General features: G+C 33.7%; 5 protein-coding genes across 15 annotated transcripts; 3 read left to right on the top strand and 2 right to left on the bottom strand.

Moving 5' to 3' along the window:
- The first annotated feature begins 6,912 nt into the window (after positions 1 to 6,912).
- LOC120249882 (zinc finger BED domain-containing protein DAYSLEEPER-like) lies at positions 6,913 to 10,722 on the top strand. 7 transcript variants are annotated; one of them, XR_005532905.1, is made up of 6 exons: positions 6,913 to 7,117; positions 7,901 to 8,659; positions 8,983 to 10,026; positions 10,108 to 10,178; positions 10,264 to 10,348; positions 10,470 to 10,722. XR_005532905.1 is itself a non-coding variant. In XM_039258575.1 (4 exons), the coding sequence occupies exons 2-4, from the start codon at positions 8,367 to 8,369 to the stop codon at positions 10,518 to 10,520; spliced, it is 429 nt and encodes a 142-aa protein (XP_039114509.1). In that variant the 5' UTR covers positions 6,913 to 7,117; positions 7,901 to 8,366; the 3' UTR covers positions 10,521 to 10,722. The 7 variants fall into 7 exon arrangements, 1 of the variants encoding a protein (XP_039114509.1); XR_005532904.1 differs by having other exon boundaries at positions 8,983 to 10,178; XR_005532901.1 differs by having other exon boundaries at positions 10,108 to 10,348.
- Positions 10,723 to 30,603: 19,881 nt separating this feature from the next.
- LOC120249667 (protein CHROMATIN REMODELING 19) lies at positions 30,604 to 38,559 on the top strand. Its single transcript, XM_039258256.1, has 12 exons — positions 30,604 to 31,240; positions 31,319 to 31,436; positions 32,534 to 32,574; positions 32,661 to 32,911; positions 32,985 to 33,165; positions 34,686 to 34,871; positions 34,983 to 35,156; positions 35,232 to 35,390; positions 36,844 to 36,921; positions 37,041 to 37,177; positions 37,261 to 37,479; positions 37,804 to 38,559. The coding sequence occupies exons 1-12, from the start codon at positions 30,758 to 30,760 to the stop codon at positions 37,964 to 37,966; spliced, it is 2,190 nt and encodes a 729-aa protein (XP_039114190.1). The 5' UTR covers positions 30,604 to 30,757; the 3' UTR covers positions 37,967 to 38,559.
- Positions 38,560 to 42,937: 4,378 nt separating this feature from the next.
- LOC120249697 (protein indeterminate-domain 5, chloroplastic-like) lies at positions 42,938 to 46,884 on the bottom strand. Of its 3 annotated transcripts, none has more exons than XM_039258295.1 (4): positions 46,631 to 46,884; positions 45,858 to 46,163; positions 45,136 to 45,532; positions 42,938 to 44,397 (listed from the first exon to the last, which is right to left on the bottom strand). In XM_039258295.1, exons 2-4 carry the CDS (start codon positions 46,087 to 46,089, stop codon positions 43,263 to 43,265), a joined length of 1,764 nt encoding a protein of 587 aa, XP_039114229.1. In that variant the 5' UTR covers positions 46,090 to 46,163; positions 46,631 to 46,884; the 3' UTR covers positions 42,938 to 43,262. The 3 variants fall into 3 exon arrangements, with proteins under 3 accessions (XP_039114229.1, XP_039114228.1, XP_039114230.1); XM_039258294.1 differs by having other exon boundaries at positions 46,602 to 46,884; XM_039258296.1 differs by lacking the exon at positions 46,631 to 46,884 and having other exon boundaries at positions 45,854 to 46,030.
- Positions 46,885 to 52,870: 5,986 nt separating this feature from the next.
- LOC120250495 (pentatricopeptide repeat-containing protein At3g16610) lies at positions 52,871 to 55,714 on the top strand. Of its 2 annotated transcripts, XM_039259317.1 has the most exons (2): positions 53,141 to 53,278; positions 53,377 to 55,714. In XM_039259317.1, exons 1-2 carry the CDS (start codon positions 53,257 to 53,259, stop codon positions 55,239 to 55,241), a joined length of 1,887 nt encoding a protein of 628 aa, XP_039115251.1. In that variant the 5' UTR covers positions 53,141 to 53,256; the 3' UTR covers positions 55,242 to 55,714. The 2 variants fall into 2 exon arrangements, with proteins under 2 accessions (XP_039115250.1, XP_039115251.1); XM_039259316.1 differs by having other exon boundaries at positions 52,871 to 55,714.
- Positions 55,715 to 55,830: 116 nt separating this feature from the next.
- LOC120250494 (protein argonaute 1B-like) lies at positions 55,831 to 68,781 on the bottom strand. 2 transcript variants are annotated; one of them, XM_039259314.1, is made up of 23 exons: positions 68,642 to 68,781; positions 64,473 to 65,257; positions 64,145 to 64,356; positions 63,901 to 64,050; positions 63,635 to 63,768; positions 62,678 to 62,787; positions 62,098 to 62,204; positions 61,834 to 61,972; positions 61,571 to 61,687; positions 60,602 to 60,709; positions 60,138 to 60,209; positions 58,620 to 58,742; positions 58,350 to 58,515; positions 57,747 to 57,868; positions 57,522 to 57,659; positions 57,306 to 57,448; positions 57,154 to 57,216; positions 57,022 to 57,085; positions 56,798 to 56,933; positions 56,628 to 56,701; positions 56,437 to 56,531; positions 56,299 to 56,330; positions 55,831 to 56,197 (listed from the first exon to the last, which is right to left on the bottom strand). In XM_039259314.1, the coding sequence occupies exons 1-23, from the start codon at positions 68,676 to 68,678 to the stop codon at positions 55,992 to 55,994; spliced, it is 3,333 nt and encodes a 1,110-aa protein (XP_039115248.1). In that variant the 5' UTR covers positions 68,679 to 68,781; the 3' UTR covers positions 55,831 to 55,991. The 2 variants fall into 2 exon arrangements, with proteins under 2 accessions (XP_039115248.1, XP_039115249.1); XM_039259315.1 differs by lacking the exon at positions 68,642 to 68,781 and adding an exon at positions 66,904 to 67,045.
- Positions 68,782 to 72,089: the final 3,308 nt, after the last annotated feature.

Here is a 72,089-nt window from a genome sequence, read left to right on the forward strand (position 1 = left end):
CTAGTGCTACTACTCATGGGTTGCCACTGTTTCTAAAAAAAAGAAATATATTATATCTAAATAACAATTAAAAGAAATGAGATACTTGAGCTTACAATTTAATAGCGCCTTAAACAAAAAAAACTAACCAAATCCACTCTAAGACGATGTTAATTTCAACGGATTGGTGTTTATTTCAAAGGATTTTATTTTATTTTATTTTTACAGTAATTCCAAATCCAGCTAAAGGTAAAGATATAGGATATGATCTTAATTCCCTTATATGACCAGCACCATACGAGTTTGAGTGTTGAGAATACGATGAGAGGTGGTGAATTTGTTAGTTTTTAATATTTAAATCCTTTTCTGCATAATTATTTAAATTTTTATAGAAAAATTTAATTTTATATATAAATGAATCTTTTAATTTTTTTATATCAATTATTTTTTCCTCTTAATTTTGAAATTAATTATGAAATATTACAAATAACAAATTTCACATTTTAGATAATTTTAAAAATTTAGTTCAAAACCACATCATTATAAATAACTTTTCAAATATTTTTTGTTTACATCCTAATTATGGTCCTATTCTATGTAAAAATATATATATATATAATTTTAAAATTGTTCTTAAAAAAAGTGATTATATAATCTATACATATATTTAAAAAGTAGATGTATAATCTGGCTTGAGAGCATTTCAAGGAATAATTATGATTTTTTTTAAAATATTATTCCACTTAACTTAAATATTTGTTTGAATTAATTATGAAATTAGTAATATAAAAGTTTGATTGATGTCATTAATTTTGCATTAAATACTTCATAAAATCTTTTAAAACCAATTATAGTGATTGAAAAATATTTATTTTGAGATAAATATATGCCTATAGGCTATAGGGAGTTATCAAATCATAATTTTTTTTGGGTCGATTTGCAGTCATAATTGAAACCCAACATTTATCTTGGATTATATCTAAGTAAATTATCTATACATATATTTAAAGTAGATGTATAATCTGGCTTGAGAGCGTTTCAAGAAATAATTATTATTTTTTAAAATATTATTGCACTTAACTTGAATATTTTTTTTGAATTAATTATGAAATTAGTAATATAAAAGTTTAATTGCTTTCATTAATTTTGCATTAAATACTCCATAAGACCTTTCAAAACCAATTATAGTGATTGAAAAATATTTGTTTTGTGATAAATGTATACCTATAGGGAGTTATCAAATTATAATTTTTTTTAGTCATTTTGCAAGTCATAATTGAAACCTGCCATTTATCTTGGATTATATCTAAGTAAATTAGAAAAAATAAAAGATATCAAAATATAGAATATAATTAAATGATGAAAGATATTGAAACTCCAGAAACTAGATGTATTTCTAAAATATGATCATTGATTTAATTTTTTTAATGAGCTATAGAAGAGGTTGTGATATCTTTTATTGTGTAATTAAATTTTTTCACCTTTTCAATTCTATTCTATTTTTTATTTTTATTTTTTGAATACTTCTTCTGCTGAGTATTATTTCATTTGCATTTGCTTTATTTATTCTCTTAAGAACTCTCTGCATGATTTTATAATTTTATTAATTAAACTATTTTATTTTAAATTATGTCTATATGTAATATTGCCTTACAACCATCAAAATCCTAAAGAAAAAAGAAAAAAAAAAAAAACCAAAGTGAAGCAAGGGAATTTGCCTAGTTACTCATAATAAGTATGTCATAAAATGACATGATATTCATTTATGAATAACTATAAGTCTATAACTATATAAATAACTAGGCAAATTCCCTGGCTCCACTTTGGTAATTCTTTTTTAACAATTTTGATGGTTACAAGGCGATATTGTATATAGGCATAATTTGAAAATAAAAATAAAGTATTTTAATGAATTATACCATCAAATTATGTATTACAAATGAAACAATACCATGCAAGAGAACCATTCAAAAAAGCAACCCAAAATAAAAAAGAATAGAAATGAAATGGTGAAAAAAAATTAATTACACAATAATATATATTACATTCTCTTCTACAACTCATTAAAAAAAATAAAATAAAATCAATGATCATATTTTAGAAATACATTCAGTTTCTGAAATTTTAATATCTTTCATCTTTAATTTTCTATATTTTGATATCTTCACTTTCTTTTAATTTACTTATATATAAACTGTTAGAGGCTCATGTATATTGGGCTCATCTTAGGTTTTCAAAACATTCCTATATAGTTTAGTACCACATTGCCTATTTACAAGAACTTCATCCATTTTATATATACCACTATTCATTAGCCTTCACCTTTGGTTTCGTGGTTATGCTCTCTCACGCGCAGGTGCAGGGGGGGTGCAAATCTCAGGCTTGGATTCGGAATTTGGCCTGAAAAATTTTGAACTCATGTGAGGTAACGATGAAGTCATAGTTGTTGTTGTCTCTCAAGCACTTATGGTGTCGGATACAAAAGAGTGAATCGTAGATTCTGGACCCACAAGGCATATTTCTGCATATAGGAATGCTTTCCAATCTTACATTCCTTTACCCAAAGGTGAAGAACAAGTGAATATGGGAGATTCATCTCCTTCTCCGGTTCTGGAAAAGGAAAGGTACTTCTAAAACTTATGTCAGGAAAAACTTTAATTCTGAATGATGTGTTGCATGCCCCTGATCTCCGTGTTAATCTAGTATCTGTCTCACTACATGGAAAGGCTGAGATAAAAGTCGCCTTTGAGTCAGATAAACTAGTAATGTCTAAAAAAGAAATTTTTATCTGAAAGGGGTATTGTAGCCAAGGTTTATTTATTCTGAATGTACTCAATGTTAATAATGGAAATAAATCATCCTCTTCTGCTTACATAGTGAATTCAATTGATTTATGGCATGCTAGATTGGGACATGTGAATTTTTCATATATTAAGAAAATGAAAGAACTAGGTTTAATTCATAACATGACAGATTCTAATAAAATTGATAAATGTGAAATTTGTGTGGAATCTAAATCAACCAAAAAAAGTTGCAAGTCAATTGAAAGATAATTTGAATTGTTAGGTCTAATTCATTTTGATCTAAGTGATTTAAAACATTCTATGACTAGAGAAGGTAAGAAATATTATATTACTTTTGTTGATTTCTCTAGATATACTGTCTTATATTTGCTTAGATCAAAAGATGAAGCATGTGAAATGTTCATAAAGTATAAAACTGAAGTTGAGAATCAACTAAATAAGAAAATCAAAAGGCTTAAATCAAATAAAGGTGGAGAATATGAAGATAACACTTTAAAAACCTTTTGTGAAAACCATGGTATAATACATGAGACAACTCCTCCATATTCACCCGCTTCTAATGGAATAGCTGAAAAGGAAAAATAGAACTCTTAAGGATATGATGAATACCATGTTAATTAGTTCAGGTGCTCCTAATAATTTATGGGGAGAAGCTATTTTATCAACTTGTCATATTCAAAATAGAACTACTTTTAAAAAAACTGGTAAAACTCCTTTTGAATTATGGAAAGGGTATGTACTTAATTTAAAATATCTTAAAGTTTGGGGTTGTTTAGCAAAAGTATTATTACCTGATTCTAAAAAGAGGAAAATTGGTCCCAAAACTTTTAATTGTATGTTAATTGGATATGCTTTGAATAGTGCTGCATATAGATTCATGGTTGTTAAGAGTGACATTATGGAACCTAATACTATTGTGGAGTCTAAAAATGCAGATTTTTTCGAACATATTTTTCCTTTGAAATCATGTGTTGGTAACATTGCATATTCACTTTATATTACTCCTAATATTGATTATGCGAATATTGATGTTTCTGAATTTGAATTAAGAATGAGTAAAAGGACTAGAAAAGAAAATAGTTTTGGAAATGACTTTATTACCTTTCCTGTGGAGGATGATCCTCAATCTTATTCTCAAGCTATCACCTCCCTTGATGCTGTGTTTTGGAAGGAAGCTATTAATAGTGAATTAGATTCAATTTCATCTAATCATACTTGGGAATTAGTAGATCTAATGCCTGGTTCTAAAACTATAAGTTGCAAATGGATTTTTAAGAAAAAGCTTAAACCAGATGGGTCTAATGATAAATATAAAGCTAGATTAGTAGCTAAAGGATATTCTCAAAAGAAAGAAATTGACTACTTTGATACTTATGCTCTTGTTACTAGAATTTCTTCTATTCAAATTTTAATTGCATTAGCTGCTATTAACAATTTAATTATTCATCAAATGGATGTTAAGACAGCTTTTTAAAATAAAGATCTCGAAGAAGAAATATATATGGATCAACCCGAAGGGTATGTGATTCCTAGCAACAAGCATAAGGTATGTAAACTTATGAAATCTTTATATGGGCTCAAACAAGCACCAAAACAATGGCATGAAAAATTTAATCATGTTTTAGTTTCTAATGGTTACCTTATAAATGAATCTGATTAATGTATCTACAACAAATTTTCTAATAATGTGGGTGTTATAATTTGTTTATATGTAGATGACATACTTATATTTGGTACTTCTTTAGAAATAGTAGTTGAGACAAAAAAAATTCTTTCATCTAAATTTGATATGAAGGACATGGGTGAAGCACATTTTATTCTTGGAATTAAAATTTCTAAATCAAATGAAAGAATAATGCTTTCACAAGAAAATTATGTGGAAAAAGTACTAAAAAATTCAATCAATTTAATTGCAAATCTCAGCCCCATATGATAATGCTTTTCATTTAAGAAAGAATAAATGGGTTAGTGTTTCTCAAAATGAATATGCACAAGTAATTGGTAGTTTAATGTATTTGATAAACTGTACTTGTCCTGACATTGATTATGCAGTTTGCATATTAAACATATATACACGTAGTCCAAATAAGGATCATTGGATTGCCTTGATCAAGATATTAAAATATTTTAAAGGAACTATTAATTTTGGACTAAAGTATTCTAGTTTTCCTGCAGTACTTGAAGAGTATAATGATGCTAACTGGATTTCAGATTGAGATGAAACAAAGTCAACAAGTGGATTCATTTTCACTTTAGGAGGGGCTGTAATGTCTTGGAAGCCTTCAAAACAAACTTTCACAGCAAAATCAACAATGGAGTTCGAATTTGTTGCACTTGAGAAAACAGGCGCTGAAGCAGAATGGATTAGGAACTTTCTCGCCGATGTTTCTCTTTGGAAGAAACTAGCCCCTTCGATTTCAATTCATTGTGATAGCATGGCTGTTATATACAAAGGCAAGAATAAAGCATATAATGGCAAGAGTAGGCATATACGTCTAAGACATAATATTGTGAGGCAATTGCTTGAAGATGGACTGATATCACTAAACTTTGTAAGATCAGAGATAAATTTAGTTGATCCTCTAACTAAAGAACTAAGTAAAAAATTAGTGCGTGAGACATCGAGGGGAATGGGATTGTTGCCTATAACAAAATTCAACAATGATGGTAACCCAACCTATGTAATTGGTGAACCCAAGAAATAGGCTCATATGAGTAAAAACAAGTGATTGGTTGATTGCAATGTATACAAGATGAATTTGATTTTTAATGAATTCCATAGTTCAATTTTGAATGGTGTTTATAATTGCAATTTTACACCTAATGGATTCACCTATATAAGTGTGAAAGTGGAGCCGCTTTCTATGAAAAACTCAGGCAAACTTTTCTAAAGCACTTATGAATTCCAGGCATTTGGCACATGGCCGAGAGGTGCCAACCTGATTAGAGTTACTCAAATTTCAAAAAGATAATGTGATTTATGAGACGATTGATTTACAAAATATTCCTATATAGTTTAGTACCACATTGCCTATTTACAAGAACTTCACCCACTCTATATATACCACTATTTGTTTGCCTTCACCTCTGGTTTCGTGGTTATGCTCTCTCACGAGTAGGCACAGGGGGGTACAAATCTTAGGCTTGGATTCGGAATTTGGCTTGAAAAATTCTGAACTCATGTGGGCGCATTATGCAGACACGAATGCACCGATTTTCTTGGTACATCGCGCCATTTGCATGAACCAGAGAAGTCGACTGTTGTATCCTGGGAGAACATCTCCAACGGAATTGTTGTTCCTGTTGCACTGGAAAAAAGAAGGTGAAATTGTTCTTCTGCACGCCTCAGTCTTCATAATTCAACAATTTCTCAACATAAACCAAGGCAAATATCCGTTTTCAATTATAACTTGCAAATTGGCTAAAAAAAAGTCATGATTAAATAACTCCATGTAAGCATATATTTCCACAAACAAATATTTTTCAATCACTATAACTTAATTTGAAAGGTTTAATTGGATATTTAATGTGAAATTAATGAATGCAATTAATTTTTTTTATTGTTAATGCCATAATTAATGTAAACAAATATTGTAGTGCAATAATATTTTAAAAAAATTATAATTATTCTTTGAAATATTATAAAGACAGATTATATATCAACTTTAAATATATGTATAGATTTTTTTTTTGTCATTAAACAATATTGATAGTTATATAATGTTTTATAACTATATAAATATGTTTTTGTCATTAAACAATATTCATAGTATAAGGAGAGAGAGAGAGAGAGAGAGAGAGAGAGAGAGAGAGAATGAGTTAGGGCTGGTAGCGGGGCGGGGAATCCCCGATCCCCGCGAGGACCTGACCCGACGGGGACGGGGATTCCCTGGTTCATTCACCCCGTGGGGGCTGGGACGGGGCCAACCCATCCCTGTTTGTTAAACGAGGTGGGGGCGGGGATTCCTATTCCCGCCCCGCGGGGATCCCCGTCCCCAGTTTAAAAATAATATATATAAATTTTTAATTTAAATTATTTATGGTTTTGCCATTTTTTAAATATTTAATATAACATTATTATCTTAAATATTATTATATTAACTAACATGACATTAGATTCATTGAGAAACCCCAATTTCAGAATCCAAACCTAGGTCATGCGACTCACCATGCCATCTGCTATCCATCATCATCAGGAAGCCCGAAGCCGCCGAAGTTCCGAACAGCCCAAACGGCCGAACCGAATCTCGTATCACAATCCACAAAACCCTTGGCCGAACCGAATCCCGCCGCAACGCCTACTTCCTGCGCCCAACTCACCTAGGTCCAACAAGGTTCTCATCTTTCCTTGTTTTTTTCCCTTGATCTGAAAGTTGATTTTGCCTGGTTAATAAATGTGGTGATGTTAATTGTTAGTGTATTTATAAATATGTTTGGGATCTTTTATGTGACTTTTGATTTTGGTTGAACTTGAACCATTGGATTTGGATTTTTGAGTAGTTAATCATCCCCTACTGAAAAAGCATGGCTGAAAATTTTTATTTTTATTTTTATAATCAATTTCAAGAGAAAGACAGGAGGAGCAAAAAAAATTATATACACGTATATATGAGTTGATAGATATGTCTTCAATTCTTAGATCATACTATTATTTCTCTTTCAAATGGTTGTTCAGGTTTTTTGCCCCCTCTTTACAATTCTTAATTTTAGTTTTACTAAATGATTTTTTTTTTTTTTTTGAAAAAGTACTGAGTGATTCTTTAGGCTTTTTTTCATTAAGATCTTATTAGTAAAATTAAAAATATGCATTTTCTTGTTAGTTAGAGAGCTAAATATACAAATTGTTATTTTTTTTTTCTATATTCAAGAGATAGAATTATGCTATAATTTATATATGTGGTTTATAAAAAAAGATAGAATTATTAGAATATGGTTATGTATGCCATGTTTTATTGGACTCATTTACATTGTCTCTTCTTAAAAGAATATAAATCAATCAAAGAACATGCTTGATGTATTTTTTCTACCTCTACATGCTTCATTCTCTTGATGTTTTTGCTTGTTAAATCATCCTACCTTTAATTATTTTTCTCCTCTAAAATAATTTTTATTTTTAGGTGAATAAATAACATTATCATGGACGAGGCCAGTTATAATCCACCCCAAAATGTTTCACCCGTTCAAAGTTGCGGCCATTCTATAGCACAAATGAATAGTGAATAATATAGAGCATGCCTTGAATCAACAACACCAAATACTTCAAATCAAACAATTTTTACAAATGACAATCAAGAAGTGAACTTGGGCATTAAGCGAAAATTGACTTCGGCGGTATGGAACCATTTTAAGAAAGAAAAAATAGATGATAAATGGAAGGCAATATGTAATTATTGTCAAAAGAAGCTTGGAGGAGAATCAAAGAATGGGACTAAACATTTACATGGTCATTTTGCATCATGTCCATTAAGGAAGACAAGAGATATTAAGCAAAGTAATTTAAAAGGTAAGATAAATAATGAAGGAAAGGTTTCACTTGGCACATTTTCTTTTGATAAAGAGGTTGCAAGAAAAGAGTTAGCTTCCATGATTGTTTTACATGAGTATCCATTAACAATGGTTGAGCATCTTGGGTTTCGAAAGTTTGTTGGAGTTATCCAACCATTATTTAAAAATATTTCTAGGGGAACATTGAAAAAGGATATTCTCAAAATATATGAGCATGAAAGGGCAAAGACAATGAAATTGTTTGAAGAAAATACTAATAGATTTGCAATCACAACTGATATGTGGACATCAAGCAATCAAAAGAAAGGTTTTATGGCTATTATGGCACATTATATTGATGCATCATGGAGTTTGCAAGGTCGAATTATCAGGTATTATTTTTTTATTTTTTTAATTTCATATTTATTTGGTGTTTTATGTAAATACTTTTAATATCATTTCATATTTTATGTGATTAGGTTCATTTATATTCCATGTTCATATACTGCTGATGTGCTTTGTGATGCGCTAATTAACTGTTTGATGGATTGGAATATTGATCAAAATTTGTCTACATTGACTTTAGATAACTGTTCTACTAATGACTCACTAGTGAATTTGCTTTTGAACAAGTTATATTCTAATACTCTTTGGATGGATGGGACATTTTTGCATATGCGATGTTGTGACCATATTTTGAACTTAATTGTTAAAGATGGCTTGGAGGTTATTTTTGAAGCTATTGAAAAAGTTCGTGAAAGTGTTGCTTTTTGGAGTGCAACACCTAAAAGGAATGAGAAGTTTGAAGAAACAGCTCGCCAGTTGAAAGTTTCTTGCACTAAAAAATTGATTTTAGATTACAAGACAAGATGGAATTCTACATACTTCATGCTTAATGTTGCTATTTGTTACAAGGATGTTTTTAAACGCTTGAAGCAAAGGGAGCCTTTTTACAAATATGTCCCATTGGATGAAGAGTGGGAAATGGCTCAAGAAATTTGTGGCAAACTAAAAATGTTTCATGCTATCACAGAGGTATTTTCTAGAACTAAGTACCCTATTGCTAATATTTATTTTTCCAAGATTTGTGATATTAAATTAGCATTGAAACAGTGGATTAATTGTGGCCGACCTCATATTCAAGCTATGGAATAAAAACTGATGGAAAAATTTGATAAATATTGGACTCAAATGCATGGTATTATGAGTGTAGCAACTATTTTGGATCCTCGGTATAAGATGAAGCTATTGGAATATTATTGCCCTCTTATTTATGGTGATGAAGTGGCAAAGATGGAAATTGATAGAATTCAAAAGATTTGTTATCATTTAATTTCTGAATATTCAGCAAAGTTCAACATCGGTGGATATGGTGGTTGTTCAAAGTCATCAAAAGATTATCCTACCCAATCATCATTAAGTGAAGAGTCAAAATCAATGAGTAATTTTGACTTATTTGTTGCTTCTATTGAGACTGAAAAGGAGACTGTCAGTACAGAATTTGATCATCATTTGGAAGAGCGTTTGATACCAGGAAAAGGTGATTTTGATACTTTAAGTTGGTGGAGAACGGTACTTAATTATCCTACACTGTAATTGATTGCTAGAGATATTTTGGCAATTCTTGTGTCTACCGTGGCTTCAGAGTCGGCTTTCAGTACAAGTGGGTGAGTTGTGAGTCCACACCATAGTAGCCTTCATCCTGACATACTTGAAGCATTAATGTGTACACAAAATTGGTTATGGACTCAAATGAAAGGTAAGTAAAGATGGGTGAAATATATAACTATTACATATTTTAATGAATAGTTTGATCTAATAAATGTTTATAATTTTTAAGATTCTAATTCAACAACCGCTCATTCTACATGTTACACAATTAGTGATGATATGGATGTGGTGGATGAAGAGGTAAGGTATTAAATATTCAATGCTTAAACGTTATATACATTGTTATATTAATAGAATTTATTTTTTTGCTTGATTTATATTTTAGGTTGATGTTCATCATAAGGATGGAACCGCAATTAATTTATGAGTTGATAAGTGTGGAGTTGGATTTTGTGTTTAACAAATTAATGGTAAGTTGATTATGATTTTACTAGAAGACTATATCATGTTTTTCAAATTTGATTTAATTTATTATGTGATATCCTCATATCCTTGTTATTTTTCTAATTTGATTGAATTTGTTGTGTGTAGGTTTTAGATTGTGTCAACGGACTTGATTGGCTTTTTTATGTGACTGCATAAAAGAAGCTCTACGGACTACGTCTATGTGCCATGAAATCCTAAGACAAGGAGGCTTTATAGTTTATATTCTACATTTTGAGTATCGGACTTGTATTAGATTCTAGTATTGTAATTGTATGAATTCTAAATTCCATGTTTTGCTTGATAAACATTTGGAGTGTTTTGTTTTTGTAACTTTTTATATGTTGGTTTGTTGAGCTTTATTTTGAATGATTTTTATGGTTTTCATGTGTGTTAGTGTGTATTAGTATTAAAATTTTCTAAAACAATCAAAACTTATAGGTATATAGGGATCCCTATGGGGATCCCCGCGGGGACGGGGAAAGGGAATCCTCGCCCCGACTCTCATGGGGACGGGGAGACCCCTCCCCGCCCCCGCCCCACCCCGTTACCGGCCCTAGAGTGAGTGATTAAGTGAGAGATGTTTTCATCTAAATAGTATTAACGCGCTCATGAATAGTTATATAGTAGAAAATGGTATGTATAGTACTTTGATTTGAACTGTCAAATCTTGATCGCAATAGTAAGTCTATCAATTTGAATCGTCCAACTTGATTTATACTAGCACCCTCAAGAATTAATCTAACCAACATAAGACTCTCAAACCCTATTATAAAGATGGGATGATCATCCAACTCGATTCTATTAGGACCCTCCATAATTCTTAATGCCAACCCATTACTCTGCATAGTACTTTGATTTGAACTGTCAATAGTGATTGTAACAGTAAGTCAATCAAATCGGGTATGTCTCTCTTATCTCCTTTCTCTCTCTTACTTTTGTTAATCTGCGGAAGTTCTATAAACATCTGTAGTTGATGTAAAATCTATATATATATATATAGAACGTCGCAGTTGACGTAAAGTCTATATATATACACATTTATATAATCTAAATATTAGATGCATAAAGTAAATTTTACCCAACAAAACACAATCATATATTGAATTAATTAAATATATAAATAGTTTTTCATTTTATTATTAAAAGAACCTAATGGTCACACAAGGTGGATGGGTAACCTTAACCTAGGTGTCCATATCCTTTAAATACATCAAACCAAATGCATGTTTTCCAAAACCACATTTATAAATCCCTTTAGTCAGACATAAAATTTTATAATTCAATATTCTAGATACATTCAACCAAATACTAAATTTGACTTTTTTACTAGTTTAAATAAAAAAATTTATTTATAGATATATTGTAATTAAAAACCCACTTAATTATCATCCACATCTAACCAAACATTATCTAAATTGATGCAGAAGATTGTGTATAAACACTTAAGCCACTCATTTCATTCAACTCTAAGTATAATGGCCAAATTCAAATCCCCATGCCGAGTCATTATATATATATATATATATAGTTGGAGTTTTTATTACATATAAATTTAACTTTTATGGGGTTATTATTAATTATTATTTGCATTTATGAAAACATATACCATTTTTGCATATTGAATTATAGCCTCTATTCATAAATTAATATTTATTATGATTATTATTGTTGTTGTTGTTACTAAGTTCTGCATATTGCATCTCAATCGATTTAACATATTTGGGTTTATTTAAGTATGGATTAGGTGGCAATTGTCAGGGTAAACCCATCTATTTCTGCAAGCCCATAATGGAAGGCCTCACATAACATGCATATGGCTATATATTTGACTAGGTCTCCTCTCCAAGTACATTTAATAAATAAAACTTAGGGGGCGTTTGGCACCTGGATTCATGCCTTGGGAGTGGGAATGGGATGCATCCATGAGGTTTAAACCCTTGTTTGGCAACCAGGAAAGGAGTGAGTAAAGGGTTAGCATGGTAATGGGAAGGCTGCATGTGGGGTGTTGTTAATCCTGTCAAATTTGGGGGGAGTTGGACTCCTGAGTCATGTAATGACTATTTTGCCCTTGCTTTTGAAAAATTTTCCACCTTTTCTTTCCTCTTTTCCAGTTGAGATACATACTCTCGTTGAGATCTACTTCCTTCCCGTTCAGATCCATCCCTCTTCTCTGTGCTTTAGAACCATCGCCGACGCCAATGTTGACGCTGACGCCGACGCCGACTTCACCTCGTCCTTCTCCTCTCCCTTCCTCTCTGGACGCCGATCTAGTTGAGATTTAAATACCAAGTTTTTTTTCAACTTCTCTTGATAAAGTTCTTTATCTTCTGGAAGCTCCTCTTTCACTGCTTTCTTGATAAGTATCATATCACTTGGCCATGATCATACAAACATATCTAGATGAAAATCAAAAATTTATCTTCAAACATATCACCTATCAAAATATAGATCATATGTTTATCCTTTGCTCTTTGATTGATCAAAAAAATTTATCACCAGGTTATCTTCAAACATAAAAATTTATCTTCAAACATATCACTTGGCAAAATCAAAAGTTTATCTTCAAACATAAAAATTTATCTTCAAAAAAAAAAATTATTGACCAAAAAAAAATCAAGAATTTGAGAAAGAATTACATGAGTAAAAATTTGTGACGAATGAACAATTGAAGCAATAAATATCTTACCCTCCATATCCTTAATTATACTGTAGATAAATAATTAATTTAAAATTAATTTATCCCAAATTTTCCCCATCTATTTTTGTATAGGAATGATATATATACATATCATAGTCTTTATATGAGTTTTTTTAAGGCTTGACGGTGATGAGGTTTTTTTTTAAATTAGGGTAGTTTTTATGGCTTAGTGGATATTACATGTCCAAACACTTGAAATTATCAAATGTCTTGTATTTAGTAATTATAATTACAAAAAGTAAAGATGAAACGAATGCTTATATACCCTATGTAAAATAAGTAATTACTAACATTTTAAAATAAACACATATTATGTATATATATAATATTGTTAGGTGTATCCTCTACAATTATTTATTTGTTTATATAATCAATAATTAAAAAAATCAATTTAAAAATAAAATTAAAAAAAACAATTTGATTTGGCTAATGACATATATACAATTTGATTTGGCTAATGACATATATACATATCATAGTTGAACTCATAGTTTAATCATTCTTACGAAACGTATCTTGTTTCATTTGTAAATTTTAGATATGGCTAATGAAAACGTGGAAGATGTTCATGTGGAGCAATTGCTTCACATGATGTATGCATGCATTTTTTTCGTTGTGAACATCATCGTAACCATTTGTGCAATAAGTGAGGAAAATGATCAAGACAATGTCATCCATTATGAGATTGAGTCAACAAGTAGTAGGCGTCATAGACAACTTGAGTATATGTTTCATGTAGTTTATGAGAGAGATGTCAAGTGTATCAATAAACTACGGATGGATCGTCTTTGTTTTCATAAATTATGTCAATTATTGACCACTACCGGTGGGCTTCACGGCATGAGAAATGTCATGGTCGATGAAATGATCTCAATGTTCTTAAACATTGTGGCACACCACATAAAAAATAGAATAATTAAGTTTGACTTTGTCAGATCAGCTGAGACCGTTAGCCGACATTTTTATGCCGTCCTAAAGGAAATTATCCTATGCCACGGTGTACTATTGAAGAAATCCGAACCTATTCTCGAGAATTCAAATGATCATAGATGGAAAATGTTTAAGGTAATTTCATACAATAATTGTTTATAGTTGTTGGAAAAATATGGTAGATGCCTTGTTAATAATAAGATGTTTACTTCAATGTAGAATTGTCTTGGAGCATTAGATGGAACTCATATTCATGTGAATGTGTCAAAAGTTGATCACCCAAGATATAGAACAAGAAAAGCAGAAATAACTACTAATGTGCTCGGTGTTTGCTCGCAAGACATGCAATTTATATACGTATTGTCTGGATAGGAAGGTTCAGCACATGATGGTCGAGTTCTAAGAGATGCTATTACAAAGCCCAATGGGTTAAAAGTTCAAAATGGTAACTAGAACATGTTCTTAATTTTATTAGTAATGATATTAGCTAACAACAAACATGTCTTTGCCTATTAGGGTGCTATTACTTGGTTGATTCTGGATATGCAAATTCACCAAGATTTCTTGCACCTTTTCGTGGTCAACGTTATCACTTAAGTTCATGGGCAAATGGCCGACAACCAGTTACGGCGCAAGAATTCTTTAACATGAAACATGTTGCTGCTAGAAATGTGATTGAAAGGACATTTGACCATTTAAAAATTTGTTGAAAAATTTTATCGAGTCCAAGTTTTTACAATATAGTTTCTCAAAGGCGTATTATTAACGCATGTTGTCTTCTACATAACTTTATTCGAAAAGAAATGACAGTGGACCCTGCAGAGGATGAAGTTAATTCTGATATGATGGAGGACAACATTGAAGATGACACCGATATCATTACAGCCATTGATCCAACAGATGATGGACCCAATTTAGGCTAGACATGGCTACAAAAATGTTTAACACTTGGCGTTCAAATTAATTACAAAATTTTTATGTATTGTTATTTTTGATGAACAGTTTTTCCGTATTATTATTACATGACATGAAATGATTTCATCTATGAAATATTATTTTGTTTAATATGGAATGAACATGGAATGGTATTATGTACAAATATGGAATGAATAATTATTCTTTTGTATTACAACAAAGATGTTTTATACGTGGAATGGTTTGAATATGTTGACATGTGTGTCATATTGTATTCTTTATTCTAGGATGGATCAAGAATCACAACAAAGGGGTAGGGGTATAAACAAACACTACTGGACTACACAAAAGACAAGGATTATACAATTGTTTTTTATATTGGTAAAATAAATAAGTTATTATATTGTTAATATTAATAAATCATGTTAATTATTTATTATTTATTATTTAATATGTCAAAAATATGCTTTGCCAATGGATTTTACAATTGTTTTTTTATATTGGTAAATAATATTAAAATTATATGGTTATACGTTATATTAATTAGTTTTAATATTTCATTTTAATTAATTAAAATAAATAAGTAAATATATTGCAAATACTTAATAATAATAATAAATAATGTTACTTATTTATTATTTAATATATCAAAATTTTCTTAAGTTATATTAATTCGATAGAATATTTAATAACAACAAATTAAAATAAATAATTAATTATATTATAAATATTTAATAATCATTTTAACTATTAACTATTAAATGTAAACTATTGTTTTTTAAAATATCATCCTATTTATATGAAAGGGCATATATGTCATTTTCTTATATTTCTCTCTCTTACTTTTCTCATTCATAACTCCCACTCCTTCCAACCAAACACTTTCATCATTATCCCCATATTCTCATTCCTATTCCTCCCTTCTTCTCATTCCCCCTTACCATCCCTATTCCGCAATCCAAACGACCCTTTAACACTAATAAGATTTCACTATGGTTCACGGAATGTGAATAGAATGGGAATGGAAAAGAGAATGGTAATGAGACTGTAGGAATAGGAATAAGAATGAAAACTATATTTGGTTGGAATGAAAAAAGTAAGAGGGGGATATGACAAAATTACTTTTACACCCTTGATACACATAAATCCGATTACATGTAATTAATGATAAATAAATTTTTTATTAAAAAAATATTTTGAATATTATTATTAAAATAATTATTATTATTAAATATTCACATTAATATCTCATTTTAATTAATTATTAGTTTTATGGTAAAAAAATGTTATTTTAGTTTTATCATTATAATTATGTATAATTATTTTTTATTTTAATTATTATTTATTTTAGTTATTATTTATTTAATTATTTAATTTTATAAATTTTATTTAATAAAATATTTAAAGGGGCAAAAGTGTTATTTCAAAGGTTAATACTATTCATTCCTCCTAATTTTTGGCGGAATAAATATGCTTGTACAGTGCCATTATTCATTCTTTACACACTCCATTACCATTCTAACTGTTGTGTATCCAAACATAGGTATAAACTACTGTTGATAATGATTCTCATTTTAATAGTAGTTATTACCTTCATTATTTAAGGGAGGCAATTAACTTTTCTTTGCATATTCACAAACTGAGATTTAGGTTTCCGATGAAAAAATGTGCAAATCAAAGTAATATGATGAGTGTATGATTACACAACATTTAATATCATTTTGTACACTCATTAGGTATGTATTAGAGTAACACTATAGAATTTGATGTTAAACATGTTATATTTTGCATTCTCAGGCTTTGGACAGTGCTTAATGACAAGAGAAAGCCAAAAGAAGAATTCTAGAGCCAAATAGATGAAGATGGAGCTTTCTTGGCATCATTCATGAAGAACAGGCTAAGACAAACTCACTTACGGTCACCTTACAGCCTTGCTTACGGTTGTAAGTCTCTTCGAGAGAACCTTGCAAGCATACTTATGCCCTTAAGGAGGATCATAAAGACAAACCAGAAGACCTTACGGGCATGACTTACACCCTTAAGTCAGACCTTAAAGAATGTCTAGAGAGGTTTATAAGCACAACATACATCAGTAAGGGTAGTCGCTAGGACAATCCATAGGGGCTTATGGTCTAGCACTTATGATCGTAAGCTGGACATAACACAAGACAGAAGACCTTACATACAGGACTTATACCTGTAAGTGATCCCACAAGGCTTGCTATTCATCATCCCCAATTCCTTGTGGCCGTGTTCTTACCCCCGTAAGCAACCAGTAAGTGGCTAGATATAAATATTTCTGAAGAGGATTGTTAGGGTAACTTTTGGTTCTATTCGAAGGCGAGGTTTAGGGGAAAGAAAGGGCATGGATATCCACAACTTTGGAGTAGACCTGTTAAAACGGGCTGGCAGGGTGGGCCGGCCCGCGGGCTACCAAAACCCGCCATTTGGCGGGACGAAGCTGGCTGGCCCGACATTTGGTGAGTTGGCAAAATGCCAACCCGACCCAACCCACCTTGGGTTGGCGGGTTGAGCGGGCCGACCCACTAAAAATATAAAACATTTAAAATTTATATATTTTATATATTGATTTTTTTTTTTTAAGAAACCAAACCTAAAGATATTTATTAAAGCACAAAACATAATACAAAGATATATTTCAAAAAATATTTTACATATGAGGTTATAATAAATCACACAACTAAAATAATAAAACAAGTAAATAACAACATATCCAACCAAGTTAACCAATTAACCTAACATTCAAAAGTTCCCACATGAATTGAACAACTATAGATAAGAGAAATATCAATACCATGATATTACATAAATCACCTAAAACATTTATCCTCATTTAATCTTTTTTTTAAAATAAAATTAGTAAATTAAAGGGGCGGGCTAGCCCAGCCCACCCCGCCCATAACCCTAACCCAAACGGGTTGACCCGTTTTGGCCCACTTCCAAACGGGCCTACAAAAGGCCAACCCAACCAGCCAATTTTTGTTGGCGGGCAGGCCAGCCCGACGGGTTAGGCCCGTTTTGACAGCTCTACTTTGGAGGCAAATTAAGAGAGAGAATCAGCCCACCTATCTTGGAGAAGGAGGATTGTAGCCGTCAAGATCAGCTTGGTGATGTTTGTGGAAATGCTTGGCCATTCTTTGGCAATCATCTCTCAGCACAATTGAAAATGGGGTTTTCATGTCTTCTTTGATTCTCATTATATCTTATTGTTTGGATGCTTGCTCTCTATTAATAGAGAGCTAATTTTGTAGATGTTCAGGCATAATTGAACTTTAGGATTTTATTCTATTTTGACGTTGGTTGTGGATCTTGTTGCTTTAATTGTTTTTTAATTGAAATCCATATTATGTGAATCTAATTACGTGTTTTGTATGGCTTGATTTCTAATAAGGCGAAAGCCCTAGTTCTCATGTATGATGTGTTTTGTGACTATTCGAAATACCCACCTAGCATAGACATGCCACAATTGGAGGGGATTATGAGTAAGCCTAGCAATTGGGTACTTTGGAGCCAAGAGTTCTCCTCCCTCAATCCTCCCGAGCAATTTAACAAGTTATTTACATGCCTTTTGCAATCGTAGGGAATAGATTTTAGGAGAAATCTCATTTCTATTCTGTATAAGATTAGGTATAATCTCTTCGAAAGAAGTCCTATCTATTTCAAAAATTCTTGTTAGTTCAAATTGAGATTTTATAGAGTGCAATGTGATTGTGGTGTGTCTGTATCAGCATTGTACTAAATCAATTTCTAATCACCCTTGCAAATAGGGTTTAGAATATATTAGGATTTCTCTTATTTCAAATAGGATTGTATTCTTTTACAACTTATTTTTTCTGAACTTAACAAACCCTAGAGAGATACTATGCTTGGGCATCCCATTGTCCCCTTGTTTCTCGACCAATTTTTATATTCATATTCTTATTTTATGTTCTCTTGTTTCTTAGTCTACTCACACACAACACAACCATTCTTTAGACTAGTGTTTGGGATCAGGACTAGCGCTAGTACTCTCATTCTTTCCTGTGGATCGATACCCCTCTTTTGAGCACTTTACTACACGATCGGTACATACACTTGCGTCCCTATCATAATAGCACAATTATACACACTATGTAACCTTTATATATATCTTTGTGTACTGAGTTATCTCATGGAGATCTTTGAATTTTATGCATAATCACAAATTGTGATTTAGAGTTTTGATTAAAAAAAATGTGCAAGTCATAGTCATGACACAATTTACACACTATCTAACCTTTATATTTTTGTGTACTAAATTATCTCATTGAGATCTTTGAATTTTATGCATTATATGTGGTGCCTAAGCAATTGTGATATGATACATTCATAATACATATTTGTGATCTATGCTTTCTTGATTAGATCTACGATTTTTTATTCTCTCCGTTGGATTGATAAATCTTGCAATTGATTGAGGATTTCTATTGACTACTATATAACCATGCCATGGTTTAAATGTGGTGCTTTAATTTGTTGTGTAGATTGAGTTAATTACCAACTTTTAAATTTAACGTATTGGGTTTTCGACTTTGAGTTAATCAATTTGTTATTATTGCGGAATTTAAGACTTAAAATTGTCGTTATCATGTTAATAATCAATTTTTTTAAAAAAAAAATTTGCATGTTTTGATTGCATTATTAGATTTATAATCATGCTAGGAAAACCACTTTAGGGAGCCATTCAATATCCAAGTAAGTTTTAGTAAATTTCAAAATTTTATACCTAGAAAATGTTATTGCAATATCTAGACCTCACCATTTTTTATTTGGGTATGATATTATTTACATACATTATCACACCCCTAACCCAACCCAGCGGAGCTTGGACTACCAACTAACGAACGCACACCCATAGGGTGGAAACCCAGTGGACATGCAAGGCCTCAACAATGTGTGCAATAAGAAAACATACTAGAGAATAATTTAACAAAATCACAAAATAAGAAGGGATCTAGCAAGTTATAAGGTCCCAAAAAACTTAATTAAATAAGCACAAAACAAAGATATACAAGGTCTCACACTACAACAAGTGCAAAACAAAAATATAGTTTAATATAGGCCGAATTAAGGTTATGCTTGCTCCTCGAAGGCCCCTGCTAGGCTATCCACTGGGAACCTACTCCTAATATGAAAGAGATATTCAACAACATTATAAGCTTAAAATCCCAATAAGAAAACAACTAAAAATATTGGAGAACTTACCAAGTTTAAGAATTAAGATGTAAGGATCTAAAATATAGCAACACATGTGCAAAAGTACTTCAAAAAAAAAATACAACATGAATGACAATATATGTACTGTATATTAGAGTGCAATACTCATCAAAATACAAGTCTCAAAACCAAAATAAGTTAACAGAGTACATATTCAGATTTGAATAGTATTCTAAAAGTATGTGCCTCAAAAACTTACTATAGCCATTTGTTTTACCTCAGTGGCACTAGAGTCAGAATATCAGAGCCCATTTGTTTTACCTCAATGGCTTGAATTAGAAATATCAAAATCTATACATTTGACCTTAGTGATCCTAGTTAAAGTTTCCACGCCCCATCCTATAGGACAAGCTCGTGACAACCTCTAAGGTAACTTGAAATGGGATGAGTCATACCCAATCCTCAAGTTAAGACAGGCATCATGACATCTGTCAATGACAAAAACAAACAAACAAATCCACATCTCACAAACTCACAACTTTGGATTTAGGTACATACGACACTCCTCCGATACCTAGTGTCACTACAGCACACACAAATCCAGTACACATAACCAAAGATAAAACATACAACATGACCAATAGATTGGTCTAAACCCCAAGATGTAGACAAACTTAGGCTAATAGATGTTAAACTCGGCACTAGACCCACACAACATAACGATCGACCACACCATGACCTGTGCCAAGATAAAGAAGAGAGAGGGTGAGTAACAAGATTACTCAATGATGGGTGACTTCATAGATAAGCAAAGTCCTAAAGTATTTCCCAACGATAAACAATTTAATTGTAGTTTGTTTAACATCGAATAAAATGTTTTAAAAATATCCATATGTAAATAAATAGATACCAAAAGTACAAAAAGAGATAGGTTTCTTGTTGGCCATAAAACTTTCCCACTCTAATTGTGGCCTCAACTAGTCCTGGGACTGCCAAGGATTTGAAAACATAATAGAAAACTCCTTAGGGCTTGCTTGGGGTGAAGGATTGTGGAGGGTTGGGAAGGGTTTTGGAGGTAAGGGTTGTTTGAACCCTTGCTTGGGGTGAGGGGTTGGGGATAAAGTAAAGGTTTTGGAGGTAAATGGGGGGTTGAAAACACCCCATTTTACCTCCACTTCTCAACCCTCCAAATTGGAGGGTTGAGAAGGGTTCATATTTTTTTATGATGAAAATGCCCTTAGTAGAATAATAAAATGCCCTTAGTATTTTGTTTTATTGTGATAAAACATTGTATATTCGCATTTTGATTTATTCATGTTTAACAATAAATAGTGTTTTTCTTAAACATTATTATTTTTAATTAAATAATAATTATTTTTTATTATTGAGTTTATATCTCAAAGGTATCCTATTTTGGTAATAGTGTTTTATTTTTATTACTTTAGGATAACAAATATTGGAAACACAAGACAAATCAAGGATATTTTGGTAATATTAATACCAACCCTTACTTTCCTTTACCTTCAATCCAAACACAAAAAGTTAAATAACCTTCCCTTACTTTACTCTTGCCCTAAGCATAATATAAGTTCAACCCTTACCTTCCCTTCCTTTACCTTACCTTACCTTACTTTATGAACCTTCCCAAAACTTCATCCAAGCAAGGCCTTAGCGTTGGCCTCTAATCAACCCGGATGGTAACCCCAAATATTTCAACATCACAACCATCAAGAGCTCTACAACTCCTCTTGATGGGAAAATGATAACCATGCCACCTCTATATAGGTTGGATTGTGGGAATCCCCATACTATAATGCCATACCCTATTCGCAAATTCAGGCTAATGCCAACAGGATGTACCCCGCTATCACCATCATTCCAATAAATAGACATGTCAAAATCCAACATGACACAATTAACTGACATGATTAATCGTTGATTAAACGGATGTGGGTGAGACCTTAACTAGTTTTCGTGTTAAAAGGGTCTGCCAATTTAACATGTTTAATAAACGGATCATGTTCAGGTTAGACATGCTAACCCGTTTACAACCAGTTTAAATAAAATTAAGAAAATAATAATTTTATAAAAAAATAACAATTTTTGTTTTTAATTAAAGGCAATAGAACATATATAAAGTGATCTTTTCTTAACCCTAGTAGGAGATTGTTGAACTGAATGACTACTCCTCTCTTTCTCTCTCTCTCTCTCTCTCTCTCTCTCTCTCTCTCTCTCTCTCTCTCACACACACACACACACACACCCCTTCCCTCTCCATCTCTCTTAATGATCTAAGTTGTTCACCTCTAATTCCGCCATCACTGACTTGTACAGTTGTTGTCATCTGCGATCGCAACTCAGATCTATGAATCTTCAAGTAGATATGTGTTAGATCTGAGTTGCTAGGAGTAAATCTTGTGAAAGCGCTTTCTTCCTCCACCATCATTGAGTTGTTCGCTTCTCTCCTCACAAATCTTGGTATTTAACAATGATATTATTCTTGGATATTTTTCTATTTTTGTTGGATGAAAATGAAAACTATATATATTTTTTTCAGTATTTATATTTATGAAATCTATATATTTTTTGGTATTTATATTTATGAAAATGAAAGCTATATTTTTCTGGATGGTGAAAATGAAATCAATATTTATATTTTTCTATTTTTGCTCGATGAAATAACCTTGGTATTGTCAGTCTTAACTCAATGTATTAGATCTAGCAAATCATTGTGTATTCGTAGGTCAGGTTGTCATTTTCTACTCTGTCTTAGATCTAACATGGGGAAAACTCAACTCTTGCGAGCAATTCTTTGAAAATATTTGAAATAGATGTCAATACTTCTTTCATCTTCTAAGTTTTCCATGGGAATGAATTTGATGGCCCAGATTGTGGCTTATTATAAGCTCGTTGATGCTATACAAGCTAAATATTCATATTTGATTATAGTTTGCATTTGACAGAACCTCTATTATAAGCTAACACCATTCTAATTCATAGGATACAAATCAGATATTAAGCAGAAAGAATACAGGCTTAAGTCAAATTCAAATACACAAAAATATCTATGCAGATTGTAGAATGATGAAGCATAACTGCTTTGTGTTTGAGGACTTAAGAATCTTCCCTTTAGCATACTACTTTACTATATTATTTAACTATATTTTTTTTGTCTTAAATAGATGGATTCTTCCGAACACAATATTATAATTTCTGATGAAGGAGATCAAGTCAGGCATGAATCTAATGTAGTTGCAGCTCAAACAACATAGACATCAACTGGTACAACTACAGAAAAAGGTAAATCTAATCGTAAGCGACAAAAGGCTTCAATAGTATGGAAATATTTTACAGAATTAAAGGAAAAATATCCAGACGGCAAAAAACATGCTGCATGTAATATTTGTGGTATCAAATATATATGTGATTCTAGTCATGGAATTGGTAACATGTATACTCACATGGAAAAATGTGTGAAAAAGACACCAAGGATACTGGGCAATTACTTCTAAGTTAAGGTCAAGGATCTATGTTAATGCGATCCACAAAATTTGATCCTGAAAAGTTTCGTGAGTTAGAGGTTGAGACAATACTTAAGCATGATTTACCATTTCGATTTGTCCAATATGAGGATATTAGAGCAATGTTCAATTATGATTATGAGAATATCAAGATGCCTTCTAGATATACTGCAAATTCAGATGTGTTAAAAATGTATAGGAGAGAGAAGGATAAACTTAAAATTGTGTTGGGTTCCCTTCCTGGAAGAAATTGTTTGACATCTGATTTGTGGACTTCTATATCAAATGATGAGTAAGTTTCTCTCACAGCCCATTTTGTTGATCTAGATTGGAAGTTACAGAAAAAAATTCTAAACTTTTATCTTATGCCCTTCCCCATACTGGTATTGCATTGTTTGAGAAAATTTATACATTTTTAACTGATTGGGGAATTGAAAGGAAATTATTTCTTTGACTTTGGATAATGCTTCTAGTAAGGTTTTTTTTTAGTTGTTGAAGAGTCAACTTAACCTTAAAAATGCTCTCTTGAGGAATGGTGAGTTCTTCCTTGTTCAGTGTTGTGCACATATTCTTAATTTGATAGTCCAAGATGGACTTAAAGAAATTGATGAATCAGTGATAAAAATTCGAGAAAGCATCAAATATTTTAAAGGTTCATCGGGAAGGAAAAAGAAGTTCATGGATTGTGTTGCTCAAGTTTCATTGGAGAGTAAAAAAAGGTTTACGAGGAGATGTTCTAACTAGGTGGAACTCAACTTATATTATGCTTGACAGTGCACATTTTTATCGTTGTGCATTTATTCATTTATAGTTGAGTGATTCTAATTATAGACATTTCCCTTCCAAAGAAGAATGGAGCAAAGTAGAGAAGATTTCTATTTGTTCAGAGTGTTTCATAAAATTACTTGTTTATTCTCTAATACAACATATCCCACAGCTAATTTGTATTTTCCCCAAGTATTCCTAGTTCAACATACTTTGAAGGAGGCATTGACAGATTATGATAGTTTTATGAGGATAATGGGAAGTCATATATATGCCAAGTTTGACAAGTATTGGTCAAAAAGTATAGTGTGATTCTTTCAATTGCCATCATCTTAGATCCACGATATAAGATTCAGTTTGTCGATTGGGCTTATTCAAAACTTTATGGTGGTGATGCTTATGAGTTCAAGTGTGTTCAAGATACTTTATTTGAGCTCTTTGAATTGTACACTGTCAACTTGTTACATGTTGTTCCAAGTGCTTTAAGTATTGAGAAACAAGTTAGCGAGACTCAAGGTCTTGATGATTCCAAAAGCCTTTTTCAGGAAAAATATAATTTAGTTTATTTGAATTGAATGTGATCAAGATATTTTTATTGTATATTCATAATTATTTTGTATAAAATGTAGGATTTTGAAAAACGTGAAGGAAAAGATTCTCCCGTCAAGTGACTGAGTTGCAGTTGTATTTTAATGAAAAAAGGCTTGATCGAAAGAAAGACTTAGATATTCTAACCTTTTGGAAAGGAGAGCAGTTTCGGCATCCTATATTGTCTCAGTTGGCTTGTGATGTGATGATAATTCCTATTTCTACAGTTGCATCTGAATCTGTATTTAGTACCGAAGGTAGAGTTTTGAATAAATATCGCAGTTCACTTTTGCCAGAAACTGTCCAAGCTTTGATTTGTACTAGAGATTGGATTCATGGGAAAAGCAATAAGTTTGATTCCATTTTACTAGTATTGTTTTTCTCATTATACTAATCCATGTGATCATTGATTCATTTATGTTTTGCTGTGCTTAGTTGTAGATGATTCTAGTGATGATTCGGAAGGGGAAATAGATGAAGATATTTTTTTTATCAAAATATGAAGTCTAATAAAACTATATCTGCTCAATGTTCTAACTTCTAATTCTATAATTGATCATAACTAAAGAGAGGTAATGCCAAGTTTTTTATACTTATTTAGTAATGAGTCTATTTAATTATTAATGTTATATAATATTTCATTTTAATTTGTAGGGCATGAGAATTTGATTGTTAAATCTGTTCATTGTCATTGAGATAGAGATTTTATATCTTTTACTGGATTTTGTGAATCTTGGAATTTGTGGTTGTTTGAGATTGTGGTTTGTCATATGATTGTTATTTCGGATTGTATTTATGATTTATAATATGGTTGTTTATTGGTGGAATTTGGATATTTTGGATTGAAGTTTGTACTTCATAATATGGTGTGTGGGACGATATCTTTAAATATCACACTTATTTGTGTTACTTTGTTAATTTTATAAAATTATATAATATTTTTAAATAAATAGATGAATGGTTAATTAGGTGACTTATCGTGTTAAATGGGTCAAATGGGTGGTAAACAATTAAATGGATTAAACAGTTTAACGTGTTGACCCGACCCGACCCAACCCAACCTAACTCATTTAAAAATATTAGACGTGTTAAACGAGTCGTGTGGTATTACCCGTTTAATAAACGGTCCGTGTTCATGTTCTGATTTTTTACCCTTTTATTAAATGTGTCGTGTATGGATTTACATGGTTTTCACCCGTCACCCGTTTAACCTGTAATTATTTAACCCAAACCCGACACGTTTGGCACCCTTACCAATAAATACATGAAGCTATCTTCAGGATGAAGGTTCACTGTTCATTTCCAAATCTTATTCCAATCAAACACACTTTGAAAGCATTTTTCTCATAAATAGAAAAAAGGAATATTGGCATGTAATCACTTATGAACATAACACATACACAAACATAATACAAGTTTCAAGTTCTATAAGCAAATCATTCAACACTTTTGAGAGAAAGAGCAAGATAATATATCTAAGTCATGCTATTTTATAAAATACTCTAGTACTCATATAAAACTATGCATTTAACAAAATCACCACTCATAGTACAAAGCAAAAATCCCTCGGCAGGGCTTACTCACTCACCACTTCCTTCCCTATCTCAGAGAAATCACCACCTAACAAACACGTGAAAGAAAATCAGGAAAAACATTCACAACACAACAAAGTAAACCTACTAATGCACGCGTTACCATCTTCACACGCACAAGTAGCTTGATTGGAATCATAAGACATCCAATCAAACCAAAACAAGGACCAATTGGTTTCTAACACCAAACCCTACAATTCTACACAAAAACTTAGGAGCAATGAGACCAATTCTCGGTTGCTACAATAATGCTACACTAACTCACGGTTTCAAGGATGAAAGCTACTCAAGATTTCAAAAAGATTGAAGGATAATACAACAACAACATTCTTCACAACAAAGAAGAAGATCATGCCAGAAAGAGGGTTCAAAAATTATCATGCACCACAAGCCCTAGATCCATCTACAAAGAGAAAGAAAACATGGAGAAACAAGGAAGAAAGAAGTGGCTTACCTTTCTAAACTCTAAGGGGAAGAAGAAGAAGAAACCAAGAGGCTTCACTTGTGATGGAGGATGGAGAGGCTTGGTCTTGATCTTCATCCAAATGGAAGGAGGCTTAGAGGCTGAAAAGAGAACAAAGGAGAACAAATGAGGATAAAAAGGTTTAGGGTATGAAAAATGACAAAAATACCCTTGTGACAACAAGAAAAAATGGTGCAGGAAAGTTTCACATAGGCTGTGCCATTTCCCATAGGTTGTGCGTAGCTTAGCCCAACAAAAGAAGCTATGGCTGGAAATGGCACAGGTTGTGCCGATCTCAGCTCAATAAAAGTTTTAAGGCTAAGATTCTCATAGGTTGTATCATTTCAAACAGGCTGTGTGGATTTCAGTCTTGACAAAAGCTTATAGGCTAGAAATGGAATAGGTTGTGCCATTTCGCATAGGATGTGCGGATTTTAACCAACAAAAGATTTTAAGGCTAGAGATGGCACAAGCTGTGCCAAAACACAAAATAAAGTCTTTCTACGACCAAGAACTTCCAAACCAAACAAAACCTTACTGAGTTCACCCAAAGTAGGAAACAAAATCAAAGAAAAGTCCTTAGTATTACAAAAGCTATCATTGTTTCACTGACGGCTCAATGCTAAACTATAGTCACAATTCATTCATGTCAACATGATCAATGTTGATCCTCATTAACTGAGTTAGTGCATAACTTATATGGAAACTAAGAATGTTTATGATAAAATAAATTTGGTAGGAAGTTTCCAAAAGTTAGTATGTCCAAAGATCTATATGTCAATACTTGCCAGCAAAAATATTGCTAAGTTATTAAACCAAAATAGAATAATAGAACAAAATGTTCAATATCAAACTCTTCCAAAATTCTAAATTGAGCAAAGATCCTATAACTTAGTGTATAATTAAAGAAATGGCATAATTTTACGTTTTGATGGAAACTAAGCTAATTGTGTAATACCCTGAACCTTTGGGTATCTGTTGAAAATTATTTTTAGGATATTATCACAAGTATACTAGTTTCAAAGGATTTTTTTTTAACAAAAATCAAAGCAAAAACATTAATAAGAACAAGGACTCCATTTTGAGCCCAAACTACTCACAATTTAAGGAGATCCATGAAATTCTAACCTAGGGTTTCAAAAGAGGAAAAACAAGAAAATAAATGAGCATTTCAAAGAAAAAACTAGTGTAAGACATCCTAGCTACTGTACACAATCTAGAGCAAGTGAGAGAGAGAGAGAGAGAGAGAGAGAGAGAGTTGTTGGGTGTCGATTCGCTGCGATCGGTCATCGAGGAATTGAAGAAAAAGAAGAAAAGTCATGACTAAGAAAGAAAGAGAAAGAAAGAGAAATGGCAGGTGAAATGGGTTTTTTTAAATATAATAATAATAAATGGTAAAATTACCATTTGCCCCTTCACTAAAAAAATAGAGAATGGTCTAAATGACTAAATTGCCCTCAATTAAGGTTGAATTTTGCACGAAAGCCATTGTGTGAACATGCAAAAATTGCACTAATGCTAAATGATTGTTTTATCCCTAATGTATACACAAATGTCTTATGAGTCCTGAAGTCCAAATTAGGATCGGGTACAACAAAACATCTCCTCTAGACTACTACATGGCCTAGCTTCAAATTACACATATTGTAGATGGTATGGTTGCTACATTTTAGGGAACTTACAATAACCTAATATATTATCAAATAAGCTTAACTCACATTGCAACATGTACTTCAAGTGTCCACTAAAAGATCACATAGCTCATGTTGGCCCATACAAACACATAAGCCACAAAGAATAATGAAAAGGCGCCCAAGCATGCAGGATATGAAAATTAAAGGAGTAAGCAACAATTTAGGATGATAATGGTTTCAATCATCAGGTTAACAAGTTATCAAGGCAATGGGCAACTGTTGGTCAAATCATGACTAACAACCTTGGATTTTTCAACAACACAATTCTGATATCTATGAAAGCTTTAGAGTCTATTTTTGAAAAACTATCTCAAAGTTGCATGAAAACTTATTGAAAATGACCAATAGTGGGGTTTCAAGAAATCAACACTTGTTCAATAAGTCAAGGTGTCAATAAGCACAAGGTAGCAACCCATTGCAGGGTAAAACTTTCACGTACCAATTCATAAAGATTCTAGTGGTTCACCTTTTCAACATTTAAAACCAAAAATTGGCAGCAATAACTGAGAAAGTAAATCTTGTTTTACTAGTCAACAATTCACTTTCAAGGTATATAGTTGAATTGGGGAACACAATTAAACCCAATCTTGATTTACTAGTGTAATCCAAAAGGCACGGTATTAGGCTAATAGCTAGCTATTTTGGAAAATAAAAGCACACTTGAGTTATAAAAGTTCAAAATGCAATAAAGGCAACTCAAAGGCTACTAGTTAGCAACGAAAACATGAATTGATTCCCCAACATACAAGTAACTAAACATCAAGATTTAAACATACATCTAAAGAGATTATGATATGCTTACATAACACAAGCTTCTAATGTCTCAACCACGACAACGACAGAACAAGGGCTAGATGAGAAGAAAAAACTTGTCTATAGATACTCGGATAGCAAAGCTAAAGAACTATCAAGGAAAACATACAAACATGATGAAGACTTTGCTTACTTCGAAGAAGCTCAACCCACACCACACCCTCGAAGATCTCTTGGCTCCCAAGCACACCTAACAAAAAGGTTTTCACTTAATTTCACCCAAAGCTAAATAAGGGAAGAGGGGAGAGAGTCTTTTTAATGCCTCGAGCTTTCAACACATATACAGATCTCCACTTGTTTAACTTCTGACACTTTTCTCTTTTCCAACATGATTAAAAGTTAATATCATTTTCAATAATAATTCTTATGTTTATTTTATAAAAATGGGGAATTTTTTGAAGGAAAGAAAATGAGATTTTATAATATTTAAGTGAATTTATATAATATTTTTTTTCCCCTCAATAAAAAATCTTAAAATAGATTTAGTTAAAATAAAAAATATTAAATTAAGAAAAATACTGTTTTATCTGCTTTAGAGCAAATTAACTTATGCACCAGAAAAATTAACTCATTTCAATGACTTCCACACAACAATACATTCAATATCTCGAACAAGATCAACGATGCAAAGAGGTCCAAGTTGGTGGTGAGATCAGAACACTGGGTAAAGGAAAGATCAAGATGCAAAGGATTGCCAAGGAGACTGACAGACAAATGTGAAAATAAAATGAAAAAGATGGCTGGAGAAATTAAGCATCAATATGGAGTTCTAAATTTAAAAGGGCTTTAAAAATAAATAAAAAAATAAGATTTTAGAATAACTCATTTGGTTGGTTTTGAAAAAAATAAAATTTTTAAATGAGTTTAGTTCAAACCCCATCCCAATTGAAGGGCAAGAAAGAAAGTTAAAATTTATCAATTTAGTTCAAAATCCATTTCAGTTGAAGAGCAATAGAAAAGACTGATATTTTTAAATTTAGTTCAAAATCCATCTCCGTCAAAGAAGAGCAAGAGAAAAAGTCGATATTTCCCAATTCCCCGGAATGAACGGCCTCTTAAAATCCAACCTCAGGTTTAAGTCAACCGAACAGCTTCTTCGACCGCCAAATCCCCACTTCCAAAGCCCTAGCTTTTCCCTGGCGCCCCAATCCCCGCCCTTTCTTTCCCCCCATTTGGAAACCCTAGCGCTCTTCACTAGGGTTTCGTTCCGTCTCCTCTATGAGGCGCGTCTTCGACGAGATCTCCGACGATGAGTGGGAGAATCATGACTTCAAACCCTCGAGGATTCTCAAGAAGACCAAACCCTCGCCCCCTGCAATTGAATCCTTTGCTTACCATCGTAAGCCTTCCAATCCCTCCTCCTCAAATGGTTTCGAGTTGGACGACGATTTGAACGATGATTTGGAAGCCTCTGCCACCCGTCGGCGGGCGGGACGCCGGTTCGTCGTTGACGAGGACAGTGACGCCGAGGTTCAGTCCGTGGAGGAGGATGAAGAGGAATTCAGTTGGACTGATGATGAGGACGATGATGGAAAGGAACAAGAAGATGAGGATGTTGAAGAGCTGGACTTGGTTGGGAAAGCCCTGCAAAAGTGCGCCAAGATATCTGCGGATTTGAAGAAAGAGCTCTATGGTTCTTCCGTTCCCGCTTGCGAACGTTACTCCGAAGTGGATGCTCCTTCTGTTGGGATTGTTACTCAGGTACTCGTCATTTGTTCAATAAAGGTTTCGTCTTTGTTGGAAAAGATGCATGCTGACATTCAATTTGATCACTAACAGGATGATATTGATGCTGCTTGCGCCTGCGAAGAATCAGAATTTGAGCCAACTCTCAAGCCATACCAGCTTGTTGGTGTTAATTTTCTTTTGCTTTTGTACAGGAAGCATATTGGTGGAGGTATGTTTTCTTTGGTTAATCCTTTCAAGTATTATTTCTCTTTGGTGATGATGTTTTGTTCACAGTATTTGTATAAACTTTTGTAGTTGATGATTTGATCTTGTTAGTCAATCCCTAATTTTGTTTGCATTTGTGTTCAGTTATCATGTTGATACATTGTTCTCGAAATGAATAAGGACCTGATGATAGAATTACCTGAGTATCCCCCAGTTATATTTGTTGCAAAAATGCATGGTTAATAATGTAATATTTATTTGATGAAAGGCCTTTGTTTGGGATCATTTTATGACACAAGGAATTTTTTACCTTGTGAAATTGGACTTTTCACATGATCGAATGAACTTGGCTCCCATATTTAGAAGTTCTGAGATCTAGTCATGCTCAGTGCCTAAATCAGTTGCAAATTCTAATTATTTATGGTTTCAAGACTGCATAGTTAAAGATGATATTTCTTGCTAAAAGGATAATTTTTATAGCAATATGGATTATTAAACTTCACTCTTGGGTGTCATATTGGAGCATAATTTTATGAATTTGGCTCCATTTAATAGTTTTTGTTAACTCGAAGTCTTGTTTATTCATTTTGTTAACTCTTGCTTTGACAAATCCATATTTGGGATCTCCAGTCTATTCATTTTATGCAGTCATTGATTTTTGGAACCATTTCAGGCAGATTCTTGTTAATGGTTGCACATTATAAATCCATTATGTATAAGTTAGAACATTATCCTTGCATCTTCTCTCTGACTTTGAGGGCACAATAATACTAAGTAAATTAAATTGATCATAACAATTTTACCAGGATAATTAACATCATGCCATCATACCCCTTGGTGAGGAGTCAATATCTGTGCACATGTGAACATGGAAGTGATCATCAACATTTTGCTTTCAATCAATTGTTTATTTCTTGTCATTATAGTCTTCCACAAGAGCATGTTTTGGATGTAATATATAAAATACTGTCTACATGCTTTCTATTCGGCATCATGAAACTCTTGTTGGCGAATTGTTGGTTCTGCAGCTGCTAATATTAAGATTTAACAGTTTTGAATTTTTCATGGTGGATAGTCTTTCTAACTAGTACTTTTCTGCAGCTATTCTGGCAGATGAGATGGGACTTGGTAAAACTGTGCAGGTATGGTGGCCTGAAAACTAAAGTCTAACGCTCTAACTGCTTTTCTGGTTAGGTTTTGTTTTTTGAAAATTTTCCTACTGTCACAGGCTGTCACTTATTTAACCCTCCTCGAACGCATGCACAATGACCCAGGTCCCCACTTGATTGTTTGTCCAGCTTCTCTTTTAGAGAACTGGGAAAGAGAATTGAAAAGGTGGTGTCCATTGTTTTCTGTTATCTTATTCCATGGGGCTGGAAGAGCAACTTATTCAAAGGAACTGAGTTATCTTGCTAAGACTGGCCAGCCACCATCCTTTAATGTCCTACTTGTTTGTTACTCACTGTTTGAAAGACGCAGGTTTGGTGATTTGTTTTTTAACACAAGACCTGTTTTATAGGTTCCAACTGAAGTTTTGCAATGTTTATTGCAGTGAACAGCAAAAAGATGATAGGAAGGTTTTGAGGCGATGGCGATGGAGCTGTGTGTTAATGGATGAAGCTCATGTTTTAAAGGACAAAAACAGTTTTCGTTGGAAAAATTTGATGTCTGTTGCACAACATGCTCGCCAACGCCTTATGTTAACCGGAACGCCGCTTCAAAATGATTTGCATGTATGTTTCTAGACAACTGTTTCAGAGTGCTTGCCATTTTTTGGCGTACTTCTGAGAGAGCAGCTCCTTTCTATTTTACAGTCTATCTTTTTTTTTTTAGTTCCTATATATTTTTTTGCTAGAGTTTGAACTATATTTGTTTGAAGTGGTTAAGGTCATCATTTGTGGAACAATAGAATAACATGTGGGTTTGCATAATTCTGATATGAAAGAAGATAATATACTAAGAAGGAAAGGAAAAAATTGGATCTTGACCTCTAGGAAGAATTATAATTAAGAAATCATGCTTTATATGGTTCACCAAGTGGTTGCTGAGTGAAGTCCATATATTCATTTAAGAGAGATGCTTTATTCTGATTGTTTAGCAAGATCAAGTGTACATACAGGGATTATTAGTTTGAACTGCCATATCAACACCCGATTATCATTCATAATTTGATCATAAAGGTTTGGGGATTCATACATCAAATTATACATGATTGTTCCTGCAAGATCACCTCAAATTAGCACGTAGTGTATTTTATCTTGACATTTATGTGGAGGCTTATCTGCCATTAGCAAGGTTGACCATAAACTTTTTGATTTTGTTAACTAGTGTAGAACAGCTTTAATGGTTTGAACACTTTGATGATAGCATAGTGTTGTATCACCCTTTGTAAATAAATGGGTTGACAGTGTAATCGAGTTTGAACTTTTCGTATACTGAAAAATTAAAAGAATCCTGGAACACAAGATTAAATACAAAAAAATGCAGCAAGGCATTAATTTCAACAAGAATCAAAACTCTTAACATAACATCTCACATAAAAATTAAAATTATATAAAAAAGCATCCTAATTTCAGTTGATCTAAAAGGATGATGGGCATAAAGAGAACTTTGAAAGGGATTCATTTCGTCCCCAACATCCATCCCTACAAGCTGTGTTGTTGGCATTTCTTGAAGCAACAAGACCTACAAACAAATATATATATATATATATATATCAATATGTAGACACATAGACATTGCCCTTTGTATTATAACCTTTAAATGGTGATACCTATTCATATTTATGCTTAAAAGCAATCATGCACAATCTTATGCTATTGTATTAATGATTGTGCATCTTGATGTTATTTTTAGTTTTTTTTACAAGGTTATAAATCAATCATTTGTCTTCAAAAAGGTTGTCCAAAAAGGTTGTCTATAAATATTAAGCAAAGATTATCTCCTGTTATTACACCAGATGTTAGAGTCTAATATTGACTATACTTATCAAAATGTTTGTTTTATCTCCACTGGGCATAATTTATTATAAAGGAGTGCTCTTATGTTCAGACTTCCGCAGTACCTTATGTTACCTCAAAATAGAGTCCATGTTCCTTCAATCTACCTTTATTACTTTGGCTCGAGGATTAATGTTTATCATTATTTCATTATTGTTTAATATTATGCGTTTAGAATATCTTATGAAATCATCCATATTCTTAGCAAATTGTAAATATTTATATTAATATGAATGCAAAACTTATATTTGCAGGAGCTATGGTCATTATTGGAATTCATGATGCCTGATATTTTTGCCACGGGTGATGTTGACCTGAAAAAGCTATTAAATGCTGAAGATAGTGATTTGATTGCACGTATAAAATCCATTTTAGGGCCATTCATTCTCAGACGCTTGAAGTCGGATGTAATGCAACAACTAGTCCCAAAAATACAGCATGTAAGCTTTATCATTGGTCCTAACTTATTTCTTAGAAGGTTTGGTATGTTTCACTCTGGCCTTTACCAGAATCTAAAGACATTTCATCACTTACTAGTGCTCAAACTGCAGGTTCGATATGTTTCAATGGGAAATGAGCAATCTAAGGCATATAAAAATGCCATAAATGAATACCGTGCTGCCTCTCAAGCTCGTATCATGAAGTCTTCTATTGGTACATCCAAGAATGCTGTTGGAAGCCTTCCTAGACGACAAATATCCAACTACTTCATGCAATTTCGGAAGGTGGAAAGTGTACCTTTACTTAATATTTCTCCCATTATCTTTCTGTTCCTAATCTTGATATCATGTTTCTCTCAGATTGCTAATCATCCCTTGTTGGTGAGGCATATATACAGTGATGAGGATGTGGTCCGGTTTGCTAAAATGTTGTACCCTAAGGGTGTTTTTGGCTTTGAGTGCAACTTGGAAAGGGTAATCCAACAGATCAAGAACTACAATGATTTTGAAATTCACCGGGTAACTGTTGTTCCTATATCTTCTTTACTTCTTTAGTAGCATTGCCTGAATATGATATTAATAGTCCCAATTTAATTGATATATCAGGTCAATTGATTACTCATGATCACAACTGATGCCTCAAATTAATTGAAATAACTTAACTTTCTACTGGCTTGAATATTTATAATATTTAATTGAGATGTAAGCTTTTGCATCTGATAGAAGAGTTTGGGATGCTATGATTTACCCAATTTGATGAAGTCTGTAATTTAGTTGACTCAATGTGCTAGTTAGTCTTTTATCTTAATTAATTATGCATTGCAGTGTAGATGGATGCCTTGAATATTACTTTTTTGTCCTATATGACTTGTACGTTACATTAGGCTCTGCTGCACATAAAAATAATATGAGAAAAGGAAATGTGAGACTAAATCTATGGCAATTCTGAAAATCCTTGGGCACTTTGTTATCACCTAGAAACTTAACACCAGTCATCCATCTTGTGATCTTATCATCTAAAATTGCTACAATGCTTAGGTTATTGTTCTCTTACCTTGTGACCTTGACAAGCCAACAGTTGTGAATATGCTTGGGAATCTTTTAAATGGTACTAGTGCTGTCTTCTTTATGTCAAGCTTTAATATATGTAATGTCAAGGCTCCAACCGAACACCTAATGTTATTCCCACTAACATTTTTCTGACAAGATTTAATTATTTTAAAAGATGTTATTAATTGACCCAAACACCCAAGTATTTGTAATGTCAAGGCTATAACCAAAACACCCAAGTATAATTAATTAGGGAAATATATTTTTAACCTTAAAACATTTATTGTAATTGTTATTAATTGACGTCAAAATTTGGGAAACTTTTATATAAAAATTCTCCTTCCAAAACAATTGTGAACTTCCTAACTTCCCAATGTCAACCCCTCTATCCTACCCCCAACCAATCACGTCTTATCGGAATGGATTTTGATGTAGAGCTGATTGTTCTTATGTCAACAGGTAGGCTAGGATTTTGCTATTGGTTTGCTTGAATTTGGATATGACAACTTTGTTTGAGTGCTTTAATGGTTATCAAGGTGATAAAACTGTTCTTTTATCATAAAAGGTCTTTTAGGATTATTCCTATATAATTTTTAAATTTGTTTTAAAAAAAAAAATTGTCAAATTTTACATTGTTTTCTCACTTTAGACACCAGGGAGCAGCTCTCCTTGGTGGCAAGCTAAACTTGTGGCTGAAAATGCATACTCAATATTTTGCCAGCAGTTACTCAAAACTATAGTACTGTTTCTTATACCAATAATATTATCTAGGGCGTTTCAATTTTGCAATTCTTCATAACTCCTTAGTTTCTTTCTATATGGTATTGTTTGTTTATTTTTTGCTTGATATTCAACACTGATCTGATGATTGCTTCTATAACCTTGATAATTTGATTTTGAAAATTATTACGCGTGTCTTCAGCTTTTAATTTCATATGGTGACTCGGGCGCAAGGGATGCTCTTACAGATGAGCATGTTTTTTCCTCTGCAAAGTGCCAGGTAAATTTTCCCCTTGAAAGCAAATTTAAGATCATGGTGATTTTGTGGCTTATAATATAACTAGCACTTGGCTGCTTTAACTGGTACTAGAGAAAATTGTTTTCTTATATTGTATTCAGGCTTTATCTGAACTCCTACCTCTTCTTATCAAAGATGGGCACAGAACTCTAATTTTCAGCCAGTGGACATCAATGCTTGATATTTTGGAATGGACACTGGAGGTCATAGGAGTTAAATACAAACGTCTGGATGGCGGGTAAAATTGTGTGCAGACCTGATTGCATGAGAACATTTGCTTAGAAGGACGTATTCTTACAAGAATTTTGATTTATTTTGCAGTACCCAAGTGTTAGAGAGACAAACAATAGTAGACACATTCAACAATGATCCTACTATTTTTGCATGCTTGCTTTCCACAAGGGCTGGAGGTCAAGGACTGAACTTGATTGGAGCTGACACAGTCATCATACATGACATGGATTTTAATCCGCAAATGGATAGACAAGCCGAAGATCGTTGTCACAGGATAGGCCAAAGGAAACCAGTTACAGTTTACAGGTACTGCATCAACCAACTTGAATATATAAGCATTGTTCATGGTTGTGAATTGTCCATTCTGTCTTTCCATTTTTTTTGGGTGCATGTAGCCTCAATAATAGCTATAAGGTTCATACTGGGGGAGCCGTCTAGGAAGTTGTTGAAACTGAACTGGAATTACCTTGAGGTGGAAGATTTGACAAGTTATTTTTTCTTGTTTGGAAAACTTGACCTACAATTGTGTTTCTTTTGGCCTATCATTCCCAAGTCTCTCTTTTGAAAATTTGACCGGCAACTAAATTTCCTCTGATCAACGTTCCAAACCTAACTAATTTCTCTTTCCAGGTTTGTTACCAAAGATACTGTTGACGAGAACATTTATGAGATTGCGAGGCGGAAACTGGTACTTGACGCTGCAGTGCTGGAATCTGGCACAGTGCTGGATGATGATGATGATGTGCCTGAGAAAACTATGGGAGAGATCTTATCAGCTCTTCTTCTTGTGTGAGAGCGGGCATGCATTAGATACCTACAAAATGATAACCTGATAACTTACAAGCTGTTATTCATGCTAAATTGCTAACCGGTTCAAGAGAACTTGCCTTCCAAAGATAACTGTGGCCTGTGATTCCCTCGTCCACAACGGTATTGCTGATTTAATCCACACCATTCTCCATTCAGGTGTTTTATTATGCCCCCTACAGAAGAATAGAAGCTTGTTGCATTCACACTGATTCTTCAGGTCAATACAGATGTCAAAATTTCAAAAAAACAAAAATTATAGCAAGTGTTGCAGAGCTAATCTGTGATTTTTAAACTTTGATTATATGGACTTCTTTTCAAAAGAATTATCTAACTGGATGACATTTTCGAGTTTAAAAGAAAATGGAGTACAATAATTCTCTGAGCCAAAGAGAATAAGAAAGTTTATCAGTAGTAAGTTGGGTTCCTGTTTTCCTGGTTTTATTTTATGCTGGAGGGCCATGTCAGAAAGATCCTAAACTAGTTTGTACCCCCTTGTTAAGGACAATTGAGATGACAGATATCAACATTTTGTAAATTTGTTTTCTAAGTTGAGTGGGACATGCAGATGCAGTGGAAGTGAAGGCAATCTGAAGATGATGGTAAATCAAATTGCATGATGTGTATTGTACATTTTGATTGGCCTAAAAAGTGTTGTCATAAATCCCATTTGGATCTTGTGCCCTAGATAAAATTATCTAACTGTTTTAATCTAACCCTGTGGATGTCCCTTTCTGTTTGTCTTTCAGGGGGAATCAAGGAACACTGTCAAGCTTCACCACCAGCTTCTCAGTTCCTTGGAATGAATTTAGGTACTCCTTGAATTCACTATTCTTCTTCACATGCAATGTTTTCTCTGTCAGTAATGCTGTTTGTATATATTAGCTCTGTGTGTGGGTACTTCTAATTGTTGCATTTATCTGAATATTATATTTCATAATTCTAGTTAAATCCAGTGTTGAATGTGGTTAATGGAATCTCCTTTGCTACATGAAGAATTCTCACTGAATCAGTGGCCCTTTAATGTCTCCTTTTGTGTCTGCCTCCCTGCTAGATTAAGTGTCACTGATTTCTGTTCATATAATCTTCATTAGCAGCATGAACATCAAGTTCTTAGTATACTACTACACTATAAACCATTAAGAATGTTATTAATTCATTAATTTAATGCAAGGTTGATGATGATGTTATAGGTAAAAAAATATTTGCATTGTTGCATTAGTCTTTGCCCCACAGAAGTTTTGATTATATTGGGTTAATATTCACACAAACTTGTTGGTAATAAGGAGCAGATTAAATCCTATATTTCTTAATTAAAAACCTCATTAGCTTAATTTGGGAATGAAACTCAAAACACCACTTCACACAACTTCTTAACACCCAATTCAATGCAGGTAGATATGAAGTTTATGTTTTTTATTTTACTTTACCATGGGGTGTGTATTCCATGAATGATGAATGATAGTAGTAATGTTTCTACAAAATAAACACCAACTTTCTAACTGTTTTTTCTTTTTTTTTTTTTGTATTTTATAATAATCTCAGAGAATTAAAAAATAAATAAATAAATAAATAAATATTTAAAAATAATGTAAATAAAAGATGAACATTAATTAGTATATGAGAGGAAAGTGGATGGGAAATGGAGGAATAATTAGGATATAGTAGTGTGTGTTACGTGGAGGATCAGGAGAATCACATTGAGATAAAGATGCACGTGCATGGAGGAACGGGCATTGGATGGGACCTAACGTGATCTGGTCGGATCGGGTCCGGCCAATTCGTACAAGTTGGTGGCCATGCTGGTCGGGTCTGGACCCACTTCCTTTCGTAAGTCCCGTGATGATACCCCCCCTTGTTGTTGTACCAGTACCACAAGGTCCACAACCACAAGGCCGTGCCTATCAATCACCTCTCTCCTTCTCCTTCCCTCCCTGCTTTCTTAACATTTTTACATTTTATTTTTATTATTATTATTATCATATATTCAAAATTTTATTTATTACTTTCTCTGTTTCACTTGAATTTGTTATTCTGCTTTCCTCTGGATAAGTTTGAAATAAATTTTTCATGGACTAGAATTATTTATGTCAAACTTTTGGATCCTCAATTCAAAAGGGATTAATCCATTGCTAATTCTAGAATCTTTTGTCTTGACTTGTCTATTATTATATTATTTTTATTAAGAAGGCTAAAAAGATAGAATGATCTACCTAATTTTGTTTTCCTTTCATATTCTTTAAATTTTAATTTATATAAAAATATTGAACACTTGTAACTAGAGTTTTTGGGAAAAAAATAGATAAACAGGTTCATTGAAAATAAAACAAACACTTATTATAACTAGTCTTATCAAATAAAGGTACACCAATATATCTTTTCAAAAAAAAATAATAATAAAAGAAATATCATCTTAATTTTCTCCGAATTCACTTGTCCAAGCTTCCCAAGCCCATAGTTCAAGGAACCAACATAAAGAACCCTAACCCTAACCCTAGACGTTCACTCATTCATTCTGAGTAGTGTAATGGGAATATCCACTATATTAACATATCAAGTTACACATTCACTCATGCAAACCTACCCCTTCAAAAAAACACACACACACACAAAAAAAAAAAGAAAAACCCTAACCCTAACCCTAACCCTAACCCTAACACAAAGACCTCCTAGGGTTTGGTGATAATGTAGCAGAGAAAACGAAGGCCCGTGAATGACAAGTGGGACACACAATAAGCAGTTGCATGCATTGCTCATCAACAGTAACAACTCGGTTAAAAAAAATACTAGTGTAAGAGTAGAAGGGTCTTTGTTTTTATCTTGCTGTCTTCTTTCTCTGAGGAGCCAGCCAGCAGGCAAGCTTCTCAGAGAAAAAACCAGGTATCCCTTCTCTTTCCCTCCTTCATTTCCCTTCCCTTCCCTTCCCTTCATTGTAGGACACTCAAAGCGCCGTTACCTGCATGCACTGTGCCCTTGCGTTTGGGATCCCTACAATTCACTAGACTCCGGACACCACAGGACAACACTTCATTAAAACTCTTTTTAGTTTTACATGAGATCCACTGCATCAACCCATGCATTTGTCTCACTTTGGCTTTATTTATTACTTCTCCATATGTGAAAAGAAGATGAAGAACAAGATGACATGAGCTCATTAATGCCACTGGATCCTTCTCACTTTAATATATGCCTTCTCTCATCCTTCCTTCTGTTAACTCTAGGCCTCACTTGGATTTCAGGGCTCTGTGTCTTCCCTTTTTTTTTCTTTCTTTTTTTTTTTTATTTGTACCTTTTTTTACTTTTTGTTTTTTTGTTGTTTTTTTCTTTTCTACTAAATGCATGTCAAAGGACTGGAAAAATAGAAATAAAAAGGTGCCTAGCAAATCCATATGGTTTGAGAATTGTAAAAATATTGCATTTACTTAAATATTTTGGAAGCTAATATATACTCAACTAACATGACATTAATGACCTTGTTTGGAAAGCTTTTTTTTTTAAAATATTATATATTTGAAAACTGAAACAAAACAAACAGACTTTAATATTTAGGTGCCCTTTTTCATCAATGAATAAACTTTTGACTTGTAGTCAAAATTAGGCATTCTATATAACGCCTCATTCCATTTGAATAAATTGGGCACTTGCCCTCAAAAATTGACCACCCGGTAGCTTAAGAGAGTTTGACCGTAAGATGACAAGTAGGAAAAACTTGGGAATATAATAAAGACATCAAACTTTCTGAAACCTTCAGAACGGGGCCCATGAAAGGTCATGAGGGCCCCACACTAGAGTTGTACCCTCCCTTGGATCCTTCCTTCTAGTAAGTTAATATAAAAGTATATATAAATTATCAACTAAAAATATATATATATATATACATTATACATATATATATATATATATATGCATAGTTTTGTAGCTTGAGATTTAGTGGAGTTATTCATTTATTCATTATGTATGTTTCCCTTCGCCAATCCACAAATGTCATTAAGGTTTTGGCCAACAAAAACACACATAAAATAATAGTGTCCACAGAACTGATGAAGACCAGATAAGCCATGACCATGAAGACAATACTAAAAACAAAAGGTTGTAGTTTTTTTTATATATGTTACTGAGCACAAGGCCAACATTTCCAAAACTTAGGTTGGCTTATATTCTTCCAGCTCCATCACCAACTCAGTTTTGATTTGTTTAATCTGCAAGTGCTTGTGCTAAGGAATATTTGTTCTTTTGGTTGTCTAGAGCTCATGAACACTAGATTCCAAATTTAAGCTATCTTTTAATCTTGATTAAGTAAGGAAAAGAAAAAAAAAACATTTAAGCTGAATATTTATCATGAGAAAGTGTTTATCTCTGATTCTTTACCTTGTTTCTAGAGCTAGCTGAAGTAGTTGGCAATATATATATATATAATATATAATTTATTTATTATTCATCTCTTCATCTTCTATTTCTCTCTCTCTCTCTCTCTCTCTCTCTCTCTCTCTCTCATGCACTGTTTTCCCGTGAGCCCCTGCATGCAACATGTTCTTTGTCATTTTAAGTTCCTTTTGCAGGCGAAAGAAAAAATGATTTAGTTCGCTAAAATATCAATGAGTTGAATAGTAGAGATAGAGAGAGATAGAGAGAGATAGAGAAAGAGCTCATCATCTATGCCCATGGAGCAATGATTGAGACTTGTGAGGAGGGAGAGACAGGGAAGGACACTGAGAAAAGGAGAGAATATGATGACAAAATATATCAGTAGATAGAGAGAGAGAGAGAGAGAGAGAGAGAGAGAGAGAATAAGAGGGTAAAAAGAGTAAGAAGTTCTAAAATTATAGGGAATGTATTGACTAGTCAACCTTAACTAGAGTTTTTACCACAATATATATTTATATACAGATCTCAAAGTCGCATTCATACATCCATTTATATATTTGTATACTCTAATGGACATAGAATTAATTCTGCATGCAAAAAAAAAGAAGACTTAATTAATTTGTCTGGATTGAGTCTTTCTTATTTGAAGGTGCTCCTTTGCTAGCCATGATAACTAGCTAGAAGGAGAGGTGAAAAGAAACTAGAAAGAATAAAACAGGAACTATCTAAACGTACAACATTTTAGATAACAGTAACAACCACTACAGTAATCAACAACAAGAACATAAACAAAAAAGCAACACACAACAAGGTCGTCCTTCTTCTTCTTCTTCTTCTTCTTCTTCTTCTTCTCCATCAAGTTGAGCTACACACCTTTCTCATCTTTCCTTCTTCCTTGTTATGCTACATTTTCTCTACTAGCTAGCGAACGACCGAGATGACGATGCCGGCTTTACTTCTGGTTCCAACGATCCGATATCGAAGCCGGCATGCTGTTCTCTTTGATTGATACCACTTGCCATGCTTCTAACCATGCTACCAACACCAAGAAAATCCCTTGTGAGTACTCCATCTGATTGTCCAATGTTGCACAATCCTGCACTGCTAATTCCTCCAAAACCAGTGACTTGTTCTTGATCAGCATTACCGGTGCAATTCCCTCCGAATGTACTTAACCCACCAGAGACACCAAACATGCCATTACTTCCATTGTTTAGGGTGTTCATTAGATCATGAAAGTGAGTTTCACTATCTATTTGAGTTCTCAAGTTATCTCCTCCTCCTCCACCACCACCACCACCACCACCAATTCCTATTCCTCGAAGCATTGTTCCACCACTCGATGACGAGCCCATCTGCGCTGCCTTTTGGAGCAACGCAGTTGCCGACATCTGTGGAATCATGGACTCATTCTGCATTGTGTGGAACATTGAGGACATGCCTATGTGATGACCACTCATTAGGTTTCCAGTGAAGTGTGATCCTGTTTCCCCATCTCCATTGCCATTGCTGAACTGATTGGACATGAGCAAACTACCAACATTATTGTTGTTGCTACTGTTTATGTTACTTGAGCTATTGCTATTAGGGAAAAAGCTCAAGTTGAATAGATTGGCAGCACCGGGACCGGTGGAAGTTGAGCTATTGTTGTTTGGTTGAAGGTCAGGGAGTTGCATTAAGCCATGAAAGGGCTTACTCTGGAGTACTAATCCTTCTTCATTGTATCCTTGATTGGAACCAGCACCACCACCTAGGAAGAAGGTGGAGGAAAGAGGTGGATTAGATGCACCGAAAGTGGAATGCCCGCTAGACGGTGCAATAAGGTGATCGAATTGTGATCCTCCACCACCTCGACCAAGCCGAAGGACATCGGAAGAAGTATGTCCTTGTTCTTGAATAGAAGATAATTGAGAATTCATTTGAGATAAGCCCAATGCCATGCTACTATTCCCATATAAGTGTCCACCAATGGTGCTGAGGCTTGTTGGAAGCCTTCCACTCTCTTGAGCTAATGCATCACAGAAGGCTCTGTGAGTGATGAAGCTATCCCTCCTGCATGAATTAACAGAAAGTTAATGCAGTCTATTTAAAGGATTGAATCTTCATTAAATGTCAATAAGAATTTTTTGCAAGAACAATGAAAAAATCCATGTAAGCCCCATTTTTAGCAGTAAAACCCGGCCCTTGAAGAAAGAACACACACTTTCCATAGTTCCCAATGCTAGACATGTTGCCATTTCCATGAAAGCCACCAATCAAACATTCCCCATTTCCAGTACCTCATTCATTGCCCAACCTCTCATTCTCATCCTTGTTCTCTCTTAATAGCAAGTTAGCCAGCAACTCCTCTCTTCTTCATTCAATGAATTCAATATAGAGAGAGACAGACAAACAGACAAAGAGAGAGAGAGAGAGAGAGAGAGATGTGTGTGTGTGTGTGTGTGTGTGTGTGTGTGACTTTCCATCCAAGTTCCAACCCTAACGTTTTTCATGAAAAGAATAACCCAGAGACCAAGGCACAAGAGAACAAAGGTGCTGAATTGCCTACATGGCAACACGTGAGCAGAGAGGAGCAGAAGCTGGTGATGATTTAAACTTTCAAGGAGACGAAGATAAAGATGATAACCTTTTCATCTTTGAATGAAGTCTCAATGTCCATGGACACCACTTCACGTGTTAAGCTGTTCCTTCACGTACTCTCTAAACACTAACAAACCCTAACCCAAACCCTAACACTAACACTAACACTAACCCTAACCCTAATAATAAGAGCTGATTGATAATAATTACCTGGAGAATAGAGTGCCACAATCACACCGATACTCACGAGTGCCACAAGTCTTGGAATGTGCCTTCCAGTCTGACTGAACTGCATAGCGTTTTGAACATTTCTCACATTTCCATTTCTTCTCACCATGTTTTCTACAAAAGTGTTTCTTGATACCGGTGAGATCTCCGAGTGCCCGAGAAGGGTCATGGTGGACACAGGTTGGCTCCGGGCAGAGGTACACTTTGCGACGGACCTCTTTGGGGTTCTTCTGTCTCAACTTCCATGGCAAGTTATGCCCTCTTCTGTGCAGCTGGAGGTTTTGCTCTCTTTGGAAGCCCTTGTTGCATACTTCACAGATGAACCGATTTGTCGCCATGAGAGTCTTAGGCGATAGTGCAATCACCTCCGCATCCGGAGCTGTTAGACATATGACAATACAACAAAGTCACAATTTCAGATTGAATTGAGAATTGATAATTTATTGATATGAAGATGAACAGAATGGGGGATCCAAGAAAACATGCACAGAGATTGAGGTTAATTGTATTGAAAAAATACATGTAACTTCAGTTTCATTGGGAATGAATGAGTGACTGAATGAATAAAAACAACCTACACAATTTAATTAATTAATTAATTAATCGATTGATTAATTTTTAATTTTCTGATATTAGAGATCTGGTTCTTGAGAGAAGAATTAATATTGGGGGAAGAAAGAGTGGTGAAGTGTGGAGATACTTGCTTGGATTTCCCGGGAGGTTTCTTCTCTTCTTCGGTGGAGGAACGGCGGTGACGGAGGAAGACGGTATAGGTAACGGAGAAGACTGTTGTTGTGGTGGTGGTTGTTGATGATGATGATGATGATGTTGTTGTTGTTGTTGTTGTTGTTGTTGCTTGACCTGAATATTATGGTGATCTAATACATCATCTCTTGTTGTAAAGAAGGTTGAAGCTGAGGAGGAAGCTGCAGCCATGTTCTTTGTTTCCAAAAACAAACGACACAAGTAGGAAGCGTGTTCTTGTTTCTTGCTTTATCTATCTTGTTGAGCTGCAGATGGAGTTTATCTTTTCAGGAAAACAACAATTAAGATCACTAGCAAACATGAACCATGAGCTCCCCTCTTTTGTTTTCACTTGATGTTTATCTAAAAGAGACACAGAGAAAAGGCAAAAAGAAAAAAGAAAAAAAGAAAAAAAAAGAGAGAAAGAGGGGAAGAGAGAAGAAGAAAGAGAGCTCCAAAAGTACTAGAAGATGGTGTTGTTGATCTGATCTAAAGAAACCACCAGACAAGACTCACAAAAACCTCCAAACCCTACCTCCTGAGGACTCTTCTCAGAGTTACAAAACAACAAAGAGAAGTGGGAAATCAAAACAAACAGTTGCATTCAGAGGCCTAGGAAACAAGTATATCTATATCTATATCTATATATATATATATATATATAAAGCACACAGAAAAGCACACAAATTAATCCAAACTCCCACCTCCACCACCACCACCGCTTCTTACAAACCTCTATCTTCTCCTACTCCACCACCTTCCTTGCTAGATGGCAACAATAGATGTAGAGAGAGAGACACACAGAGAGACACAGAGAAAGTGAGAGAAAGAAGACCCCAAGAGTAGTATACATGTGTTTATGTGTGTGTGTGATATGATATGATTCCTCTCATTTCCTTGTCATACTTTTCCTTCTTCTTCTCCACTGCAGCATCTTCTACTTAAAAACTAAAATAAAATAAAATAATAATAATAATAATAATAATAATAATGATAAATAAAAATTTCTCTCTCTCTTTTTCTTCCCCCTTTTCTCCTCCTTTTCCTCTCCCTTTGCACCACAAATAAAACCACCTCACAAAATATTATACACCTAAATATTGATATATAGATAGATAGATAGATAGATAGAGATGGATAGATAGAAATGCTGTGCTGTTTAAGGGGGGGCTCACGCAGGCAACCGTGTCGTGATGTGAGAGAAGTATTGGGTCCACCAAAGTGTAGCGCTAGCGCTTACCCTCCCACTCAGCGCCATATCCAGACAAAACACTCCTCCCAGTTCAGTTTAAACTAAAAGCCATACACATTTACTCTAGCCCCCTAGAAAGAGAGAGATTGAAAGAAAATTAAATAAATATAAATATAAATATAAATAAAAGAGAGAGAAGGGATCAAAAAGGAGAAAGATGAGTAGAATGAGAGAATGAATACATGGTGTACATATTGGATGTGGTGATATATATATATATTTCAATGTTTAAAAGGCTAGCTAGTTAGTTACTGTTTTACTTGGTTGTTGATGCTTAATGATCGATCATATATATATATGTGTGCTTTGTTAATTAAATTAAGGTTTGGGTTTTTGGTTAGTTACTTCAATGGGAGTTCATGACATCTTTTGTTGGGCTCATGCAGAGTGTACGTTTTGTGTTGAACTTTGGTCCATATTCCCTTTTTAACATCTCCTTTGTCTTCAAAATCATGCATGGTTTTGTTTTGGCCCAAAGTGCATGTGTCTTTAACATCCATACCATACCTTTCTCATTTGGTTCTTGGTTCTTGATTCTTTGATGTGGATTTTTGTGTGGTGAATAATTAATGAGTTATGTTTGGATATTTTGTTAACATTTAATATATTTTACTTGATGAATTAAAATTATTTATGAAAACTGTTTGAGATTCATGTGTATGTTATATATTATATGAGAAACCTAGACATGTTTTCTTTTTAAGAAAAAAATTATGTGGTAAAATTCATTTGAAAATCTTTGACTTAATTAATCATTCTAATTAAAAATATTTTTAAATTTAATTATTTAGTTACTAGTTTTTTTTTTTCTGTATTTGCTATCAAGAAAAATTCTTATTGAAAATGACTGTCTTAAATTTTAAAAAAAAACAAAGAAAATAAATTACTTCTCTAATCATTTTCTTAGGAAGTTTCTCAAATAAAAACAAGTGTTTCTAGTCTTTTGAAAATAGCTATGTAAATTTGGACAAAATTATCTAAAATTTGATATAGTCTAATTTGTTCACAATTAATTTAACTACTCGGTCAATTAGCTAGTCAAGATAAGATCAAGTACATTACCTACACCATTTCCAAACTAGACCACACTTTTTAGGATGAGGAATCATTGAAGAAACTTGAGCTCAATGGATGAGAAGAGAATTAAACAAGACTTAATTGTAGACTCTTTAGTGTCACATAGTTATCATAATTATAATATACTCATTCTATTATTGAGCAAACATGCCTAGTTCTCTTAAGGTACTCTTGCATGCTCATACTATCATATGTTATATTGAAATTTATTCACAAAAAATATTTGTTAGCAAATATATCACTTGAAAACAAAATTTGTTTATTAATTTATTTATTGATGTAAGGGGTCTAAATCAATGTGTTCTTAATTAAGTAAAGAAAGAAAAAGAAGGGAAATCATTCAACAGAATTTTTATGTATTGCATGTATAATTTCCATCTTTCCAACTTTGTATCATTGAGGACATGATTCAAGAATTTGATTGTGAATGAATTTAGGGTATAAAAAGCTTGAAAGAACATGATGATACTTTGATTGTGTTTGGGAATCCAATGGCAGAGATGGGACAAGTCTCCATCTCAATAATGCTTTTTCATGTGAGAAATAGTGAGTACTAACATTGTTCATTCTTGTTCTATTTCTTGCATTTTTATTGATTAAAACCTTATTGAACAGAACAGAATAAATATATAGAATGAAGAAAACAAAATAACACAACAAACATGACTATATATTCTCAAACCAAATATTATCTTATGAATATTATTTTAGGTGTTAGAATAGTAGTATTAGCCAATGTGCAAGCCACGCATGAGTTATTAATACAAGCCATACAATATACATATATACATACATTGGCAATTAATTCTTTCAAATCTTGGGACCAATTAATTCAGTCTTTGTTTTGGTTCCATCTCTCTCAAAAGGACCACTTGAAACACAACTTGAAAAGATATCAGATGATCAAAGAGTGGTGAGAGAGAAGGTTAAAAAGCTGAACATATCCCTACCAATGCCTTGATCAGTCATTCTCCCTTACTTTCTCTTTCTCTCTATATCTATATATATTTAATGATGTATATATATATATATATATATATTTAATGACTGTATTCCTTACATCCTTCACGTGAAATTAATTGCTGGTATGAAAGGAATAAAAAATGTTTCTAGTAGGAAAACAAAGATCACAAAACTTGATTAAGATGGTGACGTGCTAACATATTTAATTGGAATTTTAATGATGAAACCTAGCTATATTAATTAGATATGTTATAATATTATTTCATGCATTGTATCCTAATTGACACTAGTTGATATTTATTTTCTCCTTGTCACTCAACATGCTATTTGTTATAGTAAAATTCGGTATCTTGATTATATTTTAAGACTATTAAAGTTTGTTTGCGTGCATGTTTATTATTGGGTTTTAGATGTTACCAGATAACTTTCTCATTAAGGTGTTCTGAAAGTGTTTTAAATGCATGTCTATATACATAATTGGGTTCTAGAAGTTATAAAATAACTTTTTTTTTATTTTATTAAAAATAGATCATACACTATAACTTTATTAAAAACCAAATAAAGTACAGATACATGGAAACAAAACTGAAAAATAATCACCACTTGGAATGACATGATTTTGAAAGTGTTTCAAAATAATGTTCTTATTCAAAGCTAGAGCTATATGTATATATATATTCTATGTCTTTATAAATCTCGGATGCTCAATTTATTAGCTTATTCTTTTTTTTATATTTAAAACACTAATTGATTCATTTATTATCTTGAAATTCAAACAAAAGCTACGTTTTCATTCTATCATTGATTAAATCATTATTTGAATACAATGTTTTTATTTTTATTAAATTGAAAATTTTAATTAGAACAATTTGATGAAAAAGATCAATTAATTTCTAAACAGCTTTACATGGATTAGGTTCAGTGGTTTTCGATAAATATGAATGTTTTGATCATATATAAATATGATTTAAAAAATAAAATGATTTTTAATATTGAGTTCTATATATATATATATATATATATATATATATTAGATTAATACAACTCATGGGTCTAACCTCCCTGGACTGGTAGATGCTTGGGTCCCTATGTTGATGAAGTCTCACTTTCATTCAAGACAAACAAACATGAGCATTCTTGTTTGATCAAAGAGTGATTGTAAACATGAATATACCTATTTTATGGACCATCATCATAAATACTCCTATCATAATTAATTCCTACATCATAGTTTTTGAACTCTCATTTTTTAATAAACATAATTTATTCATTTTTATTATAATTAAACATTTAAATATATATACGTATATATATATATATCCAAAATCGTGTAACTTAAATGAAACTTCTGCCTCTCTGTGAAAATATGTATATGTGTATGTATATTAAGTGATGTATATATATAAGAGTATATATATATATATATATATTATATCATGCATCTTTTAGTTATTGAAGGGGTCGTTGTCACCCTTGTAGATTCCTTGTTGCCAGCCTGGATGACATGGTGGGTCCATCTGTCCATGCTGGCTAGGCATGGGTCTGGGCCCCATTGTTCAAAAACCTAATCAGCACTTCTATTTATATTTTCAGAGTAATTAAAAAAAAATAAAAATAAAACTTTATATTAGTGGAGCAGTAAATATAAATTTAATATAATTTGTGTCTAGGAACACACGTCTATAAGTGTATAATAATAAATATGTGATGTTAAATATTTTAGGTTTTTTATTTTTTATTTTATTTTATTTTATTTGCATTAGATGTATTAGTTGCATATGTACAAGTTTCCAATAGATGTATTCAATTCATGTGTCATGTTAATCACACAAAATTACATGGATAAAACCAAAATTTAATTTTTTTAAAAAAACCCCAAAATATGATAGAAGACCTACCATTTATGAGGTTCATTTTTTCATATTATAAATAAAAAACCATCATAAAAAATATTTGACAATATGATATTGATTTTTTTTTTAAATGTGGGCGAACCACATATTCAAACTCTCAATTTTTAAATTAAAAAAAAAAAACTAAATATCAATTTTTTTACTGTAAAAAAAATTATCAATATCATATGAAAAATTTATATCATATATCTTTAAAGATGGAGAAACTAACTAAATCCTTTCATCAATAACGATTCATCGATTACATGCATCACAAGATCAAAATATTATTATAAGAGAAATTAAGAGTGTATTTGACAAAGTTATAGCCATGTCCTTCAAATAATTTATAAAAACACAATTAATGTTGAATGGTTGAATTGAGGAGTGACATGCACTCAATGATGCAAATTAAGGGGAATGATAGAAGAAAACAAAAAGGATGGATGCTTGCAAAAAGAGAGGCATGAGAGAAAAGGAAGGGATTCTTTTTGGTTCTGAGAAAAAGGACTGAGAGAGAGAGAGAGAGAGAGAGAGAGAGAGAAAGAGAGACAAAGGAATCCAATTAAGTGGTGGTTGTTGGATGAAAATGTGGGGGCAAAATTAGAAAGATCAACTCATTGCACTTTAATTAATTCAATGAAGAGGCCCTTAAAAACATTGTTAATGAACACATTACTTACTCATCATCTCCATAAGATAACTGTTTGATCACTATACCTTCATTAATCCATGGTATTGCTTTGTTTCTTTTTCTTTTATTTAACATATTTAGTTTTAATATTTTTCTATTTTTTATAAAGTAGAAAAAATATTATGTTTATTTCTTTTTAAAAGTCTTGTGTTTCAAAATGTTGTGTTTTCGTTTAGTTGGGTTCATTAATATGAAGATAAAATTAAATATGTGTGTGTGTATATATATTCATTTTCATTACATTATTTGATCAATTGTATATAATCTTGAATAATATTATTTATGAAAATTGGGTGTTTTTTTTTAGAGAAATATGATACGAAATCAACTATCTTGTGAATGAGTGATTGTAAATTAAATTTTCTCTTTTGAGTTGTGCAAGGTCATATCTTATGATTGAAAATCAATGACATAAAATATTTGAGAAGTTCAGTTTTAAACTAATAGAGTTTGATTATTATTATTATTATTATTATTATTATTATTATTATTATTATAAATTGATGATAAGTATTTTTTTTTTTATTTTGCATTGTGCTTAAGAGGTTTTGAACTCGAGACCTCCCAAACACAAACAAGATAAGAAATCACTAGGCTATGTCTTGATTTTTCCAGTTTGATTATTTTTTATTCCAATAGATTTAATTCATATTTCATTTTTCTTGTAAACCGAAATAAATAAATTAATATAATAACAAACTAATCCTTTTATATAAAAAATAAATGTAGAAAATTTTCATATCTATAAATTTTTTTTTTTTTTTATCTAAATCCATTCTTAAGTCATCCTCTCATTGTTCCACTGAATTTTACTTGAATTTTTTCTCTCATTTTCATCCCTATAAGTCTTTCATTCTTCTCGTTGTCTGCATTTAATCAAGCACTTAATTATATATATATATATATATATATATATATATATATATATATATATTTGGGAATGTATTGAAATACCTAATCAAATATTGTTTTGCGTTAAATCCAATTACCAACTTTTACAAGGGTTTAGGTACAAATTTGACAGACAAATATGCACAAAAGTGCATGCATGTGAGTAGCTATGCTTATGCATGCCACCATCATGGTATTGGTAGCATCAAAGAGTAGTCACATTCTCAAAATTCATGGCATCAGAGCTCTGCTTCACAAACCTCCAATGAATAGTACAATGCTTTTACTCACTCAATCACTCTCTAATGGTTCTCAAGAGTGCAAAAGAATCCATCACTGTGCTTTTGAGGAAGAATTCATTCAAAAGCACTTGTCAATGGGTGAGATTGACTTTGCACGCAAGGTATTCGATGGAATGCCTAAACCAAGTGTGTTTTTATGGAATGCAATGATTCGAGCTTATTCTTGGCACGGTCCATTCTACCAAGCTGTTGAACTTTACCATGATATGTTGAGTTCATGTGCTATCAAACCGAATAAATTTACGTTCCCGTTTGTACTCAAGGCGTGTTCGAGCTTATTGGCATTGGATGAAGGAAAGGAAATTCATGAGTATGTGAAAAGAATTGGTTTGGAATCTGACTTGTTTGTTTCAACTGCATTGATTGATATGTATATGAAATGTGGATGCTTGGATGAATCTTGTGCAGTGTTTGATGTAATGCCAACTAAAGACATTGTCGCATGGAATGCGATGGTAGCTGGTTTTGCGCTTCATGGGATGTCTGAGGATAGTATTGGCTTTGTTTTGGAGATGCAAAATGCGGGCCAGAGACCGAACCGTTCAACTGTTGTATCGGTTCTGCCTGTGGTTGGACAAGCCAAAGCATTGAGACAAGGGAGAAGCATTCATGGATATTGTGTGAGGAGATACTTTGATGAGGATGATATTATGGTGGGGACTGCTCTGTTGGATATGTATGGGAAATGCGCGTGCTTGGTTTACGCTTGTCGGGTATTTGACAGCATGAGTGCAAAGAATGAAGTCACGTGGAGTGCGATGATTGGAGGCTATGTTGTCTGTGATAGGATGGTGGATGCATTGGAGGTCTTCGATCAAATGATGATTGAGGGGTCCTCAAAACTGGCATCATCTTCTCTTGCATCAGCTCTTCGGGCTTGCACAAAGTTAGCTGATCTGAACAGAGGGAAAATAATGCACAACTACTCAATCAAATGTGGTCTTCTGCCTGATATAACAATAGGGAATTCACTGCTCTCCATGTATGCAAAGATTGGTAGTGTAGATGATACGGTGAAGTATTTCGATGAAATGGTATTTAAGGATAGTGTCTCTTACAGTGCAATTATATCCGGATACGTGCAGAATGGGAATGTTGAAGAAGCATTTGCAATTTTTAGAAGAATGCAACTCTCAGATGTAGAACCAGACGTTGCAGTTATGGTTGGAATAATACCAGCATGTTCCCATTTAGCTGCATTGCAGCATGGGAAGTGCACCCATGGCCTTGCTATCATCCATGGACTTGCATTTGATGTCTCGGTTAGTAATGCATTGATCGACATGTACACCAAATGTGGCAGAATTGACCATGGGAGAGAAGTTTTTGATAGGATGACAAAACGGGACATTGTATCATGGAACACAATTATTGCAGGGTATGGAATGCATGGGCTGGGCAAAGAAGCGATCTTCTTGTTTTTGAATATGCAAACCGATGGTATAATTCCGGATGATATCACATTCATATGTCTCTTGTCTGCTTGCAGTCATTCAGGATTAGTTACAGAAGGGAAACACTGGTTCCATGCTATGACTTTGAATTATGGAATTAAACCAAGAATGGAGCATTATATATGTTTGATTGACATCTTAGGCCGAGGTGGTTTTCTTGATGAAGCCCGGGAGTATATCAGGAGAATGCCATTTGAACCAGATGTTAGAGTTTGGGGTGCTTTGCTCGGCGCATGTAGAATCCATAAGAACATTGAATTAGGAGAGCAAGTGTCCCAAATGATTGAAAAACTTGGCCATGAAAGCACAGGTAACTTTGTTCTGTTATCGAACATATACAGCGCAGCAGGGAGATTCACTGAAGCGGCAAAAGTTCGAATTGTGCAAAGGGACAGAGGATTTGTAAAAAGTCCTGGATGTAGTTGGATTGAGATCAAGGGAAATATTCATGCTTTCATTGGTGGTGACCGATCGCATCCTCAATCAAGAAACATATACCAAAAACTGGAAGACTTGCTTGTGGAGATTAAGAAATTGGGGTATCAGCCCGATACTAGTTTCGTATTGCAGGACATGGATGATGAGGAGAAAGAGCATGCCCTTCTCTACCATAGTGAGAAGCTAGCAATTGCATTTGCTATTCTTAGTTTGAGCAGCGATAAACCGATTTTTGTGACGAAGAATTTGCGAGTTTGTGGAGACTGTCACACTGCGATAAAATTGATCACATTAGTGTCTAAAAGAATCATAGTTGTGAGAGATACTAGCAGATTCCATCATTTCCATGAGGGAATGTGTAATTGTGGAGATTTTTGGTGATTCATACATGAACTACTTCAGTCTTTTTGCAGTGTATATACATCTGTTCAGATACAGGATTTTGTGTGATCTATTCCAGACTGACTTTAGACTACACAAAGTTTGGAAAGCAGAATGTTAGATAGATGGGTATGTTTTAGTTGAAGAATTATTTTGGATTGTGTATCTCTTGATTGCAGTTCTTGAAATGAGCACAAGAAGTGCTGTTTTCCAGGACTGAATATGGCAAATGCAGATACATCCAGAACAGGAAGTTATAGAGGAAATAGCAAAATTTGCAATGATTTGTCAGAGGTGCATCAAAATTCAATATTCCCATGATAAGCACTGTGTATGATCAATCTTCACGGGTGCAGACAGACGAGGCCTTCCATTATTCACATGACTCACGAGTCACAAGACTGAATGATTTTGAAATTAATCATCAATGTCTTGGTTGATGATTGTAAACGTTACCTGGAGAAGCGACCGATTGCAAGCCAGGAATGATTCAATGAATTCCTCTGATCATTTCTGATCATATGTTTTTGTGTTTTTGTTCCCATAAAAATCCAATGGAAATTAAGTATATGAAAGAACATATAGGAAGAAATACAACACAAACATAACATTGCTTCAAAGTCAGGTTAAGAACATACATAATTGAGTTTTAGGTACCACCATAAAACAACTCAAGCAATCACTGTTCAAAACATAAAACAAACTTAACTTCAGAATAATAAAAGGGTCTTTGTTTTTGCAGCTTGCTTCTTAGCAATAGAACATGACTCTCTTAACATTTTCCTTTAGTGCAGGAAGGGGCCTCACGGCGGCGGAACCCGGGACACGGCTGCGGCTTGCTACAGGAGCACCTCGACCAACCGCACCACTTGCCATTGATCCACTATCAGAAGTCTCTGGCTCCATGTAACAACGAGCTCGAAAAGCAGCCAAGTGAGCGTAGTAAGCGGGTGGCACTGCCAGAAAGAAAAACATGAATGTGTCATTGCTTTGTTTTCCCAATAAAATTCGTTGGAACAAATTGAAATAACAGAGTTCATGAAACTATATGGCATACCAATAGATACTGATCTTGTGCACCTCGCATAACTGCAGGATAAAAATATAAAATCAGGACGGTGGCTAGATGATTATTTGATTGCGGAAAATATAGATTATACAAAATAAAGCAGGTGATGAAATCGATGTTCATTACGTGTAGCATAGATTGTTGATAAGGGACTGGAGTTGGTCTGCAGTGAACTTGTTCTCATCCCATAAAACATGGTAATGAGCAGGGCGGCTTGTACCCTTTCAGAATGTGAAAGATGAAACACATTATATTTTTGAATATGGGAAAACAATCAACACTACAAGTTGCACATTGTAAATTAGGATGAGATTTACTTGTATGCCAGCATGGCTGCACAAGTAGAAGTCGAACTCAGTTGGATGGCAAATCTTGGAATCAACAACGGTGCCTAAAATTTAAAGAGAGATGTAACCAAGAATTATACCAAATCAATCAAGAGTGTTGTTGGAAAACTGAACATATCTAAGGCATTAGGACAGCTAACCAGGTAATATATTTCCACTCTTATCAACAGAGCGCTGATCTGCATGGTTATTTGCAAATAGTCGGGTATGATGGCGCTTTTGCACAACCACGAAAGTCACTGGAGGCTGATAATTAGGCTCCAAAGAAGCGCATGCCTGAAATATATGCAATAAATGGATAGAGCTTTATGAAACAAAGAAGTTGGTTGAAAAAACATGCAAGCTTAAAATTAGCTTCTGATACCTTTCGTATTGCGTCAAGCTCATACAGTAGCACTTGATAGAATTGACCCTCAGAAACACCATCCCTGCAGAGAAACCAATGAATTAATTTGTTCATTCTTCAAGGGCAAAGAAACTAAATTCTAACAGATACCTGAAGAATATAATACGCTGAGGTTTCTGACCAGTTGCTCGTTTGAAGGAGATAAGGAGATCCCTGTTATTTTCAATGCCATTTCAATAACCAATAAAGTATATTCTTAAGGTCAAGGTGAACTGACAGATAAGAATATTAATCAAACATACTTTATCATGCCACCGCTAAGAGTTCCTCTTTGGGGATCTTGCCAGACTTTAAATAAATCTTGTATCAGTTCTTGCCGATGGGCTTGAGCGCTCACCCTACTAGTATACTTTGTGACCTCTGGCCAATCTTGAGAAGCAACAACCTGCAGGAAAATTTAAAGTATCACCAAATAGAGTTCTAGCATTTAAATCAAATAAAGATCACCTGTTGCTTACAGCAGCTATGGAGGGGCTGGAGTCCTCCCCTGGATGAGGATGAGTAACATCTGCCCCAAATATTATGGTTGGCCTATCACTGACAAGAGGTATACGCCTTGTCAGAGCATCCATGAGTACTGTGTTTCTTCCACCAACCTATCCATGGATAATTAAGAAAGAATGGAATTAAGTTAGCCCTTGTCCAAAATAAGGGATTAAAAACTGATACCAGGTAGCACAAACCTTCACGTTTATCTTAAGAGCAACATTAGCTAAATATTGTTTGCTCATCTTAAATACATGCTTAGTTAGACAGCACTGTGAGACCAATCCAAGATCCGTCTCGCAAATCCGTTTAAGATCACCTGCCAAGGGAAAACTTTACTTATTGTCCCAGATAACAAACAGAAAAATCAATCCACAGTGTTATGCATTATAAATGGAAGGCTTGTTCTCTTGGAATCTCAGAGCTCTAGAGATGCAGATCTCAGATATACAAAATCTTTTATTTAGGAAAATAAAGCAGCACTCCAATCATCCAGAATCTACATGCTGATGAATTATTCCACAATCACAGTTAGAAAAATAAAGCAGCACTGCAATCATGCAGAATCTACATGCAGATGAATTGTTCCACAATCACAGCTAGAAAAATGAAACAAGATTCCAAGCATGCAGAATCTGTGTATATGAACTATTCTACGATCACAGCATAACAGATAACAAGCTTTCATGGGTACAATTAGCATTTCCCATTCCCAATCACATGTTATACGTTAGTAAGAAACTGAATAAGGCGTATAGCAACTGATCAGTGAAAAAGATAGTGCAGAGTTTGATGCTTACTGTAAAGAGAACCATTATTGTCAGGAAGAATTACAATAAGCAAATCAAGTTCTTTGCCCTCAGGTTTGAGTTTGTTCATGACATCATTATATCTCGCTTTTAAAGCTCGTTCCACGTGCTCAGGTCGGGAACTTGATGGTGGAAGAATAGGCTCTAAAGCAAAATCCTGATTGAACAGCAAGAAAGTATTCATCACAACTGTAGTCTTTAACCAAGGCAAGCAACAAACAATTTTTTTTAATACAAAAAACAGAGAAATCACCAGCCTACCATTCCAGATATATGGCACATCTGAGCCAGCTCATGACAAAAACCACGTGCAAGATTATCTTGTACATTTCGCGAAAAGTTAATGCATGCCCAATTATTTACCCTTCCACCATTGACCATTTTCTGCAACAAAAGAACACAAACATAAATAAATGGGAGGGTTTCAGAACATTGCAATTATATCTGAAAAAGAAAAAAAAGTGCCTTCAATTTTTTCACTGACTTTAGAGTCAGGTGCATATGAGTGATGGGCAGAGCATATGAGATTAATTTGGACACAACTCTGTCCAGACATATTATTTCATGATGACTTGAATACTAATGCACTTAAATACAACTTCTTTAAGTGACCAAAACAAAGAACATAACCCCACAAAGTATCTGCTTGAGTTCTAGAAACCATTGTATTCCTCATTGGTTAGCTGATGCAAGATTTAACCAGCACACATTATGGTTGTGTTTGGTTGGAGAGTTAAGTGTGTATTTAAGGGAACCTTTTATGAAAATTGGTTTGAAGGGAAAATTTTTATATAAGCAGAGACCACAGTTTGACTCAACTAATATCAATCAAGCCTAAATAATTTAAAATCAAATTATTATTTTTAAAATTAACAAGTACATAATTAAATCCCTCTGTAGGTCCATCCCATCTAAAGGAGTTCTACTTGTTTGAGGGATATATACAAGGATGGGAGTTTAAGAATCCTCCAGGAAAAAAATCTAATAAGGTATAGTTGGAAGTTTGCACTTGGTCCAGATATGATTCCTAGTTTATCCTTTCTTGCAAACACACCAAGGTTGGATGGATTTCTATCCACACTCATTCTCTCCAATCCTTTTATCAAACACACCCCAGTTGGGTTGTAAATGGATAGGAACATCAACGAATTTTAAAAACATCTGAACTTAAGGGATTTCAAAATCACTCTCTTTATCCCTTCCCATCCTTTTCCAAACTCTTCTGTCCAGCAAAACATGAAGACACCAAATTTCACCGACTGAACACACCTATGGATTTTGAAAAAATTGTAAATCCAAATTCATGTGCTCTAAACACTGCTACCCGATTCCAAAGTAACACTGCATAAGTAATACGTTGTTTTTCATTCTCTAATGAATAAGAAAGATGAGATTTGCTACAAAAACATTGGTGCCCAAAACACACCGGGTTGGAGTGTCAACTAATTTAAGCCAGAAGGCTCAGGAGTCAGGACCCATGTTAGTAAGTTTTTGCTTAAAACTTGATCAAGACAAGTTGCCATGGCTAGAAGATGAAAGTCTCCTGAGACCACTCTCACATTCAATAGATAACTGAGAGACAAACAACCAGATCCTACAGGTATACGGAGAACACAAAATATACTTTGCATGTTAGGGCTTGAGTGAATAAATGAGGCCAATAGGAGGAATAAATATTCAAATCATCCATGAAAATAATACAGAAACAAGAAGGAACAAAATTACGTTCAAAATAGAATAATACATGAACACCACAAATTCAACAGCATAAGTTAATACCTTATTCATCATATTCCATTGGCCAACCCGGGGCAAAACATCTTTCTCTCTGCCAGTATCATGGTATTTGAGCTGCAGGCAACAAACAGAAAGTATTTAAATACTACAAGTCGATCTGTCCGACTTGATTATTCACAAGTCGATCTGTCCAACTTGATTATTCATGTGCGACATGAAAGTATTTAAATACTACAAGTCGATCTGTCCGACTTGATTATTCATGTGCGACATGGATAAAATCCAAACTCGAACTTCATTGGTGGCAATCAGAAAAGTTCTAAAGAAATTTTCGAATAAAAAGCATGCAGGCGAATCAATTTCTACTCATATGATAAACAAACAAGCTGAAAAGCCCTGGATAATGCTTACTATTTAGCAAGCAATATAATATACTTATCAGTAAGGCTGGGATAACACGTTCTGAAAAAATAAACTGGCCTGGAATTTGAGAAACAACTGCTTACCCATGGTGCAGGCAAAATCCGTGCCTCAACAGAAGCAAGTTTCTCACTGATCTTGATTCCAAATTCCCTTGCATAGGGATCATCATGATATGCGTTGTGGTGGACAGTCTGCAAAACCAATATCATTCAGAAAAATGGTACATGAAGTCCCAACTCATTCTCATATAAAATCAAGAAAACAATTTTCTTGATGAAGTAATTACAAAAAAAGAAGAAGAATAATTACATTAAGAACACCTGAATTATATACAAGCTAAATAGCAAGTAAACTTAATAAAGCACTAGTGAATGCCAAATACTAGTAGAGACCAAGGGTGTGTTTGGTTGAGAAGTCATAAATCTGTATAAGCCCTAAACTTCATGATGTTTGGTTGGTCGTACAAGTGACATTAATGTTTACACTTCTAGCCACATCTAGTCAATGGAGCCAAAAGTGCCTGAGTGACGCTTTGTCTTTTTTGTTAAATATCAAAACACCAAAGCATAGAGATTTGGAAGTCGAAGTTCCCACTTCTGGCCAGCCTATGGTCAACCAAACATCCAGAGTTCTCTAGAAGTAGCCCACAACTCTAGGCCTCCAACACTGGGAAAGTACAACCTTGCTGTAAAAGCCAACAGGAGAACCATAAAATTTTCACTAGTAGACATTACAACTATCAGAGATTAGAGGGTCACATCAAATACATAAAACTTGGATCAGCAAGAGGAAATTGGATTGTCTTGCACATACCATTAAAACACATAAAACACAGCCATGATAAGATTAATGTGGTGAGTAAATAATATCACACACTAGTTTCTTTTTAGGGTTTTTTTATTTTTGGTTGGTAAAGAATATCACACACCTTGAAATGAGATGAACTGTATAATCAGGCAATAATGTGTCAGTCCATTTGGTAGAAATCAATGAGGCGATTAAAGATAAATATAAAGCTTAAACAAGGTTTGATCGTTAAAGCCGCTGATTACCTTCATAATATCACGCTCTCGTTCCTGTGGGCGTTGGCAGGTCACCTTAAGAAGTGCAGTAATCTGTTTCTCGTTCAACCTCTTGGAGTACCTTTGGCCTTCAACAATCTTGCATACCTGAAATCCCTTTAAAAGGTCAAGATGCAAATATTTTTCCAAATGTTTAAATCAGGTTACTCTCCAGGCGGCACAAGTTCGAGGGCAATAAAATGTTTTATACTCCAATGGCATCATTAAAAAAAATGGTAAACAAACAGTCAGACCTCCATCGGTAGATAATTTGGCCTCTGTTGATTTCCCACTTGCAAGCAAGGTAATGTTGCATGCTGAATGCTGAAACCATAAGTCTCTTGAAAATATTGCACCACAGACTTCATGGTTCCTCTTTCATCAACAGGAAACCTATTAGAGTATTGACAAATAAGTGCTTCAACAAATAATGAAAAAGTATAACCACATGCAATTGCATCGAGGAAACAAAATCGGAGAAAAGATAATTTAAAGACTTATCACTAAAAACATCATACGTCAGCTCTCTCGTAGCTTGAGATGTTAAACCAGATATACGGTACTTTCGGCGCATATTCCCACGATGTGTAACCTCAACCTTGACCCCTCTCAAAGCTTTCTTGATCTAGAAAAAGAGGAAAATTCTGAGATCCACAAGAAGTGAAGAAATAAGCAATCACTGTTTAAAAACAGAGCACAAAGCATTCACTCTTCACTTTGTTTATTATTGATGGTGTTTTGGTTTGAATTCAAGTCACTTATTCTTTTGAAGCCTCCACCACCAAGATTAGAGTCAAAAGAGACTACCACCAGTAAGCCAATAAATAAATAAATAAATAAAATAGGAGACAATAGAAAGAGTTCCAACAGTTCCCCACCAAAACTTTTGCAGATGTTCCTTCGAACCATGAACCAAAACTGGCAGTCACAAATTCTAGTAAAATGATATCATCAAGGAACATACATGAATTCAACATTAACATGCTACTAAAAATTATAAAAAGACACGTGTTGGGTAGTTTGAATTGCCTTTCAGCAATCAAACTGATAAAACAATAGGTTGATATTATTACACAACGGAGGAAATGAAAAACAGACCTTCACTCGATCAGCATCTGACAATGGTCTGGCAGAGACATCTTTGTTCAGAAGCTGGGTGACAAAGTCAATAACTGGAAGTGGCTCAATAAAAGCCGTGGATGACATGTCTGCAATATAAAGATATCACATGATTAAACATGCGGTGACATATATTGTACGAATTATTTAAAAGAAATAGATGCATAACTATAAAAAGAGATGACAGGGTGAAACTCCTAATTTATTAAAAAACAAAACATGGGATGGGTTATGATGTTGCCAGAAATCGACATTTCATGAGCATGGACAGCATCCCATTGTTGAAGTGTGACAGTATGTGTGGATCTTAGAATGGCCAGAGACCATTTTTCATTCCTAAAAAAATATAAAATAAATTTAATTTTTATTTTTATTAGAAAAAAAAAAAAAAGCAAACTTACCATCTAAGAGTAGTGAGGCATGGAATTGCATGCATGAACACAGAATAAAACAGTAGTTACTAGTAAGTTTATAAGGGTATGAAAATATTTCTGGTTTTTACTAAAACATTATGTTATTAATTCCAAATCCTCATCCTATACCTGAAGTCAGGCTAGGAGTTAATCACAGGAGAATTTCTTGGTGTTAAAATAAAAATGTACAATGAATTAGACCCTGAAGTTATCCAAATGACATCATTCAGTCTTGCATGTTTCTAACCCTGAATTCATTAGACCAGCAGCACACAAAGCATGGTGCAAACTCTTTCTAGTTTCCACAAGTGGGTTAGGGAACAAAGTTTCATGTACACCTCACCAGCTAGAATGCATGGACAGATGTCAAACAAGGTACATATATTACAAAGCAACCATAGGCTCTATTTTGATTAACCTTGTACTGATCTGTGTGAATATTATTGCAGAAGCTTCTATAAAACAACTTTGGCACCCTAAAAAATAAGCACATCTTGCTAAAGGAAAGCAACAACCTACTTACCAATATTAAGTGACAGCCCCATTTGCGTAGGGCGGATGCTCTGGTAAAACCCACGCCAGCTTTCTAAGCCCTCACCAAGAGCTTGCCTTCTCCCAAGGTCAGGAGAATAAAATGAACGGCCAACCGGTAAATATCTGAAGTCCATCACAACATTTGATAAGCATTCCCTCCTCATAAAGTAAAAAAAAAATTTTAAAAAAAAGCCGGTAATATTTAATGATTATAATCAGAGGCATGATAAAATGTTTGTAAGTGAAATTACCTACCTTGCAGTAGGCAATTCGCGAAGAACAATGTCAAGAACTTGAAGAGCTTCTTGAGGAGCTTCAGCTTGTTTCCCAGATAAAAACAGCTCTAAATGGTGGAGATCAGCACGGGCAGCGAACTTGATTACAACCTTGAATGGTCTTTCCCTCCTTCATGTCCCAAAGAGGCATAAGCATATAAGTAAAAAGTATAGCATACAGGATATTCAAGGTAATGAGATTTCTCTAATTATAAATGGAGGACCTCTGACCACCCGCAGCACCATCTTCCTCATCATAAAGGGTGATTTCAAAGGTTCTCGAAGTAAAAGGCAGGGGCCCAGCTGTGTAAAGACTTTTTCGCCCGTCATAAGCTGGAAGGCGACCTCCTAAGTGAGACTCTCTGTATAGCTTAACCAGTTGTTCCATGACAGCTCGATTCACACCACGAGATGTTATTTCAGGAGTTATTGTAACCTAAATGGGCCACAAGAATTAAATTGAAACCATATATAAACAAGTGAAATAAGAATCCTGCATGATAGTGGAGTAAAAGGCTCATCAAATATGCAAAAACCTAAAAGGAAACTTACATCATATTGATGGAGATCTTTATCAGGAAGTTCGGCAAAAAAATGATTTGCTTTGACCACACATCTGTCCCCATAACTACCCTTTCCAGGACGCAGAGGAAATCTCATTGATTTACTGGATGCAACAACTGTAGTAGCTGGCTGGATTATAATGCTTGACGAAGACTCTCCTTGAATTGAAAGCTGCTGAAGTTGCTGCTGAACAGCAACTTCAGGTGGCTGAGATGAAGAACTGGCTTGTGATTGCAATGGTGGCAAAGCTTGATGTGGAGCTTGGGTTGCTTGGTGCAGCTCGGGTGCTGATGGCCCGGATGGACCAGGAAAGGAAGAGGATCCACGGCTACTGCTGGGACCAGCACCACCACCCCTGCGACCTCCATGATACTGGCGCGGTGGCGTCCCACCCCGTGGTCGAGGACCACCTCGACCCTGGAATTCAGGAGGCAGCCCACCAGGCTGACGAGGCACCATTCCGCCATGTGATTGAGCACCACCTCGACCCTGGAGTTCAGAAGGTGGGCCACCAGGATGTTGAGTGACCATCCCACCACGTGGCTGACCACCACCACGGCTGTGGTAATATCCACCACCACGGCCGCCTTGTTGGGACTGTTGCGAACTACCTGAGCCCCAACTCCGTCCCCCACCCCCATGTTGAGGGATTGGAGTCCTTTCACCTGGAGGCTGAGGAACACCTCGTCCACTGCCCCCACTAGACTCCTGTGGCTCAGAGGCCTCCCCAGTCCCTGGCAGTTCAGTTCTCCTCTTCCTAACCATGGTAGCAACTGCAGAAGAAGTACAAGAAAATCAGTATACTGATATTCCAAACTTCAGAGCAAATGGATCAGAACAAAAGGAGATATTCTTCACAAACAAACATAGATAGTGAAATGCTTCTTCTGGAAGCTAGTAAATAAGGCAAGCATTAGTGCAGTAGATACGAACAACTGGCTCAGAAATCCATTGAATATATAATGAAGTATAGCTTTTCTATAACAAACATAATCATAAGGGACATCAACAACTGAAAAATATCATTACTGCAAATAAATGAGCACCACATACGAAGCATATCCTGAACATATTATAGAAAAAATAAAATCACTAAATCAACAAACACACAACAATTACAAAAACTCAAAATAACCCATGAACCTGCACACAGAATCCCAGTGAATAAACTCAGCATTACCAGTACACATTTTGTAATAAATGAAAATTTCGCACAAGCAGCGGAATATGTTCCATGTGCAGAGATAGAAAAACAGCCAAAAATAAACAAAAGCATTTAAAAACTTCTCAATAGAAATGTTAAGGCATGCACAATGCATCTATATAAGACTATATTGGCAAAGAATCCACAGAGCTACAAAGCTATAGCACCTTTCATATCTTGCAATACAGATCATGTGATAAGATGGTTGCAAAATGCACTACACCAGCCAAGAAGATGTCAGTTATATTTGCATTAAACCTTTTTTCGTGAACAGCACTTCTCTACCTTCTCAAAAATAAGCTAAACTCTAAAATAGCTAACCTCTAACGAAAAGAATTTTGAGAACATTCATTCAAAACGTAGCAAGTGATTGGCGTATCTAATCTTGAAAAAACTTTATAACAAAATAAAAGAAAACAAAACAAATTCAAATGCCGCAGAAACACTAAACATTGAACTCTAGATCACCATACAGTAAGCATAAAAGTCCATCTACAAAGTTTGATGAGAAAGAGATAAAACTGTGAGCTTCACAAGGATTTCATACATACGTATCATTTTCCTCGAAAATCACAGACCAACTCGAGCAGTAACTAGGCAAACTAGTACATCATTACACAAAAACAGCATCACTATAAATCAGAACGACTGGCAAAGTTAAAAGAAGCATTCCTCAACTAAATATGAATAACAACTCGTACAAAAACACTAGAACCTTACCAACAAGTACTGAAAAAACAAACTGGCGATTCAATAAAAAAAAAAATGAGAAAATTACTACTTCAGCAAAATAAAAAAAATCAACCAACTAGCAAATCCAAGGAACCAAGGCATGGAGAAGTACCATCACACCTCACATTATCTAAAGTTAACGGAAAGAAGAGAGAAAGCTTCCATTCACCGATCGACACAAAAAATCACACCAAAAAAAACAACTTTCCCAACCATACAATCACTTTTGCAACCTTTATTCCAGATTTCTCTACTTTACCATTCCCTTCAGCAAGATCGCCTAAAATACATACACTACTCCGTGTCAAAGATCACAAAAACAAACATTTTCACACAGAACCGTTTCATCCTCACTAAAAAGCCTAAAATAAAAACCAAATGAGGCGAAGAACTCAAAAATGACTCAGCTAAGCACGGGATCTAAGAATCAAAAGGACGAAAAACACCAAAATCGAAAGGGGGAAAACACAAAACATCGATTACCTCACTAATTTCACACTAGAAACCCTTGATTCCTCTCCCCCAAATCGCTATATCCAGCAACCCTCCTCCGCCCTCTCAGAGACGGAGAGCTAGAGAAAGAGAAAGCTTGAGAAAACCGCCCACTAACACTAACTCGGCTGAAAGAAACGTGAAAAGACAAGCTCTTCCGCTATATTTAAAGCTCAGGGTTATTTTCGTAATTACAATAGACCTCCGAACACTCGCCGTCGACTCACTCAGCAATGTCGTGTCCTGACTCGGACACACAACGGGTCCCACAGGATGACGTGGTAGCCTGTTAGTGGATAACGCCGAGCTGGAATCCGACGTGGCAGGAGACAAGCACCAAGTGCGGTGCGGGACCCACTACCCCAACCTGACTGAGATCACACACGATTGGCCAGGATTCGTCTCCGTGGAGACAAACGGATGGAGTGGCGAAAAGGACCGATCCTCCAAACCGGCGCCTTAATACACGAGAATACACGCCCACCGAAGAATGTTTCGTATACGTGTCATGATGTCATAGTGTTGTCACTTTTCACGGTACAACCGGGATCCCTAACGTAGACACTTTACCCTTTATTACAACGGGATTCTTTAGTGTATTAAGTGAAAAGACCAAACTGCCACTACGGCGTTTGGTGTCACACTTTCCCAAGAGTTTATGTCGAATGAACGGTCGAGATTCCCTCAAACCCAGCTCCATCAAATCTAACGGTCGAGGAGAGCTTCGGGCACCGACCCCTCAACCATAACGAGCTAACCGTACTTATGCGAAAGTGACTGGGAAACGGTAGGAAACGTGTGTGGTGGGGCCCGGAGAGCCCAACGGGACAAGTGAAACGGGTGTGGTGGGCCCGACCACAACTATAATGGGTGATTAATAAACTCTTATAATTAACTCGCACGTACGAAGTACCTTTTGTCATCATGTGAGCTGGCGTGGTCCCATTGGACCATGCTTTGGAAGCATGTCATACTGATCGACACGTGTCCTTTAGGTACCACCTCTACCGCTTACACATGGCAGCTTTACTCTCAACCCCCTTGAAAACTTAAAATTTGCTTCTCAATCCCTCGAGTTTGTTAAATTTTATGTAGCCCCTTGGTTTCCTTCTAATTATTCTTTAAATTAATGACTGTCTTCTTAATTTCAATAATTTATTTGCAAATAATTATTAGAAAGTAAAACCTCATCCTTCTAATCTTTTTCAAATCATCAAAAAAAAAACATGCTTTGAAAAAAAACTACAACAAAAATTATTTTTAGATTCAATCATGTTCCATTAAATATGCTAATAAGACTTTAAAAAAAAAATTTGCAAGGATGCCGGCCAACCCATGTTGTGTTCGTGTCTTACATAATACATATAAACACATTGAAAAAAAAAATGTTTTACAAAAACTATGTAGCTTTGGAGAACCCAATAAATCTCGGCCGTCTAATGAGGATCCAACGGTGGACAAACGAGTAGATCAATGAACATTATGCATGATGAGTCAATGCTTCTCTTTACAATCACAACTCTTTCATCTTAGTTGTTTAATAAACTATTTTTGAATCAAATATATACATATATATAATAGATAACAAAAAAAAAAGTTGATTAAGAATAAATATTTAAGAACATATATAAATTAAAAGGGGGGAGTAGTTAATCCTTGTAGTAGTAAAAAATAAATAAATAAATAAATACATAAAGGGAGAGGAGAATGAGGAAGGGGCGGTGCTTACCATGGTGAAGAGGGCCTTCTTCATAGCCAAAGGCCATATTTAGAAAAGAAAAGAGATGAAACAAAGAGGATGATGCACACAAGAGAGGGAGAAGAGAAGGGGGTAGTTCTTATAGATAAGCTTGAAGGTGGGTGGTGGGGTCTTCATCTAGGAAAGAGGCAAACAAATTGATAATTGTGCCTATATGGTAAGGTGACATAGTTTTTCAAGTAAAATTGTTTGTTATTGTAGAGATATCAATTGTTTATTATATTTGTACTCAAGGCACCGACTATATATGTTAAGCATTATTATTATTATATAATAATTAATTAATTAATTAATTAATTAATTAATTACTTACTTAATATACACATATGCTTATGGTTTTGTTACATGAAATACAAAAGTGGTTGAATTGTGTTATAGATCACTTGCACATTACGGGACGTACAGTTTTTAGGGTCTTAAGGAAGTTGAGTAATGTGTAAAACTTTTCTGGATTTGGTGAAGGGATATTACTATCAAAAAATAAAACTAAAAAAATCGTGTTGAGTGGATATTTATGAGTTAAGAAAAATTTTTAAAAATGGGAGAAAATTAGTTTTTATAGAATGAATGATTCATTCCCTCACCATTTCAGTAATTTTTTTACTAAAAAACACTATAGTTCACAACCCATTTCAATTAAAAGAACATTATAAGTGGGGAAAATAAGATCATTTCTCTTTACTTCACCCGAAATGAATGCCCCTTTAGTATGTGCAACCTCTTTCAAAAAATATACTATGAGTAGAATAAAATACTAATTTCTATATACGACAGAGATTATATAACATTTATGTAAATAACTTTTATTATTACTAAATAATACCCACAAGTAAGGATATTTAGAGACTATAGCAATAGAATAATCTTTTTTTTTTAATAAAGTAGACAAATGACAAAGCAAAAAATAAAATGGATACAGAGGTGTACCAGTTACGGTGGGTTAATTTATCTATTAAACACAAGCACAAGTAGTTATCAATGGACTAATCCGCAATGGAGTGATCTTGTAACTTAAAAAAACTAGGTTGTCAATGATATTCACAAAAAATGATAGGTAAGGATATGTGGTCTATAAATAATTTTTTTAGTCATTGAATTTTTTTAAAATAAATTTTTAGTAAAAATATCAATTAGGGGTTAATATGGATTGAAATGATAATGCTGTGAACTATACTGATTTGTACTATATTTAAATCTAATTGATTTTATATTATTATGAAGATTATTTAAATTAAAAGTACTGAAAGTTTTATAAAAATAATTTTTTTTAAAAAAAATATTTTTTCTATATATATATATATATATAAACAAACCCATCATTTTTCTAATATTATATGTTAATTATTTATAAAAAAAAATTATTTGTTTAGATTTGTATTATTTAAAGTGTGAATACTATACTTTTTATTTTAAATTTTTATTTTTATTTTTATTTTTATTTTTATTTTTTGATCTTATCCATAATAGTGAGCCTGTTTGAATGTGGAATGACAAGCTCGTTTTTAAGCAAATATAGAAATCAGCTTTTTTGGATGAAGCTGTGCAAAACAATAAATATATCTGTGCATCATTAATATTTAAAAAAAACAATTGCTACATCTCACATTATATGACAAGTATAATCCAATGCATTTGGGTCCGTGAATATTTTCTTTAATATCTTCATCACAATAATTTTTTTATTTTTATTTTTTTTTAGATCAATCTGAGAAAAAATACACTTATATTGTCTATCAATACCAAAACAAAAATTGGAATTATCCCGGCCTATTTGAGGCCATGAAATAGAGATTTTGATTTTCTTGTTTGCTATTATTAGTTTAGATTGTTACTTGTGGGGTTGGGGTTTGGTAGCACATGTGGAAAAGCTACCTTTCTAAACTTTAGTTAGTTCAGGTGTCAATAAATGTTAATTGAAAGGGATTCATTGAGGAGTTGGTGAAAAGTAAGGGCCCTTGATCCTTGATAAAGATATTGAGATTCATATTACACTACATTCACATAACAATGAATCCTAAAATTTAAAAATTATGAATATCACACTTGGATCAAACTTAAACAAATTGAACAAAAATAGCATCACTAATAAATTTAGATTTGATTTGAGTTGTAAATTCATTGATCGTGCATTCAAAGCTAGATTATTCAACATTCAGTTCACACTATACTATTTTGGGTATGATGTCTATCTGTGTACATGTTGTGTCAATTTCATAATTAATAGCGGAAGCGAGAACACGTACCTCTAAACATAGCAGTTGATAAGGACAACATGAAGAAACCACAACTATACTTCTAATTCTCTATTTTGTATTAACAAAAATGATAGATTGAAAATCCATGGTGTTGGTTTACATTTATAATTTTTAAAATTTTAAAATAAAATATTATCTAAAATATCAGTCAAGTCAACTAGGATTAACATAAGATTTCTAATGATAAAGTCACATGACACAAAAATTAATTTGAATCTAAATTTATACTCATCTCCCTTAATAAACTTATAAGTTTTTTTTAAAATAAAAAAAAAACAACAACAACAATGAGATATATATTGTACCTAAAAGGTAATATTATGTTTTGGCATCGTTTGAATGCTTGTGAATGATCTTTGTGAGCTAGTTCGGCAATGTAGTTACAACTAAACTCAATAGAATCTTTAAAAAAAAATTCACATCAATTTTAAACCAAGAGGTGAGCAACTAGTGATTCATCACCTTCTTAACTTACTCTCCAATGCAACCAAAAACATTAATAGTTCATGCCTCAATGTTGACAAACAGAGAAGGTTATCCCAAAATTCCAAATCTCGCAATATATTTATTGAATCGAATTTTGCAAAATTATTTATGTACATATTGATTAGTTTTTATATCAAAACTTTTATTTTTATCAAATCAGAAGTTGTGTTCATATTATATTATTATTTATGTTTAAAATTATTTAAATGTTTTATTTTAATTAGTTTTGTCATTTGATAAAAAAAAAAAAAAGAAAGGCATTCACATTAGAGGATAGTATTTCTTTTCTTTACCCAATGAGAGGTTGAGAGATCAACTCCTCACGACATTAGTCAAGGTTAATTTGTCCACCTTATGCCTTGTAGCTCATTTTCTTTAATTTATGTAGCTTTTTTTTCCCAAAAAAAAAAAATTGTCCATCTTAAGAAAAACTAATAAATAAATAAATAAATAAATAAATAATAAAAATGCATAACTCATCAATTTTATTGAATTAGAAATACTAATTAACTGAAAGTGAGTTGTTTATTTTTATTTATTTAAACAAGTGGATAAACTATCTGCATTAAAAAAATGATACAAATAAAATAGACGACAATGAGAAGAAAATACAAAGACATAATGAAACCCATTAGAACCAAACATAAGCTATTAGAGCACTACAACAAAAAAAAGAA

Source organism: Dioscorea cayenensis, chromosome 19, assembly GCF_009730915.1.
Source record: "Dioscorea cayenensis subsp. rotundata cultivar TDr96_F1 chromosome 19, TDr96_F1_v2_PseudoChromosome.rev07_lg8_w22 25.fasta, whole genome shotgun sequence".
NCBI lineage: Eukaryota > Viridiplantae > Streptophyta > Magnoliopsida > Dioscoreales > Dioscoreaceae > Dioscorea > Dioscorea cayenensis.

Excerpts from the sequence above, each read along its gene's own strand:
- LOC120249882 (XM_039258575.1), top strand. The coding sequence starts at position 8,367 with ATGATTGTTTTACATGAGTATCCATTAACAATGGTTGAGCATCTTGGG. Across the intron at positions 8,660-10,263 it reads TTGCAAGGTCGAATTATCAG|GTTGATGTTCATCATAAGGA; the intron begins GTATTATTTTTT and ends TTTATATTTTAG. Across the intron at positions 10,349-10,469 it reads TTGTGTTTAACAAATTAATG|GTTTTAGATTGTGTCAACGG; the intron begins GTAAGTTGATTA and ends TGTTGTGTGTAG.
- LOC120249667 (XM_039258256.1), top strand. The coding sequence starts at position 30,758 with ATGAGGCGCGTCTTCGACGAGATCTCCGACGATGAGTGGGAGAATCAT. Across the intron at positions 34,872-34,982 it reads TAGTCCCAAAAATACAGCAT|GTTCGATATGTTTCAATGGG; the intron begins GTAAGCTTTATC and ends CTCAAACTGCAG. Across the intron at positions 35,157-35,231 it reads ACTTCATGCAATTTCGGAAG|ATTGCTAATCATCCCTTGTT; the intron begins GTGGAAAGTGTA and ends TGTTTCTCTCAG.
- LOC120249697 (XM_039258295.1), bottom strand. The coding sequence starts at position 46,089 with ATGGCTGCAGCTTCCTCCTCAGCTTCAACCTTCTTTACAACAAGAGAT. Across the intron at positions 45,533-45,857 it reads AAACCTCCCGGGAAATCCAA|CTCCGGATGCGGAGGTGATT; the intron begins GCAAGTATCTCC and ends TATGTCTAACAG. Across the intron at positions 44,398-45,135 it reads TGTGGCACTCTATTCTCCAG|GAGGGATAGCTTCATCACTC; the intron begins GTAATTATTATC and ends TAATTCATGCAG.
- LOC120250495 (XM_039259316.1), top strand. The coding sequence starts at position 52,932 with ATGAATAGTACAATGCTTTTACTCACTCAATCACTCTCTAATGGTTCT.
- LOC120250494 (XM_039259314.1), bottom strand. The coding sequence starts at position 68,678 with ATGGCCTTTGGCTATGAAGAAGGCCCTCTTCACCATG. Across the intron at positions 64,357-64,472 it reads AAGATCTCCATCAATATGAT|GTTACAATAACTCCTGAAAT; the intron begins GTAAGTTTCCTT and ends TGGCCCATTTAG. Across the intron at positions 57,449-57,521 it reads CCAGCCCCTCCATAGCTGCT|GTTGTTGCTTCTCAAGATTG; the intron begins GTAAGCAACAGG and ends ATTTTCCTGCAG.